Below are 72,089 nucleotides of genomic sequence, written 5' to 3'. Positions count from 1 at the left end.
TGAATGTATAGCATTGAGAAGAGTCTCAAATAAGTCAGGGTAGTTTGTTGTTGTTGTTGTTTTTTTTTCAAGTATTTTGCAGGGTATCCTTAGGAAAAGGATTTAAAATGTCTTTGGCTTGTCTCTTTTCCATTCTTTTTTTCTTATCAGATATTTATTGCACACCTATTGTGTACATGTTATTGAACCATACGTATCATTAAATAAAAGTAGAAAAAGAGCACAGACATATTTTACCTTTATATTTTTGGTGAGCCAAGACTACACACAGGGTTGGGTAAGGAGCTTGGCATTATGATAACTGTTGTGAACAAAACAGATAGCTGTCCTAAAGGAGGTGGCAACCCACTGGTTATGTAGTAAACATTTCGCTATTTGTATAGGTGATATGCACTTTAATAAACATGCCAATATTTCAGAAAATTGTCGGTGTCTCCAAGTAATAAATACTGGGACAAAGCTAGTTCAGTTTGAGGGATCAAGTGGTTAAGGAAGGCCTCTCCGAGGAGGTGATATTTGAGCTAAATCCTGAGTGACAAAATGGAGGCAGCCATGTGAAGAGCCAGTAGAAGAACATTACAGATGGAAGGAAGCATAAATGCAGAAGCTGAGTAAGAATAAATGCAAATGAAGAAGGAGCAAGCTTGGCATGGTTTAGGTTAGGCCCAAACTTAGCAATATGTGGTTGAAAGGGCCAGATGTCCAAAGGTAGATTTTGATTCATGGAGTTTGGAGGACCTTTCTACCAAAGTCACCATTTAGCAATGAAATGATTAGTGAGCTCCCTGTCACTTTATGTCACAGAGCCAGTGGAGGCTAGATGATTCATCAGGGAAGAGTCAGAGCAGAATCACAAGGAAGAGATTGGAGGCCGTGTTCTGTAAGTCTTATCCACTCCAAAAGTTAAGACCCTGGTTAGCTATCACTTTAAGCGTTTCTAAGAAAATGTGTTTGCTCCTTATTGTTCTAGTTCTACCTCTAAAAACCAGTTGCTATTCCAAAAAGCCTATATTACTCATTTTCTCCTTCTGCCTACCCCCAGCCCCACTGTGTTCATTTCCCCTCTTTTATTCCCTCCTTCTACTTACCCCCTTTCATAATTGGATGCATAAATCAATCCCAGGGGAAATTATGGCTATAATTAAAACATTATATTAGCTTAATTATGAATAAATAGCTCCTCTGCAGTTATCTCAAGATTGAATGTATGCAGTGATGGCTAGAGTACCTTATTTCGCCTCTGTGTCACTCTCCGCTACGGTGGCAGACTGAAACAGTAACTGATCAGTTACCATGGTTTCCAATGGAGGCAATGTAGCATGTAATTATTGCATACAGCTATCATTACTAAATTCTGTATGGCATTTTGATGTAATTCAATAAATAATTTGAGTCATAACCCTAGAAAAAGAACTGCTTGCAGGGTAATATTTTAAGAAAAAAATTACATAAAATATTTTTTTCCATACAGCTTGCCTATCAGGGCAGTGATGTGTAAAACTTGGTAGTTGGTTCTAATTGCTTTTGTCTTATCTCAAGAAAAATCGGTAAAAGGAAGTTTCAGGTGTCTTGATGGGTAAGGTACTGTTGATTTGAGTACTAAATGAAGCAAGACCCTTCATTTGGTTTTTAGCATGTATTTAGCGAATCTTATTTCTTTGGGTTTGTACATCTTTAACAATGAAATAAAAATGCATGCTTTGTGAAACATGAAATGGAGGAGAAGGAGAGACTTTTAAACCAATCTACCATCTCCTCCCTCCCTACAGATTCCAGAGCAAGTTTCCCCAATTTGTCACTGAGCGCTAACTAATTAAGGATTTGTCACTTTTCTGGCCTCCTCTCAGTGCTATGCACACTACAGGATATAAATGTGGGTGTGAGGGTAATTCTTCATTATGTATTCGAGGGAACTGCCAAGTGTTTGCATTTGTATTGTTATCATTTGAAGATAAATCATTTCAACTTATTTTAATAAAAGGCAATCGGACATGTATCTACTTTAAGCTTCCTCATGCCAATGATAACCCTCACTGTACTGACTTTCCCAATCATTTGCTTTCTGTATTACTGTGTGAGAAAGCCAAAGTCTTCACTAAGTCACAAACTGGCACCAACACGTGGAAACAGAGAAAGACTGTTGCAAATGTGTTCTTAATCTTTTTAGGAACTATGTATTCTTCTGAGGTTTTTAATTTGTCAGGAATAATCTGGAATACTTGTAGGGATCTACTCATTGACTTCTTTATCTCATATGTTCTTTTCCTTGTCTTTCTCAGCCACATGCATGATGTCATATGCTCTTTGCCATTCAACATGATGTGGGTCGATAGAGAGAAGTAGAAGAAAGCTGATATTATGCACAGTTGCTTCTCTCACGAAGTATATGGTCTGCCCGAGGGAAATGAGAAGCACACACGACATAGCATGACAGCAAAAAAAGAGACACTATAGTGTATCTGAACTATGTTTAATACATTCTCCCATTTTACCTGCCGTGCTAATTCACCTCTCTGGGCTTCTGTTTTCTAATATATCAAATGAGGATACTCAAAACTGGCTAATAGTGTACATACAGGGATTCAATCTGACAAAATATGTGAAGTTTATACTATGCTTGGTACATGGTGGATAGTTAATAGAAATAGAACCAAAAATAATGATGAAGCTCAAATATTTCACAGATATACTGTGCATTACTTGGGTAGGAAAAGGAATTGGAGTGATTTTGGGAAGACATCACAAAGTAGGGTTTAAAATTAGACCTGAAGGGGTAGACATGTCTCAAAGTATGAAGCAAGGCAAGTCTTTCAGTTGAAGACAGTAGTATATAGAAATATGTGGGTATCTTCACAACTGATTTTTTTTCTGTCAATGTGATATTCCTTAAAAGATCATTTTAGTATTGAAGCGTGTTTTGTTTTTTACTTTATCATTTTTATTTTTTAAAGATTTTATTTATTTACTTGACAAGGAGATCACAAGTAGGCAGAGAAGCAGGCAGAGAGAGAGGGGAAGCAGGCTCCCCGCTGAGCAGAGAGCCTGATGCGGGGCTGGATCTCAGGATGCTGGGATCATGACCTGAGCCAAAGGCAGAGGCTTTAACCCACTGAGCCACCCAGGTGCCCCTGTTTTGTTTTTTAAACTATATTTGCATTTTTAGTTCTGTGAGTTTGTGTTGAAATTGTATTAGGTTGTTGTCTTGTTATTTTAAGAATCAGTGAACACATTCTCTATTTCCCACCAAGTAGTAAGTGAAAATATCCTAAGGCACTAATCACAGGACTGCCAAGAAAGCAATACACAAAGGGCCAAATATAAGCAAAATATAAACAGAATATGTAAAGTGGAAGTCTTCTCAACAGCTTTGCTTTGGCTGAATGTGTTCTTACATTCATCCCTTCCCCATTCCATATTTTATTCCATTTATCCAATAGCTTCATGTTGTGCCTTGCCTGTGCTCTCCAGTCCCAGGACAGCAGTGGGATAAATGAGTATCATTAAGCCTAAATGATGACTGGCCACAAACGTGCCACCACTCAGGAAGTATGGACATTTTCAGAGTCAGGCAAGAAAGAAAAAGCAAACCCTTCGTGGTAGGCCCTGTTTTAAGTGCTAACTCAGTATTACTTAAAGTGTAGAACATTAGTGAAAACTCCAACTTTAAATAAGGCAGTTAAGCTAGCCATCTGTATTTAAAGCAGGGGCAATGGTTAGGTCAAATAAAAACGAATATCTAATTCAGTATGGTTTTAAGGAGCTGAGAAGGCAGTTGAATGGGCTCATCCCTTGGGAATGGACCTTCATGGATTTCATGTTGGTTGAGAGGCAGCTCTGTCTTCAAAGTCATGGAAGTGTCTCTTTTCCTGTCCTTCTCCCCATTCTGTCTGCTGAGGGATGCTCTGAACAAGAGTGTTTTGCAAGTGAATGCTGCTGGTATGGCAGACCAGTGTTGAAGAAATATAGTTTGGAGATCTGCAGTAGACACTGTCATGTACATCCCGTATCTCCTTTCACTGGAAGATTTGTTCTCTCAGTTGCTAGAAAGACTGCCAACAGATAGCCTCCAATTTTCAACCACTTCAAGGATTGTCACAGTTTGAGATGGCATCTTGTCTAACATCTTGGCCCTTCCTGAGGTGGCTTACATTCTTTGACTAGCAGATATGGAAGTAAAAAGGCATGGTTCTCTTGATCTACCTCAGGACCACTTTGTTGGGGTCATTCTAGCTCCAGAGCTCAATAGGGGTTTGGCTGAAGCTGCCGCTGGTTATAGGTTTTGGCTGAACCTCTGCATATTTCTGCTTCCTTCCCTCTCCTTCACAAGTGTTGGTAGGAAGCGCACTCCTTAATAAATGCCCTGCATGTTAAACGTTAGCCTAAAAGGTGATTACCAGGGCACCCAATTTGAAGTAAGATCTTTCTTGTAGGTAAAGTCAGTTTCGTGCTCTGTGTAATGTGGAACACTGGTAGGAAACACAGGAGGTCGTTGTACTGAGGTATTTGTTCTCTCAGCCTTCGGCATGACTGGGTCTGGCCTAGAGAAAATGGAAGCTGAGATGGTCCTTCAGAGTTGCTAGATGCCTTGACCACTTATCCAAAGTGCTTTACAAGAGGTTTGATTTTCTAAAGGAGCCATGCCATTTAAAGGTTGGTGAAGGCACCGTGTTTTCAGAAATCCTCCAAAGACACCCTGTTATTTCTAGGAGGTATAGTTAATTTTTGCTATTAGACATTATTGTCTCAAGGTTGACACATTTTTCAGTTAAACAGTTGGAAACTGAAAAGAAGATCCTAAAATTCTGATCATAAAATATGGTAGTTAAGTTTGTTTGAAGAATAAAAGATGGGAGTTTATGCTGAACCTGGAAAAGTGTCTACTTAAGGAGACTTTACAGATGTTTTACAAATAAATCAAAATAGCTGAAGTTTATTCTTTTACACTGTGCTCTGCTATTGCTTTCTTTTTCTCTACCACCCACTCAGATTTGTTGATCTCTAAGAGCTGCTCATAGCATTTTTTTAAAATAATACATTATATTAATTTCACAGCTATACTTTAAATAGTGGCACAGCTGCAGTTGTCATTGAACAGTGTATGAAGTCACCTTGGAGTAGTAACTTATTTATTCTTACAGTGGTTGGGTTTAATTGTATGTAGGCTTTGCCTTAACTTATAAAAAGTATTTGTATAATTCTCATTAATAACTGTAATTCTAGAAGTTAAGAGTTATAATAGTTCACATTTTGATAATACCATTCATACATGTTCCTGAAGCACATTGTGAAAAAGAAATTCTAAAGGGAAGAACTGCCATTATTTAGGTTTTAAATATTTGCAGACTTTGGAAAGAAGGACTCATTCTAAAGTCACTTGGCTGTAGGAAAGTGTTTCCCTTTGTTTACTTTGGTTTCTAACAATCTTGCCGCCTTTAGAACATAAAAAAATTTCTTGGCAGTGTTGACAGGAGTTGGGTAATCTTGTATATGTTTAAAGTATTCTTGAGGTTACTGCAATATTGATATTTAAAATTATTTAATAATATTTAAAACTGCCATTGGTGTGCGGGAGCTGGTTCCCACCACCTTGATAGAGCTGATTGTGGCACATCTCTTCTTAGCACTGTGTACAGTCACATCATTATGGTAGCTTGAAATTAGCTATAGTGGGACTATTTACACTACTCTGTAAGTTAGAAATCAGCACCCCATCCTAACAGAGGCAGTCATTAAACATTTACCAGTATATCACTGTTAGCTCCTTGTACCCATTGCATTTCTCCAGAGAAGACATACAGATGGATGACATGTGAAAAGATGCTCAACCTGACTCATCATCAGAGAAATACAAATCAAAACTACAGTGAGATGTCACCTCACACCTGTCAAAATGACTAAAATCAACGTTAAAGGAAATAATACATGTTGGCAAGGATATGGAGAAAGGGGAGCCCTCTTATACTGTTGGTGGGAATGCAAACTGGTGCTACCACTCTGGAAAATGGTTTGGAGGTTCCTCAGAAAGTTTAAAATAGAACTACCCCACGATCCAACAGTTGCACTACTGGGAATTTACCCAAAGGTTACAAAAATACTGATTTGAAGGGGCACATGCCCCCTGATGTTTATAGCAGCATTATCAACAACAACCAAATTATGGAAAGAGCCCAAATGTGCATTGACTAATGAATGGATAAAGAAGTGGTATATATACACAGTGGAATATTACTCAGACAACAAAAAGAATGAAATCTTGCCATTTGCAATGATATGGATAGAGCTAAAAAGTATTATGGTAAGCAAAATAAGTCAGAAAGACAGATACCACATGATTTCAGTCATATGTGGAATTTAAGAAGCAAATCAGATGAACATTTGGGGATAAAAGAAAGGCAAACCATAAAAGAAACTCTTAAGTATAGAGAACAAACTGAGGGTTGCTGGAGAAGAGCTGGGTGGAGGATGGTGAAATAGGTGATGGGCATTAGGACAGCACTTATTGTGATGAACACTGGGTATTGTATGTAAGTGATAAATCACTAAATTCTACATGAAACTAATTCTACACTGTATGTTAAATAGCTGGAATTTAAATAAAAACTTAAAAAGAATGGGTAATAATAACATCATTTCTAAAGTTCGAAAGAGTCTGGAATCTGGAACCTTGATGAAGGCTGGATGAACTCACAAGTCTCAGTAACTTTGGAAAAGTAACTCCCTGCATCTTATCCTATGCCTCAGGCTAAACATTCTCCAACATGAATGCTACTTGGTAAGTGTTTTCTATGGCCAAGTTCATACTTCCTCTGAAAAAGAAAGCAGAAGTACTTTCCTCTGGTGATTGAAGTAACCTTCCTTCTGTGTTTGAAGGTATTGTACCTGAGGTAAATGAGTTAATTAATATGTGATGAATCTCACTAGAATTTTGATATCAATAATTTACTTAGCTTTAAGCATGTTGCTTCAAGGTGGAGCTAGAGGGTGATGAAGGAGTAGATAGCATTTGCAGAACTGAGAAAGACCGTCAACTGTCCATTCAGAAAGGTGGCCCACAGTTTGAAGGTCTTGTCTATGAAGCCAACTTCTTTGCCTCCCTCAGGGTGTGTGAAGTCTGGCATTGTCACAAGACAAATCTAAACACGTTAAACTTTGTAGGTGATAAAGCCATAGTTCAAATATAAAATAAGCTTTCCATGTATTTATGCTTGGACTTTTATACCTAGGAGGTTTATGGTAAGTGTATACTCTCTTACTGCTCCTCACTGAGCCCTTAATAGTTATTTACCTTAAAATATGTGATTACCTCTAAATAGTCTTTAAGTATTACACAGAAATTATAAATTAGGCAGTGTATTTGGTTGTAATAAGTATTCTACACAAAACAGATGAAAGCTTGGAGTAATAGAAACTAAATGGACTAATGATACACATAGAAGACTGTGAAATAATGAATAAAGGGAGCAAGATCACAGAAAAGTGCTCTGCTGAAGCCTAATTAGCTAAACAGAAAAAGTAGTTTGTCAAAGGCTAAAAATAAGCAGAAATCAGACAATTAAAAGTCAGAGAAGTTTATACTATCAGCTTAAAAGTGTCAGAAAAACAATTCTGTGTTCTAGTGCTGCAGAAAATACACTTAGCCAAGGAGGAGTCAGTAAAATCCTGACAAATCTTTTTTACTACCACTTATTTTGGGGTAAAAAGCTAATAAAGGGATTAAAAAAGCAACACTGGGGGGCGCCTGGGTGGCTCAGTGGGTTAAGCCTCTGCCTTTGGCTCAGGTCATGATCTCAGGGTCCTGGGATCAAGCCCCTCATTGGACTCTCTGCTCAGCATGGAGCCTGCTTCCCTCTCTCTCTCTCTGCATGCCTCTCTGCCTACTTGTGATCTTTCTCTCTCTCTCTCTCTCTGTGTGTGTATCAAACAAATTAAAAAATTAAAAAAAAAAACCACTGGGAAAAATCCAGAAAAAAATCTTTGTGACCATATGTGCTTAAATTCAAGGACAATAAGAACGCAAGTCTTGGGGTGCCTGGGTGGCTCAGTGGGTTAAAGCCTCTGCCTTCGGCTCAGGTCATGATCCCAGGGTCCTGGGATCGAGCCCTGCATTGGGCTCTCTGCTCAGCGGGGAGCCTGCTTCCTCCTCTCTCTCTGTCTGCCTCTCTGCCTACTTGTGATCTCAGTCTGTCAAATAAATAAAATCTTTAAAAAAATGTTTAAACAAAAAAAGAATGCAAGTCTTATTTTCCAAGGAAAGCAAAGTTCAGAAAACAGTCAGAATAAACTGGGCCTTGGTATAGGATTACAGAAGGGGAGAAGCTCAAATTCCCTGACAAGTGTTTCATACCACTCAAACCAAATGGTTATTCGTTCTCAATTTCTAAAAACTGGGGCAAGGGTGGAAGGGACTCAAACTGAAGCTTAGAGGAGCAGAAAACGTCTTAAATAAGGGGTGAATGCTGTCAAGGGAAATTCACTCAAACATGTATCTAAACCAAAAGTTAAGAATGAAATACATTACGTATGAGAGAGATGAAAGTAAGTGAAATAACTATTACAGTATAGTGCAACAAAAACAGAAAACAAAAATAGATAAATGAAAGAAGGAAAGAATGAATGAACATAGTAAAAGCAAAACCAGAAGAACTTACTCTTGGAAAAAAAAACAAACAAAACTAAGATACAGAAGAAAATATTGTAACACTGTTTATGCTGAGGAATAATTTACAAAGAATATTAAGTAAAAGTAGAGAAATGGTAAGAATATAAAAGAGAATAAGATGTAAAAAATTGTATAGTGAGAAGATTGAGAACTAAGATAACACACATGTTATGAGGTTACAAATGAGAAAGCTTAAAATGAGATTTTAGTATAAAAGCTGGAAAACAAAAATGTTCAGATATGTGATAGAGGAACATGTTCCAGAAATAAGGGAAAAAAAACAAAAATTTAAAGGACCACACCTCAGAGCAGGAAGAATTACTTGGAGTCAGCAACACTGAGACATATTCTGGTTAACTTATTATACTTAACAGCAAGAACCCATTCATAATTATTCACATATTTAGAAAGAAAAATTGATTTGCAAGATAAAAAAATTAGGACTTGCTCAGAATACTTCATGGTAACATTTAATGCCATGAGACAGCAGTGGGATTGCTACAGGTTCCGCTGGAGAAAAAAGTGGGACCCAAGAATAATATACAGAGCCAAGCAGTTACAAAAGCAAAAATCCATAGCAGCCACTCCTAGACTAAAAAGAACTCCAGTAAGTCTTAAACCTCAAAACAGAAACTCTCAGCAATAATAACAAAGAACTAGATTAAAAATTTGAGGGGTTGTGGCTACAGAGGGAATGCTTATGAGCATTGGCTATAAAGAAGTTTAAATGGGGTAACCACCTTATTTTCCATAATGTCTGGTCACATCTAAACTCAAAGCAGGTACATTAAAATAATAATTACTCGATTCTTTAAATATTTTCTAAAAATTTGTTCTTTAATATTCTTAAATTTAGCACCACTCAGTGCCAGATGAATCTTTGTTGTAGGGGCTCTCATTTACATTCTAGGATTTAAGCAACATCCTTGGCCTTGACCCACTAGATGCCTGTAACACCCAGTTGTAACATCCAAAAATATCATCAGATACTGCCAGGTGTCCCCTAGGCTACACTATTTCTCCTATTTGAGAACCAGTGCCTTAGATGAGTCTCTCAGAAGCAAGTATTTTTGTGATTAAGGAACAGTTATTATACTCAGCATTTCCTTGAGTTTCACCTTTGTTCTGTTATATCTTACTGGAATTAAGTTTAGTATTTCAGTAGCTTGTATGTTATGCGAATCCATTATTAAAGTTATTTTGGCTTTTTTTCTGTCTGTGCCATCATATACCTGTTATTTATCTCTCTTTGTATCTGTTTATGAGTGCAGGAAAATAGTCTAGATATCTGGTTGATACGTTTTAGGTTAATTGCTTTTTATACTATTGCTTAATTTTTTAAGTAATGAAAGATATTTTTCAGTAAAAAAGCTGTTGCTCTAAAAACAATGTACTTAACTTTACTTGATTCATTTATTTATGACAAAACTACATTAAGTACGAAAAATACACATAGACTTTAATAAGTTTTACTTCATGTAATGCAACTGAATGGAATTAGAGAAAAATGTGTTAAAAGTTGGTAATACTGAAAACCTAAAAACCACAAAATGCTTTGTAGTAGGTCAGCTTAACAAATAAAAATATATATACCTATCACTGGAATTATAGTCATACATTGATAACAAGATTGTAGATAAATACTTTTTGTGGATAAATATTTATTACATGGAAAGTTATAAATGCTATATTGAATAAAAAAGTAGATGTTTAAATGTCCCTACTATATCATGCCTAGTTTATATAAATAAAGTGTTATATAGGTATAGAAAAAGATAAATTATCCACATAAAGGTTTTTATCTCCAGGTGATAGGGATTAGGTGGCTTTTATTTCTTTCTCTATAATATTTCTATTTTCTATATCGGAAACTTTATTACAGTAGTTTTATAAATCTATTTTTCATAATAAATATTATAAGACATTTTTAATTTCAAAATGAAGATAATATTGTGGGTATTCTTGACTCTTAGTATTGAATAGTTACACTAAATTTCCCCTTAACTTTCTTTGTTCAAAATTGCATGATGAAAATGGACACTAGGGGGGCACCAGGGTGGCTCAGTGGGTTAAAGCCTCTGCGTTCCGCTCAGGTCATGATCTCAGGGTCCTGGGATCGAGGCCCGCTTCTCTTCCTCCCTCTCTGCCTGCTTGTAATCTCTGTCTTCAAATAAATAAATAAAATCTTAAAAAAAAAAAGAAAATGGACACTAGGTAAGAGAGGATTTTATACTAAAGAATTTTGATGATTTCAGCGTTGGGCCCAAATATTGTATGAAAATCGAGTAAAACAGAACAGACCATGTGAATAACTTCTCAGGAGGAGAAGTACTATCAAAGTTGCAAGGAAGAGAAAATCAGGAAAAGATTTTCAAAACCTGTATTACCATTATAGAAGGGGGACAAAGACAGCATTAACCAGAAGAGGAAGGATGGGATTGAACATGAATCACCTGTGTTTTGGGCAACTATATGTAACCATTTTTCTCTTTCTTACCTTGTGGATATGTTAATGCATGTACAAAACTACTGGTGTGCAGAATCCTACAAAGAATGCAATAAAACATTTATTATTAACAACCATAGAACCAAACCTGTGCACATCAGAGATGCATCATAAGATTTCTGGAGCATTTTTAAAACATTTATCATAAAACACTTACTTTACTAATGAATCTCATTTTTCCTTATTCCATATCCATATGTATTCCACATACACATATATGTACAACCAAATATATACAATCATATGTGTATGATCACTTGTGTAGTAATGAATGCTTTGACGTTCATAAACCATCACTCTTCAATTTAATATAAAATAGAAAATAGAAAAGCTATTATAACTTTGATTATTACAAAGTGTATGTCCTTAAATCAGGATTTATGAACCTTATATAACTAAACTGAAGAACGTGGAAACTAAGAAACCTGAATTCTATACTTTATTTTATTTTATTTTTTTAAAGATTTTATTTATTTATTTGACAGACAAAGATCACAAGTAGGCAGAGAGGCAGGCAGAGAGAGAGAGAGGGGGAAGCAGGCTCCCCGCTGAGCAGAGACCCGGATGTGGGGCTTGATCCCAGGGGTCTGGGATCATGACCTGAGCCGAAGGCAGAGGCTTTAACCCACTGAGCCACCCAGGCGTCCCTGAATTCTATACTTTAAATTGATACTTTTATTCATGAAGTAATGAATTTCTTAATCAAAGATATAAGCATAGTTTCCAAAAAAATGGCCAAAGAAAAGTGAATGACAAAAGTAAATAGCAGATTTTATACTAGGATACAAATATTCTGATTTGTGGTCAAGCATGTTAACCATCAAATATATGGTCTCTTTCTCAAATGCAAAGTACCATGACATTTTTAAAAAAATTTTATTTTTTCAGCGTAGCAGTATTCATTATTTTTGTACCACACCCAGTGCTCCATGCAATCTGTGCCCTCTCCAATACCCACCACCTGGATCCCCCAACCTCCCACCCCCGCCCCTTCAAAACCCTCAGATTGTTTTTCAGAGTCCATAGTCTCTCATGGTTCATCTCCCCTTCCAATTTCCCTCAACTCCCTTCTCCTCTCCATCTCCCCTTGTCTTCCATGCTATTTGTTATGCTCCACAAATAAGTGAAACCATATGATAATTGACTTTCTCTGCTTGACTTATTTCACTCAGCATAATCTCTTCCAGTCCTGTCCATGTTGCTACAAAAGTTGGCTATTCATCCCTTCTGATGGAGGCATAATACTCCATAGTGTATATGGACCACATCTTCCTTATCCATTCATCCGTTGAAGGGCATCTTAGTTCTCTCCACAGTTTGGCGACTGTGGCCATTGCTGCTATAAACATTGGGGTACAGATGGCCCTTCTTTTCACTACATCTGTATCTTTGGGGTAAATACCCAGTAGTGCAATTGCAGGGTCATAGGGAAGCTCTATTTTTAATTTCTTGAGGAATCTCCACACTGTTCTCCAAAGTGGCTGCACCAACTTGCATTCCCACCAACAGTGTAAGAGGGTTCCCCTTTCTCCACATCCTCTCCAACACATGTTGTTTCTTGTCTTGCTAATTTTGGCCATTCTAACTGGTGTAAAGTGGTATCTCAAAGTGGTTTTAATTTGAATCTCCCTGATGGCTAGTGATGATGAACATTTTTTCATGTGTCTCATAGCCATTTGTATGTCTTCATTGGAGAAGTGTCTGTTCATATCTTCTGCCCATTTTTTGATATGATTGTCTGTTTTGTGTGACAGTTTTTTAAAGATGTGTGACATTTTTTATTCTGTATCTTAATTCAGTATTGATCACCTTTGCCCTGTAACAAAAACTTTTTAAAAAGTTTTTTAGTTTTTAAAGTTTTTACTGCTACAGTAAGTAGAGATGAATACACTTAAAACATCAGAAAGACAGAAGGCATCAGCAAAGAAATAGAAAATATGAAGAAGAATTGAAAGGAAATTTTAGAATTGAAATATAAAATAATTGGTTTAATAGCAACATGAAGGTGAAAGAAGAAAGAATCCATGAATCTGTAGGTAGATGAGTAAAAGTCACCCAATTTTTGAATAGCTGAGTAAAAAAAAAAAAATGAACAGAGCCAGTGGACCTGTGAGATAGTAACAAAAAAAAGTCTGTATTATTTGGACCCAGAAAAAGAAGAGGAATGACTTGCAGAAGAATGGCCAGAAACTTCATAGATTTATAAAAGACATGAACCTACTACAGATTCAAGAAGTTCAGCAAACTCAAAACAAGAAAAACCCAAAGAAATCCAAACCCAGACACATCATAATCAAACTGCTGGAAACTAAAGTCAAAAAAGGAATCATGAAAACAACCAGAGAAAAACATCACATTGCTTAGTGGGGAACAGTGATTCAGTTGAGAGCTGATTTCTCATCAAAGACAGTAGATGAAAGGAGGAATTAAAACATTTTTCAAGTGATAAAATAGTTGTTATGTCCAGAATTCTTTATCTAGCAAAATAATTCTTTAGCTATAAAGGTGAAAAAAGATAATTCCAGATACAGGAAAACTGAGAGAATTTGCTACCAGCAGACCTGCTGTGAAAGAATTTCTAAGGGAAGATGATCAGAAAGGAGCGAGATGATACCAGAAGGAAAGTTGAAATATCAGTAATAAAAAGAAACCTAAATAGTGAATATAATAGATAATAGATTCCAGAAAAGAAACACAAGCAGATAAATTTTAAAAGAAGATAGAAGAATTTAAATGGAACACGAAAAAATGTTCAAATAATCTGAAAGAGGGCAAAAAAGAGAGGACAGAGGAATGAAACAGAGTGGGAAAAGCTAAAAACCAACTGCATTTGTATGTGGGTACCTTAATACTCTTCTCTCAGTAATTGATAGAACTGATAAACAGAAAATCAGAAAAAAAATACAGAAGAATGTACAGTATCCTCAATAAACTGGATATTAACATTTACAGAATATTCTACCTACCAACAGCTAAATACATATTCTCCTCAAATGCACATGAAACATTCACCAAGATACACTGTACCATGGGGCATACAAAACAAAACTTAACAAATTTAAAAGAATTGAAACCATAAGAAATATGTTAGTATGTTCTATGACAATTAAAGAATTTAATTAGAAATAAATAACAGGAAAATCTTTGATCATTTGGAATTAAAACAATGCATTTCTAAGTGATCTGCAAGTCAAAAGAAGTCTCTAGAGAAGTTAGAAAATACTTGGATTGATAATACAACCTATCTTATTTATGAACTGCAGCTGAAGCAGTACTTTGGTGGAAATTTACAGCATTTAAATACTTATAAGGGGTGCCTGGGTGGCTCAGTCAGTTAGGTCTCTGCCTTTGGCTCAGGTCATGGTCTCAGGGTCCTGGGATCGAGCCCTGCATCAGGCTCTCTGCTCAGCGGGGAGCCTGCTTCGTTCCCTCTCTCTCTGCCTGTTTCTCTGCCTGCTTGTGATCTCTGTCTGTCAAATAAATAAATAAAATCTTTTAAAAATTAATAAATACTTATAAAAGAGGAAAGATCTGAAATCAGTGACCTAAGGATTTCAGTCTTATGAAACTGGACAAAGAGAGCAAAAAAAAGAAAAAACCCAAAGCACTGAGAAGGAAGGAAATAATAGAGCTAAGGGGAAGGATCAATAAAATTAAAAACAGTAGAATCAAATAAATGATACTGTAAAAAAATCAATAAAATTGTTAAACTGCACTAAGACTCACTAAAAGTAAAAGACACATATTACCAATACCAGAAATGGAAAAGTAGTTCTAATTATAGACTTGACATACATTAAAGGATAATATACATGTGATCAAGTGGTATTTATTCTGTTTATGCAAGGATAGTTCAACATCTGCAAATCAGTAAGTTTGATACTCTATATTAGCATAAGATAAAAATCCTACATTCATCCCTATCGAAAAAGCATTTAACAGAGTTTAACATCATTTCATAATAAAAAGCTCTAAACAAAATGTATATAGAAGTAACATATTTCAACATAATAAAGGTCATATATAAGAAGCCACAGTTAACACCATACTTAACAGTGAAAAGCGGAGAGCTTTTCCTCTAAGATGAGGAACCAGACTGTGACATCCACTGTTACTACTTTTGTTTACTAAAAGTCCTATCCAGGGAAATTAGGCAAGAAAATGAAAAAGCCATCCAATTTCTAAAATAAGTTTTAAATTGTCTGTGTTTGGAGATGAAATGGTATTATTTATAAAATCCCCAAGACTCTACCAAAAGATTGTTAGAACTAATAAACTAATTCAGTAAAGTTTCAGGATACATGATACAAAATTGATACAAAACATCAGTTGTGTTTTTATACACCAACAATGAATTATTAAAATGAGAAATTACCAGTCCCATTTACAATAGCATCAGAAAGAATAAAATAGGTATAAATTTAACCAGGGATGTGATCAAAAGATCTGTACACTGAAAACTAGAAGACAATGATGAAGGAGACTGAAGAAGAAATAAATAAATAAAAAGATATTCCATGGTCACAGATTGGAAGAATTAACATTGTTAAAATTTCTATGTTACCCAAAGGAATCACCAATACCTTTAAAAAAAAAAGATTTTATTTATTTTATTATTTGAGAGATAGTATGAGAAGGGAAGGGTTAGGGGGAGAAGCAGACTCCCCGCTGAGCAGGGAGCCTGATGCAGGACTCAAACCTGGGACTCTAGGACCCTGACCTGGGACAAAGGCAGTCACCCAACCAACTGAGCCACACAGCTGCCCTCAAATGCAATTCCTATTCACATTCCAAAGACTTTTTTTCACAGGGATAGAAAAAATAATCTTCAGATTTGTGTGGAACCACAAAAGACTTTGAATAGCCAAAGCAATCTTGACAAAGAAGAACAAAGCTGGAGATACCATACATTCTGATTTCAAACTATCTTATAAAGCAATAGTAATAAAAAATGGATGCTATTTCCTAAAAACAGGCATAGATCAGTGGAACAGAATTGAAAGTGGAGAAATAAACCCATGCTTATGTAGTTAATTAATTTAGAACAAAAGAGCCAAGAGTATACAGTGGGAGAAAAGATAGGGTATTCAGTAAATGGTGTTGGGAAAACAGAATGCCCACATGCAAAAGAATCAAACTGGACCCCTATCTTACACCATACACAAAAATCAACTCAGAATGGATTAAAGAACAAAAGACCTAAAACCATAAATCTCTTAGTAGAAAACGGTAAGCTCTTAGACATTGTTCTTCTTTTTTTTAAAGATTTTATTTATTTATTTGCCAGATAGAGATCACAAGTAGGCAGAGAGGCAGGCAGAGAGAGAGGAGGAAGCAGGCTCCCAGCTGAGCAGAGAGCTGGATGTGGGGACCCTGGGATCATGACTGGAGCTGAAGGCAGAGGCTTTAACCCACTGAGCCACCCAGGAGCCCCAGACATTGCTCTTAATAATGATTTTTTTTAAAATTTGGCACCAGAGTATAAGCAGTCAAATCAAAACTAAAGAATTGGGACTATATCACACTAAAGATCTTTTGTACAGCAGAGCAAATCAAAAACAAAATGAAAAGGCTACCTATGAAATATTTGTAAGTCACGTATCTGACGAAGAGTCAATATCCAAAATCTCAACTGAACTACAACTCAGTAGCAAAAAACAAAGTAACTCAATTTTTAAAATGGGCAAAAGACCTGAATAGGTCTTTTTAAAAAAAGATTTTATCTTTTTGCCAGAGAGAGAAAGTGAGATATCACAAGAGTACAAGCAAGGGGAGTGGCAGGCAGAGGGAGAAACAGGCTCCCTGCCAAGGAAGGAGCCCAATGCAGAGCCTGATGTGGGAGTCGATCCCAGGACCCTGGAATCATGATCTGAGCTGAAGGCAGATGCTTAACCAATGAAGCTACCGAGGCATCCCAACCTGAACAGATATTTTTCTAAAGAAGACATACAAATGGACAACAGGTTCAAAAAAATGTCTTCAACATTACTAGTCTCCAGGGAAATGCAAATCAAAACCACCGTGAGACATTGCCTTCACTTGTTAGCATGGCTATTATAAGAAAGACGAGACAACAGATGCTGCTTTAGGATATGGTAAAAAAAGGAACACTTGAGTACTTCTGGTGGTAATGTAAATTGGTGCATTCACTATGGAAAACAGTATGGAGGTTCCTGAAGAAGTTAAGACTACCATATGACCCAACAATCCCACTTCTGGGCATATATCTGAAGAAAATAAAATCATTATGCTAAGTGAAATAAGCCAGACAGAAAAAAAGACAAATACTGCATAATAGCCTTTAGATACAGAATCTTTAAAAAAGAAAAAAAAGTTGAAACTCATTGAAACAGAGAGTAGAAAGCTATTACTAGGGGCTGGGGAAAAAATAGGGAGAGGTTAGTAGAAGGGTACAAACTTTTAGGTATAAAATGAGTAAGTTCTGAGTATCTAATTTATACCATGGTGACTATAGTTGGTAACACTGTTTTGTATAATTGAAATTTTCTAAGACAGTGGAACTTAAATGTTCCCACCCCCCAAAAAAAGTAAATTAAAAAATAAAATACATAAAGTGATGGATGTGTTAACCTGATTATGGGAATCCTTTCTTTTTTTTTTTTTTAAAGATTTTATTTATTTATTTGACAGAGAGAAATCACAAGTAGATGGAGAGGCAGGCAGAGAGAGAGAGAGAGGGAAGCAGGCTCTCTGCTGAGCAGAGAACCCGATGCGGGACTCGATCCCAGGACTCTGAGATCATGACCTGAGCCGAAGGCAGCGGCTTAACCCACTGAGCCACCCAGGCGCCCCTATGGGAATCCTTTCAAACGTATTATATATATCAAGTTATTATGTTGTGTGCTTTACATTATCTTAGAATTTTGTCAACTATACTTCAGTAAAGCTGAAAAACAAGCAAAAGGATAACAATACTATGAACAGTTCTCCAGACATTTCCAATAATTTAAATTAGAGAATTCTCAAACTCACAAACTATCAACATTTGTTGAAGAAGTAGATTATTTGAATAATTTCTTAATTATTGAAGAGATTGAAGGTATAGTTAAATTCTTCAAAATATACATGCCCCAATGGTTCTATTGTCAAACTCTACCAAACATTTAAGGAAGAAATAACACTAACTCTACATAATGTTCTTCAGAAAACTGAAGAGGAGAGAACATTCCCAAATTCATTTTATGAGACTAGCAAGACCCTGATATCAAAACCATACAAAGAAAACACAAAAAAATAAAATTGCAAAGCAATATCCATCATGACCAGAGAACTAAAACTCCATGACAAAATATTAGCAGAAAAATCCACCAACATATAAAAAGAATAATAGAGGACAATAAAGTGGGGGTGAATTTCAAGTGTGCAAGTCTGCTTTAATATTTGAAAATCAATAAAATTCAACGATATTAACAATCTAAATAAAAAAAAAATCCATTATATCAACTGACAAAATTCGACAACCATCATGAGATAACTCCCCAGCAAATCAGAAATAGAGGGAAATGTCCTGGTAAAGGGCAGCTGCAAAACATTCAGAGATAACGTTACTTGCTGATGAAAGGCTGAGCCCTTTTTCCCAAAGATCAGAAAAAAGACAAAGATGTCCATCCTCACTGCTGTTTAACACTGTACTGGAAGTTCTGGATAGTTCCCAAACAGCATGATTGTTCATGGAAAATATCCTACTATCTACAAAACTTCCCTGGAACTAGTAAATGGGTTTGAGGTCACAGGATACCAGGTAAAAACACAAAAATCAATTACAGTTCTATGTACTACCAAAGAACAATGGGAAATTGAAACAATAATTTTAATATTTGCAAAAAATGAAATGCACAAGCATAAATCTAATGAAACATCTAAAGGAAATGTCTGATGAAAACAACAAAATGCTGATCAGGGAAATCAAAGACCTAAATAACTGGAGAGATACACTGTGTCCATAGATTAGAAGATTCAATATAGCAGCAATTGCGATTTTCCCTATATTGGTCTATATATTTACCACAACCCCGTCAAAAATTCCAACAGGAATTTTTTGTATATGTATTGTTTAACTGTTGCTGTATACCAAATTATCTCAAAATGTAGTAACTTAGAGCAGTGTATGCTTATTATCTCCCAATTTGTACAAGTCAAGAATCTGGACATGGGTTATACAGCTTATCTTTTTAAAAAAATCTTTATTTTTTCAGTGTTCTAAGATTCATTGTTTATGTACCACACCCAGTGCTCCATGCAATATACGGCTTCTCTTTAACTGGTCTGTCAGAGGCTGCAATTGAGGTATAGGCCTGGCTTCTTGTCATATGAAGTCTTGACTAGGGAAGGATCCATTCCAAGTTCATGTGATGATTAGCAAGATTCTGTTCCTTATGGACTCACAGACTAAGGGCCTCAGCTCCTTTGTAGTTTTTGCTTGGAGGCTATCTTCTGTTCTTTACCATGTGGGCGTCTCCAACAAGACAACTTGTTTCCTCAACCCTGGAAAGAGACTGAGTCACTTCACTAAGGCTGGTAACTGATTTCAGGGAAGGGTGATAGAAGGTCTTGAAAGGTAGGGTGGCCAGGTAAGGCTCCCCTGAGTGAGTGGTTTTAGAGTAATGGTCTGAGGGAGCAGAAGAAGTGACCCAAGTGTCTCCTTGCAGGAAGAAGTTTTCAGGCGCAGGGAATGGCAGGTGCAGAGGTCTGAAGTGGAAGTATGTCTGAAGGTTTGGGGCAGAGCAGGCTGAAATGACAGGAGCAGAGTAAGTAACAGGGAGGGAGGAGACGTGTAGAGAGGGGCAGGTAATGACGGCAAATTGGCTGGATGAATGGGGTCAACAAATCAATAGAAAAACTTCGATCATCTTTTATAGTGTATGTTAATGGTTTTTAATTTTTTTAAAGACCTTATTTATTTATTTGACAGAGAGAACACAAGTAGGCAGAGAGGCAGGCAGAGAGAGAGGAAGAAGCAGGCTCCCCGCTGAGCAGAGAGCCCGATGTGGGACTCGATCCCAGGACCTTGGGATCACGATCTGAGCTGAAGGCAGAGGCTTAACCCACTGAGCTACCCAGGTGCCCAATGGTTTTTAATTTTTCACAGAGTAAATTATTTTTGTTTCTACCTTGATTTGTGTGCAGTTTTACTCTGTTAGTTGAGCTTGGTTCATATTGCAAATGGTGTCATTATTCCTTAGTTGCTCATCATCATTTTTAGCAACTCAAGTTAGTTGTTAAATTGTTTATTAGTTTTTCACTGTGGAAAAATCTTATTTTGCATCCATGTTTCCAACACTGCCATTCTAGTTTCCGAACTCTTTGATGATTCCCCAGTTTGCTCTTCCATTGTACAGTCCTGGGCAGGACTTGAAACTGTATTAGAAATCTGACTTGAGATTATACATAATGACCAAGGTATTCTATTGGAAGTTTGAGGAACACAAAATTAAAGCCCATGTATTTTCAGTTATAAACAAAAGCCTCAGGACGCTTGGGTAGCTCAGTCTGTTAAGCATCTGCCTTCAGCTCAGTCATGATCTTAGGGTCCTGGGATTGAGCCCCACATTTGAGGTAGGGGGTTCCTGCTCAGCAAGGAGCCTGCTTCTCCCTCTGCCTGTCACTACCCTTGCTTGTGCTCTCGCTCGCTCTCTGTCTCTGACAAATAAATAAAATCTTAAAAAAAAAGCCTGAATGTTTCTAACAAAGAGGACATTTGACCAGTTTGGAGGATAGTTAATTCTTGAATTTTTATTATCGAAATATGGTTGAAGGACAGTTAATTTTTAATTGATACTCATCTCTTGAAATTGCTACCTAGGGTAAAAGCAGCACACTGATTCTCTCATTTGAACTTCTCAGGGACAGAATATTAGTTTTTTTCTCTGCTCTCCTTGCAGACTTAATGCTGAATATTTATGATTTTTTTAATACATGGAACTCCCTAAACATAGCTGAAAAAAAATCAGAATGTTAAGAGATGATCCAAATTGCAAATCTTTTTCAGATGTTTCCCAAAAAAGTTTTAGTATATGAATAATGATGTGCAATATAGAAACCATTTATTTCACTAAGCACTAAAACAACACATGTCATGAAGATAAAGTTATACTTTCCCATCTTCCGTAGCTGGAACAAAGTCTTGAATGAACTTATGGGCATGTCTGTTCATTGCCAAGGAAGAAGGGGGAACTTATTCTTTGCAGCTGTACATACTAGACCACGAAATTGAGTAACACCACACTGGAGGGGAGAGGAAATCCTTACAGATCTATTTAGTGTATTCATCTTCCTCTCTTCAGACTGTCCCATGCTGAGTCTATGTTAGACAGATAAGAGCGTTATCTTATTTTCAAATGCCTACTTCTTTTCCTAGGAAAAATTTCTCCATGGGCAGAGCATTGCCCCTGTATCAGTGAATAAGCCTACCTTGGTGGCTGCTTGAGAGGGAATGTTTTCTCCTTGGGAATTCAGATCGATAAAATCAATGTGTCAAGTAGATTTTCACTAAATGACAAAAGAAAATACAGGGTTGTACATATAATTGCCTGCTAATATCATATATGTATATACGTGTACAACATTGATTTTATACATAGAGAGATGGGTGGATTGATTTGAAGATAATGCCTCATGGAACTGTAGAGGCTTGGCAAATCTCTGATGAGATAGGCCAGTAGGCTAGAGACCCAGGAAATAGTTGCAGTTGAGTCCAAAGGAATTGGGTTGGCAGAATTCCTTCTTGCTTGAGGGTCATCGGGTCTTTGTTCTCTTAAGCCCCTCACTTAGTGGATGAGGCCCACTCACCTCTTTATTTTTTCAGAGTCTATTGAATCAAAGAGTCAATCTGATAAAAAAAAAAAACACAGAAATAAGCAGAATAATGTTTGACCAAGTATTTGGGCACTATGGCCCAGCCAAGTTGACAAACACACAAAATTAACCATCAAAGGTTATTAATAATTTTCCTTAAATTTTTCATTAGCATTACTTATATTCTCATAAAACCTATTAGATTAATTTTTCCCTCTTGTTTGTTTACTTAATAAGTCCTCAAGAGTTTTAAAAATATTTTTTAAATAAGAGCATATTGGTTAAACATTGAAAGCATATAATATAAAAGTGAGTAAAAAGAATGTCTCCAAAAATCCAGATGAGAATGCAGTAGAGAGATATTTGTGATTTACAAAGTACATTTTATGTTGATATGCTACAGATTCTAGTCCTAAATAATGCCATGAAACTATTTCTAGCCCTTTCCAAGGCTGCTGCCAGCGCTAAATGTGATGATGGACACTCAAGGGAACTCTCTTGGTTGGAAATTTATTAGAATTTAACAATTACTTCTGAGGGGTACTTTTTTTTTTGTGGGACCCAGGACTGAAGTGGACCCATGTGTGATACCTGATGATAGTTTTTCAGAGAAGCCTTGAGAAAAACCAGTCTGAAGATGTTCCATAGTTAGATTCTCATCTCCTTGTGACATTTCATCATAAAAGTATCCTAGAATCAGGCCCAGGCATGGTTAGTGGCCAGTAATAGCTGCATATAAATAGTCAATTATATAGAAGGGATGATTCAAATGGCTTATCCCCAGGAGGAATAAATTTGGAGATGAGAAAAGAACAATGCCTAGATATTCTTTGTGTAAGAAATTGAGAAGTGACCCACAAAGCAATATCAAGCTGGCCTCCAGAGAGCTTACTGCTTGCTATAAATTGCCTAAAATTTAAAATGTTAATGTATATGTTACTTTTTGGGTTTCTTCCTTCATGCAATGAATAGCTAATAGTTGCATTAATAAAGAAGGAAAGAATATTATACATTGTGGGCAAAATTGTACTGATTTTCCCTCTTATGCCAGGTTTGTATTTACTAATTCATTTATATGTGCAGACACTATTAAGATGAAATTTATCGGGGGGTTGCATTTTTTTTCTTACCGGTCCTATGCATTTAAGAAAATCATATGAATGTAATTTATGTACAAATGGAAATAATGCAACTCGTCCTGTAGAGCGATAGTTCTCAAAATTCAAAGTCATGTGCAGGGTTTGTTCCAACACAGATAGCTGGACCTATGAACAACATTTCTCATCCAGTAGGTTTGGGGGTGGAGTCTAAAATTCAGAATCTTAAGCATTTTCCTTTTGATTCTGGTGCTGCTGTTTCTAGGAGTATAGTTTGAGAACCAGAGCGGGGGGTTTTACACATTGAGGTTTGCAAGCTTTTGACCTTGAAGGAATTCTACCAGTGAAGAATAATAAGTTCTCCTTTTTTGAAAAAGATCTTATTGGTAGGGGAAGCAGATTTTTAGGTTATTAATGCAAGGTGGTAAATTATTATTATGCATATCATATTTAGATATGTTTTCAAATTTTCAGCTTGAAAGTTTAGATTTGATACTTTCCTGTCACCAAATAATGATGTTCTTAAAAAAAAACTTGTACTACCTTCCACCCAAGACATTTGACACTTATTTATCCACAAGTAGTAACTGTTGTAAATATACCCCAACTATCTATACATATATTTTCATATCTTTTATATATAAGAAAATATATACCAAAAATATATACATATATATTTTAATAACATGTGAAGCTGTGGTTGCCTTCCCTATAGCTCCTTGTTAATAAATTATCCGCATCCCCTGGGAAATGAATAGTCCTGGGCTCTGCCCCAGATTGCCTAAATTCAAATCTGCATTTTAACAAGATTTTTTGATTCTTCATTTCCACATCAAAGTTTGGGAAGTTAAGCTCTAGGAATAATTTCTTAACAAATAAAACTGGTTCTTTCAATGCAAAAGCAGAAACTTTTTGAAGCACACAATATTGTACAACTGTGGGCAGACAGGCAAGCTGGAGGTACCAGACCTAATAAGGGTTATAGCTGGGAGGCAGGAAAGCTCTGAGCTGTTGACCACTCTGACTTTGTTCATGCTGAGTTTTTCTATTTGGGTAAAAGAAACCCATTAATTAAATAGCCTTGGATTCTAAACAACAGGGAGAAAAATCAATTAGAACACCTTGGAGAGTGAGATAGTATTGGAAAAATTTATTATCAGATTTGAAGCATATCTTGAGATGGAAAGTTAGATATGACCTCTCCATGTCACCAAGTAACAAGGCTCAAAAAATACTCATGGGGAACCTACAGCTTTTACCCAAGCCCCTTGACACTTTTTAATGTAGAGATAGTAGCTGTCCTAAGTAGGCCTTGATTTCTTTGAGCCAAAGAAAAATGCACAAACTGGCCAGGGCAAATGAGAGGTAAACAAGTTCAGCAGTGTTTTTCCATCATTTGTTTTTGCCACTCTTTCTTATGTTCTGGTGGCTTCTGGATTAAATGTGGATCGTGCGGGACGCCTGGGTGGCTCAGTTGGTTAAGCAGCTGCCTTCAGCTCAGGTCATGATCCCAGCGTCCTAGGATCGAGTCCCACATCGGGCTCCTTGCTCGGCAGGGAGCCTGCTTCTCCCTCTGCCTCTGCCTGCCTCTCTGTCTGCCTGTGCTTGCTCGCTCTCTCTCCCTCTATCACTGGCAAATAAATAAATAAGAAATCTTAAAAAAAAATTTAAATGTGGATCGTGCAATAATAGTTAATAGAAATCACACCATTTGCCTCATTGGAAATTTCATTTCAGAGTAGCTTATTTTCAAGTCCTGAGAGATTATCAAGAGTAGCTTCATAAAGCTTCTGTGCAATAAAGACATCCTCTTACTATCTCCTGACTTCTCCTGCACTCCAGTAACCCTTTCTTCAACCTGTAGTTAGCTGGATCCTCTAAAAACATAAGTTATAACATGTCTTTCCTCTGCTCAATACCCTCCATGGACTTTCCATCGCACTTAGAACAAGATTCAGAATCTTTATGGTGACCTCCAAGGTTATTACCCAGGCCCTGGTCACTTCTATCACTCTTGCTCTTTTTTCTTCCCTCACATTGCCCTTGTTCTGCTCAGCTGATAGTGTGCTAGAGCCTCAGGGTCTTTGCACATACTTCCTTCAGTGTGGCTCTCTTCCTCAATTCTTCTATATTTCTGCTCCAGTTGCTTACCTGATGGGATTTTTATGGCCACACAGTGGGAAATTGTGCCCTCTATTTTTGTAATCCCCTTAAACTTTGTTTTATTAATCCTGACACAGTAGTAAATAACGTTTGCTTGTTGTTTCTCTCTGCCATCACTGGAAAAGCTGTGTCTGTTTTGCTTCTCATTTTAATTCTATGCCTGGCACATTGAAAGGGTTCAGTAAATATTTATTGACTCAGTTACATAACTCAGTCAACTCATTGTTCTGTTTAAGTACTCAAGTGATTTCTTTTTGACAGATCATAGTTCAATGAAGAATATTTGAGTCGTAGTGGGCTCTTGTTTCCCCTGGGCTCTTGTTTCCCCTTCTGTTTGAGGGCAGGACCACAGGAAGACAACTACTCTTTCTTGAGTATTGCTTCTTACATTTATTACCTCATTATTTTTATTCACAGCAATCTTGTGAAGAAGGCATTTTTGTCTCCATTTCATAAATGAGTTAATGGAGTGGAGACTTAGAGAGTTTAAATTGTTTATCCAACACATAGAGCACACACATAAAGTGTTACTCTATAGAGTAAATGACACCACAGAGAAAATGAAACATAAGGCATAGATGGCAAGAAGATGCTAGCAACCTTTATAATGGACAAAGGATTAATATGCAGAATCAGTACACAACACTTACAAACCAACTAGCAAAAGATAGATGGCCCCATAGAAAATGGAGTAAGGGCTATGAACAGGCAATTTCCAAGAGTGCTAAATGGCTGATAAAAGATGATGTTTTGGGCACCTGGGTGGCTCAGTTGGTTAAGTGACTGCTTTCAGCTCAGGTCGTGATCCTGGAGTCCTGGCATGGAGTCCTACCTCAGGCTCCCTGGTCGGCAGGGAGTCTGCTTCTCCCACTGACCTCTCTCCTTTCATTCTCTCTCTGTCTAAAATAAATAAATAAAATCTTAAAAAAAAGATGATATTTCACCTGACAAGTAATTAGGAAATTTCAAATTAAAACAAAATACATTTCACACTCATCAGACCAGTGAAAGTTAGAAAGTGTAACAATATCAATGGTGGGGAAACAGGAATGCACCTATTAAACTGCTGGTGGGAGTATAAATTGGTTTAACCACTTTGAAGACTTATTTGGTAATACCTAGTAATGGTGAAACTGTGCATACTTGATGACCCAGTGATTGCTCCTCTAGGTATGTATCCAGGGTGATACTCAAAATATTTAATAACCGCTATCATGGGTAGAAGCCAATCAGAATAAACATATTGCAAATGACTGGCATGGTCATACTGTTATATTTCTTTTGAATATCACTCCTGTATATGCCTTAAAGAAACTCCTACACACATGAATAGAGACATGTGTAAGAATATTCATTACAGCATTTTTTGTGATACAAAAAATATCCTGAAAATAACTTTTCACATAATCATAGAATGGCATGCTATTCAGCAATTTAAATGAATGAACCATATCTACATAAATCGGCTTTGTTAAATTTCACTACATAATGAGAAAATTCAAAAGAATTCCTATGGTATGATACCATTTCTGTAAAATTTAAAGCACTTGAAATAATACTAGATATAGATGTTTATGGACACATGTACAAGTAGTAAACATATAAAATACACATGGGAAAGATATGCTCCAAATTCAAGAGCCTATCCCTGGAGTGCAATGAAGGGAAATAGGTTAAGGTAGGAGAAGTTAAGCCTTCCCTATCATCTTTCATTTCCTAACAAAATTAGTATGGCCGAATATTAACATTTGCTAAATTTAGGTATAGATGTCTGTTTTTTTTTTTAAATTTGCATGTATGCTTCATTACTTTTTAAAAAGGAAGAGGAACATAAGGAATAACATGGAGGACTTTAGCAGAAGGAAAGGAAAAATGAAGTGGGGTAAATTGTAGGGGGAGATGAACCATGAGAGACTGTGGACTCTGAGAAACAAAAAGGTTGTAGAGGGGAGGAGGTGTGGGGATGGGTAAGCCTGGTTGTGGGTATTAAGGAGGGCACGATTGTATGGAGCACTGGGTGTGGTACATAAACAATGAATCTTGGAACACTGAAAAAATTAAATAAAATTTAAAAACAGGAATTTAACATGGCGGCACTTATATTCGATCCATATCTCTTTGTTTTCAAAGCCAAAGAGTTTTTCATTACCAAAGTTCCAGAATAGAGACCCTTGCCCTACCTCACAGATAGAGCTTTTTCTTACCAGTACTGTCAGCAGCATGGTTAGACTCCAGTGTCATGATGGTTATTTGTTTAGTGATCATATCCCTGGAAGCCCCTGATCTATCTTAGGCCACATGATGTGATGCTTGAGGAGTACGACGGTCAAATGGTGGGATTTCTGGCAGAATAATGAATGTTTTCTTTGCACACTCCTGAGATTAATTAGGGCACAGGTGTTGGACTGAGCTGTGTATACTTGTCAGAGATCCCTATTTGAGAAGTGCTGGCATCGCTATGAGCCCAGAGTGTTGTGCATGCACATTTTTCTCCTCACTGTGCCAGTGAGGATGGAGGATGGCGATATGATGGAGGACTTCCAGCCATTTTGTGAGGTCCAGCTAGTTGCTCTTTCCCTGCCTCTTAGATTTTGCCCAGGAGCACAAGAATTTTATTTTGGTCTGGGATTTCTCCACCAGCTCATGGCTGTGGGGCTCAAGAGGCACCATTGTTTGCCATGAAAACCTGCAGATGAAGGTTTCTGAATAAAAAACAGGCCCAGATGCCAGTGAGAGAAACCATTTGCATTGGCAATCAAAGCATGTAAAGCAAGTGGCCTGGACCATTTCTTCTTTACTTGACACAAAATTATGGTGGAGTTAGGGACTTCTGGGGTTTAGAGTAGGAATTGACAGGATGTGTATAAACCCTTGTGTGGGGTTGGGTGGGAGAAATGAGATGTTGGTCAAAGGGTACAACTTCACAGATAAATTATGAGGATCTAATGCATAGCATGGTAATTACAGTTAATAATGTATTATATACTTTAAAGTTACTAAGAAAGCAAATCTTAAATGTTCTCACCACAAAAAGAAATGGTAGTTGTGTGACATGAAGGAAGTGTGAGCTATCTTATGGTGCTGATCGTTTTGCAGCATATACATATATCAGGTCATCATGTTGTCCACCTTAAAATTATACGATGTTGTGTGTCAATTAAATCTCAATAAAGTTAGGGAAAAAAACCGTTAAATCCTGGCTCTGCCATAATATCTGGTATGATTGAATATTTCAAAGACATAAAGGAGCTATATACGTGAGAGCAAAAAAAATACTTGGCAAAAAAAATTTCATGAAACCATTCCTCTGACCCCACCAATTTTGCCTTTGAATCATCATTCCTTCAGTAGTTTAGTCCATATTTAACCACATAGTTTATTTACTTTCTTTTCAAGTTTCTTTGACCTCAAGGGATACTATGTACAATCTTAAGATTTATTTTTTCTGGCACATCCAATGTTGTACTCTAAGGTATTTTCTGAAGCAGCCGATGTGATTAATATTTATTCAGTTTCCTATGTGGATTACTTAAATCTCAGCATAGCAAACTGATACATTGAGATAACACATAAATAATAAATGAATGAGATATGATAATGAGTTAGATCTGTGGTAAATAAGAAAAAAAAATCTGTATTATATATCAGAGTTACCCTAAATCAGTTTCTTTGTGGTTTAGGATGATATAAAAAGTAGATAGTGCCAAGAAATACTTTGTCTTACCTAAATCACAAGTGTAACACCGAACAGATATTTTTAGTGCTAACTGTTAATATCTAAATATGATAATGAAACTAAGTTTCATGTGAAAGTGTTCGGGGCAGATAAACTTAAATGATAAAGGTTGTCTTATTTTAGACATGAACATTTATTAATTGAACCATTTCAGATTTTGCAAAGAATAGGCTTGGGAAATTATGATATAAATATTAGTGTGAATACTGCCCTTGGAAAATGGTTATTAAAATTCATCAGAAGTACAAAAAAAATTCATCAGAAGTAGATATTGCTCATCAGATGATCTTATCAAAGTTTGCAGAAATGGAATGGGTAATATAAGTGATAAATAACAATGGATATATGAATATCCATTGTATATTCTAGGTAGGATGAAATTTCTCCCATTTTAAAGAAATGTCTAAAATGATCTTTGGTGGTCTCTGCATGAAAACTAGCTGGATCTATAAAATGCTAGATACACTGAAGTTTCTTTATAAGAAAACAGCTTAATGCTGTAGTCACTAAGATCCCTTTTCTGTGAAGTTTGCCTCCCCTCTAATACAGGGATGAGGTCCTAGCAACTATGTTTTTGTTAGAGGACCCTATTACTACCAGTCCTCCCACCCACACCTTTTGGCTGGGCCATCAGTGAACACGTGATCCAAATTGCACCAATCAGATCTTCTTCTACAGAGAGATAAGCCTGGAGTCTAGCTCAGTCTAGAATATTGTTAAGAACAGATGTCATGTAAATGAATCTTTGTCCCTCATCTATGGGAACAGTAAATCAAGTTTACTCTGCATATTATGTATGATGTTCGGAGTTCTAAATGACAGAGTGAGGTCTTGAGGATGTGGTGGTCTGGTGCAAGGCTGTGTGTTCTCAGCAAAACTGGCCACACACACACATACGCACACGTAAGTACATACTATAGAATTTAGGGGACAGGTAAGGAGGGGACTCTTTCCCAGAAGCTGAAAGCTTCCTTTTATACTCTGATCCGTGAGAGTCATGTTGAAGTAGTTTGTTATATGGCACCTCATGGGAAGGCACTGTAATGAACAAGGGTGTGTGTCATAGGAAAGGCCTACACACAGAACAAAAACAGAAATACATACAGACATATGACAAGGGCACATTTATTGATCCAAGAGAAAATTAAAACACTCATGTAGAATAGCATATGGGTCCTCATAGAACACAATCCTAAAAAGCAATTAGTTCAGGCTTCAAAGGGATTTTGCTGAATATGAAAAATGGGTTCCAATTGAAATTTTAATTAGGACCCCAAAACACATCAGTACACTAACTGCTGAAAGTTCACCACAAATTGCAAGCTTTGGATGATGGGTTGGACTTTATTTAAGCTGAGTAAACATCATTGCAGGCATTTTACCCAATTGGAAGGGATTGTAGAAAACAGAAGTTTGCAGCTAGAGATGGGACCAAAAGAGTGACATTTACATGTGGTGGTAAGCAGTATTGGGCTTTTAGTATTGTGTGTGGGTTAGGTGTGAGGACATTTCAAAGACTATGGTAGTTTCGTGGACTTGAATGACACTGAACAGCTTCAGCAGAATTTGGGAAGCAAAATGGATGAGTCAGCATAAAGAGAGAGGACCAGTTCTTCCATCTTTCCACTAAATTATAGATTTTTTCCAATCAATACACTAAGAAATCCTGAATTACCATTTTTTTATTAAGGGAAGTGCACTTGGGTTACAGGAAGGGAGGGGAGAGGGAGAGAACTGTTTTGCTGACTTTCTCAATATTCTGTTAGAAAATATTTGCTCTTGACTTTTTAAAAATTGGGTTTTCAAGCTCATGTCCAAAAACAAAGATGGCCCATCAGTTCCTGTCTCCTTTTTCCCCTTCTGTCTGGAAAAAAAAAAATTAAATTTCTTGTGTCCGAGAGAAGATTCCTATTGCTTTTGACTATGTATCTCAATTAGGTAGAGTTATTCACCCTGAGCCCCTCTGTGTTGTTGATTGCAAGGAATTCTGTGGTTGACTACATTTCAGATCTGTCAGAGCCAATGATGTACTCCGGGTGCAGCCAAGTGTGAATGCTGTTAAAGCTATTGGTTCAGATGACCTTGATATTGGGTCTTTTCATGACTGCTGCTCAAGTTTTCTCCCCTGCTGGTTTCTCACCTCTTTCTCTAATTGATGCTGACCGTTCAAAACCTGGGATTGTTTGATGTGTTTCCCATTTTTCGTAACATTATATCAGTTCCTATAGAATCCCGTGTTTGTAATGTCCCCATTAAATAGCCATCCAGAGGAGGGATTTAAGTTGCTTGTCATAGTCAACTCTCATCCTAGTAAAGTATCCCTCATTGGAGCCTTTTGGAAATAATGGAAAATTTACTGCCTCAACACAAGGTGTGTTATAACCATTTTCCCAGTGTATCAGTTAAGATGATTTGGACTGCTGGTAATATAATTAAAGACTTAAATAATAGAGACATTTATTTCATATATGAAGTTCAGAGGTAGGAGATTCCTGGGTGTATTTGCTGATCCATTGTTTATTGGCTGATAGCACCTATGAAAGGTACAGAGGAAACAGATCAGGAGTAGTAGAGACATCCTTGTGACCACAGCTCACATCTGATACGTGTGAAAGGAGGGGCAAGGGAAGAAGAATTAGGTAGCAAGAGCATTAGAATACACTGAGGCTCTGAGAAATCCAGAAGCAGCCTAACAGGGAGTTCTAGAAATAGTGTCCACAGAACAGTCCCATGTTGGGCAGAATGACTGAGACCCCGTGTCCCACTCTGCTCAGTGAGTGAATGGCTATTGAAGAGCTTGACCTCACCTCAGTTGCTGCCATGGATTGTTTACAGCCAGGGGTTGGTCAGCTTCCTGTGCTCCATGCAACTGAGCAGTAAGCTCTTTCTGTAACAGAGATCTGAGGGCCATCTCTCGAAGGCTGGCACGCCGACTTTAATTCTGCAGCACAGTGATGCCATACAGGATTCAGGTGCTTTCCACATCTATGTTCTGTCATGCCTAGCATATTGGTGGTCTTCAGATTTACTTCATCATTGTCTAAAATGACTGTTAAAACCTCATGTCTTCACACAGGTACATAAGCAGAAAGGAGAGCTTATCCTTGCATGCTTGTGTCTTAGGGAAGGAAGATCTTTCTTTAAAGCAGCCAAGCCCATTTTCCTGTCAGTCCCATAGGCCAGGTTTGAGTCTCATGCCTATGCTGAAGCTACAATGGAGAGTAGGCTGTTCTTTTCTTTTTTTCCTAGCTTTTTTTTTTTTTAAGACACATTTATTCAGCGTCATGATCAGACTATTACATTTAGCAATCAACAGCATGGGTGCAAAAAAAAAAAATCTACATTAAAACCCTTTGTTGGAATGCTTTACACTTTCCACAGAACAGAAACTAAAATAACATGTTATACAATTAGTCACAAATACAGTCCTCGAGTTTTTTTTCCCATACACATGAGTATTGTCTAAAACATGTCTTCTTTGTAGCAGCTAGGCCCTGCCACCACTGTGCTTGGCTGAGTTCACAAATCTGTTGTAACCTGTAGCTTCCCTGTCACTTCTCTGGCTCTCCTCTTCTGCTAAGCTTTGTTTCCTGGCAGTAATTAAAACTTCTGCCACTGCCATAGCTGCTGCTGCTGCTGGAACCACCATATCCACCTTGGTTTTGTGGTTTGGCGAAGTATTGGCCTCCAAAATTGCCTCCTTTCATGGGTCCAAAATTTGAGGATTGATTGTTGTAATTGCCAAAATCATTACAGCTTCCGCCACCTCCAAAGTTGCTTCCATCATTACCAAATCCGTTATAGCCATCCCCACTGCCACCATAGCCACCACCACCTCGACTGCCACCAAAGCCACCTCGACCACTGAAGTTTCCTCCGCGACCAACGTCATTCCCACCAAAACCACCTCCACGACCACCACCAAAGTTTCCAGAACCACTTCGACCTCTTTGGCTGGATGAAGCACTAGCCATCTCTTGCTTAGAGAGCGCTTTCCTTACTTCACAGTTGTGGCCATTCACAGTGTGGTATTTTTGAATGACAATCTTGTCTACAGAATCATGGTCATCAAATGTTACAAAAGCAAAACCCCTCTTTTTGCCACTGCCTCGGTCAGTCATGATCTCAATCACTTCGATTTTCCCATACTGTTCGAAATAATCTCTTAGATGATATTCTTCAGTGTCTTCTTTAATGCCACCAACAAAAATCTTTTTCACAATTAAGTGGGCACCAGATATTTGAGAATCTTCTCTTGAGACAGCCCTCTTTGGTTCCACAACTCTTCCATCCACCTTGTGTGGCCTTGCATTCATGGCTGCATCCAACCTCCTCCACAGTGGCATATGTGACAAACCCAAAGCCTCTGGAGCGCTTGGTGTTCGGATCTCTCATTACCACACAGTCCATAAGTGTTCCCCATTGCTCAAAATGGCTCCTCAGACTCTCATCAGTTGTTTCAAAGCTCAGACCTCCGATGAAGAGATTCCACAGCTGTTCAGGCTCTTTGGGAGACTCTGACTTAGACATGACAGCGGTGGGAGGGGAGACTTTAATGATGCTTACTCGGCGGTGTCCACGGGCAGAAAGGAGTAATCTAATGAACGTATCTCTTTTTCCTAGCTTTTGAACTGAACCGGGGGCGTTGGTTATACCAACAAATAGGAGGACGGTGGTGGGGGTGGCTATTCAGTAGATAACCCACCAGTGTCTGCCACCCTCAATATTGCTAAGGTGGCACTTCATAATTTTATTCCCAGAAATTCAGACAATAGAGTTTATCAGTTGATTACTGAATTTATGACTTGTTACACTGGCAGGTTATTTTGTTTATTTTGCATTCCCATCCCACCCACCAGCCAGAGAGGAAAGTTCTATTACAGTCTTTCATATATATGTCTTAAATATATATTTTTATGTACGTGAACATAGTAGGCGCATGCAACTTTTCTTTTATTGTTGCCACGGTCCACGGTTTACTAAATGTCTAAGTGAACAGATCTCCCACCATATTGTTGAGACTGATCTTTCAAAAGGACTTCTGAAAAGTCTGATCACATTGACCGATGTTTGTAGTTCTGTCATTGTTTTTTTTTTAATTTTTAATTTTTTTTATAAACATATAATGCATGTTTATCCCCAGGGGTACAGGTCTGTGAATCGCCAGGTTTACACACTTCACAGCACTCAACATAGCACATACCCTCCCCAATGTCCATTGTAAACTTTGAATTTACTACCCATCAGTTTCTCTAGTGCTAGAAAGCTACAGGCATACTTTCCTACACTTCTCCCCAGGCCTAGGGAATTTAATGAATAATTAAATGACTAAAGAAATTAATCAAGAGGCATTGTAGTTGGAAGTATAAGTGTCTTTACTGTTTCACCATTAAAATGAAAATATCACTGATGGCAAACTTCTCTCCTTTCCACCACTGCACTTTAAGTGCTGAAAACAATGCCTATGGAACACAATAGAAGCACAGTAAATATCCAAGCAATAGCATGGAGGACCATAGGGGAAGGGAGGGGAAATGCAAAGGGGAGAAATCAGAGAGGGAAATGAACCATGAGATACTATGGACCCCAAGAAACAATCTGGGGGTTTGAGAGGGGATGAGGGTGGGGGGAGGGGGTAGCCAGGTGATGAGTATTGAGGAGGACGTGTGCTATGATGGAGCACTGGGTGTTATACTTAACTAATGAATCGTCAAACACTGCATCAAGGACTAAGTATGTACTATACAGTGGCTAACTGAACAAAATTTTTAAAAAAAGAACTGTAGAAGTTTTTAAATGGGGGACAGCAGATAGGATCTTGGGGAAGCTGTAGCACTTGGACTGGACACAGAATGATGAGTCTCATTTGGCCTGGCAGAGAGGAAGGAGAAAGGGTTTGCCCAATGGGGGAACCAGTACCCAACAATGTGAGTAACAGCATCAGGATTGTGGTGAATTAGCATCATATAATGGGTGATGGGAGAAACAGGGCAGAAGAGGATGCAATATTTTTTGAGCATCTATTGAAAAGGAATCACTATACTAAGGATTGTACAGGCATAACTGAGGTTAGCTGAAGCCTCCTCATACTGTCTCCTGTGTCATTCATTACATGCTCAGTGATCTGCCTTCACTCTGTTCTAGTTTGGATGCAGAAATCAGTATTTCTTTGAGTTTCTAAACAACTAAGAAAACCCAATTCACTCACAAAAGTTTTGCCAATTGGTGTAAATCACAGTTTCTTGACATCAATACCGTAGACATTTTGGGCTGACAAGTCCATCATTTTGGTGTTGCCCTGTGCATTATAGGATGTTTATCCCTGACTTCTACCCACTAGATGCCAGCAAGAGTCTTGCTGCCTAGGAAGGACAACCAAAAATGTCTCCAGACATTGCCAAATGTCCCCTAGTGGGCAAGTCAACTCTGAGAATCACTAATGTAGGTAATACCAAAGACAGGAAGGTTGGTGGGGGTTTTATGTTGAACAGTGCACAAGAAAAAATATCTTTTTTTCATCTTGCTGAACTCCCCCTTCTTGGTTTTTCTGCAGTTGAGTGTAAGGTGGTGTTTCGCCTCATCTATTGCAAGGTTTCTCAACTATGGCACTACTGACATTTGGGCTGCATGATTCTTTGTTTTGGGGGGCCATCCTGTGCATTGTGGGATGTTTAGGAGCACCGCTGGGCTCAACCCAGAAGATGCAAATAACCCTCCCCTGAGTTGTGAAAACCAAATCTGTCTCTAGACATTGTCAAACTGACCCTGATGGAGAACACTGATGCAGATTATACTGACAACAGGAAAGTTGTGGGGGTTTTATTTTGCACAATCTGTAAGATATCATTTATAAATCCTCTTTTTGGGGGGCATCTGAGTGGCTCAGTTGGTTAAGTGTCTGCCCTCTCCTCAGGTCTTGATTCCAGGGTCTTCGGACTGAGGCCCATGTTGGACTCCATGCTCTGTGGGGAGTCTGCTTCTCCCTCTTCCTCTGCCCCTCTCTCTCTCTCACTTGCTTGCCCCCACCCCCTCTCTCACTCTCAAATAAGTAAATAAAATCTTTTTTTAAAAAACCCTCTTTTCTCCTCTGAAGTCCTTTCTTTGTTACTAGGCAACTGGTTTTTGTTGTTCTGTTTTTGTTCTTTCAGGAATTGTCCATCTCAGCACTAGCAGTTTTGGGGCAAAAAATACTGTGTTGTGTAGGGTGGTCCTATAGATTGTAAAGGTGTTCAGCAGTATCCCTGACCTCTGCCCTCTAGCTGCCAGTAGCATCTTCCCACCCTCTCCCTCAGTAATAGACCAGTGCTATCTCCGCATAATGGTTCAATGTCTGATGGAGGGAGGGCCAAAAATGCCCCAGTTGAGAACCCTTGTTGTATCTCTGCTTACATTTCTCCATACAGTGGCTCTTCTTTTGTTTCTTCTTTGAGAAAAAATGTATGGTTCTCTCCTCTCTTTACACATTGGTGTTGTATTACATATTAGCCACTCAAAAATGCTAACGATTGTTGTGAATATTATCAAGAGATATTGAGGCCTGTATTAAGAGCCTAGAAGCCAGACTTTAACCTCAAACACCTATACCTAGAGTATTTGCCTCTTTGTTTCACTTAATTTCACTGACTTTTGTAGTCACAGCTGGGGATGCTGGGAAAAAAGATTGTTGCATTAATATTTTGTTTGCCCGAGATTGCAAGGCTTGACTAATTCTGTTTTCACAAACATTGAATTTAAGATTTAGCATCATTTGGAGGACTTCTTATAGTGTGAGAAAGTTGATTGCCTCTAAATAAAGCATGCAAGACAGAATTAGAAATTAGAGGAGTTAACTAAAATTGGTTCCTCTGGCAAAAGTGTCATTTGGTCGAGTTTTTAATGTTTTTCCCAGTATGTAAGATATATTTTAATTTCACATTGATTTTTCTCATTATGTATACATAAAGTTTTGGCCTTTTATAGACAAACTGAAAAATAAAATGTGACAAAAGAATATAAAGATACCCCATGAATGACATTTCAAAAATCAATAAAAATGCAGATAGCACTATTCTGGTCATTAAAAAGTGTTTCATCGTTCAATTTGTTATGTAACTATGTGATATTCTTCCTAGATCAGAAAATAAAGTGTTAAAAAAACAAAAAATTTTTAAAAAGGAAGTGTTAGTAAAGGCAGGGTTATACAATTTTGGTTATAATAGAGTTTAGTGGTGAAGGGGACCCCAAAATTAACCACCCCAATTTCTCAGTGAAGAAAGTGATCACACATGCAGAAGGTAAGTGACCTCCCCAGAAGTTTTAACCAGTGGTAAATGATATGAGTTTTATGAGGATCTGATTTCTAGCAAGTCAGACACCATGCTCAATTAGTCACATCTGTCTGAAAAAACAGAATTGTGGAATCTTTTAGAAGGTTGAGCATTTTTTTTCTAATGATTTTTTTTTTAAATTAGGGAATGACAGTGGAGATTTCTTTACAGATCATTGTGGCACTAACTGCTGGGGGAAAATAGAATATTTGACTAGGATAAACTTGAAGAAAACTATGTTTCAAATTAATGTGACATTTTAAAGCAAGAAAAGCACTATTGTTGTCTGCAACCAGTCTTTCAGAGGAGACGTAGATGGACATGGCAGGCTATGAAAGAAACCATACTTTAACCAACATGTAAGTGGTGCCTGGGTGGCTCAGTCACAAGCGACTGACCCTTGATTTTTGGCTCAAGTCATCTCAGGGTTGTGACACTGAACCCTACATTGGGCTCTTCTCTGGGTGTGGAACCTGCTGGGGACCCTTTTCCTCTCCCCATTTGCCTCCCCCTTTCCCTTTGTCCCCACCCCACTCTCCTCCCCCACACTCATGCACTCTTTGTTAAAAAAAAAAATCACCCAACACATAACATTTAATTTTTTTTCCAAATAAGCTCTTACTCTCTCATTTTTCAAATACTTTTGACTTTATTAAGGAACATAAATGATATTGAAAGTTCAGTGTTTAAGAATTGGCTAGATGTCTTCAAACTGCCAGGTCTTCAACATATCTTCAGTTTTCCAGGATCGTAACACAACTCTTCAATGTAGATATCAGTAAAACTCTCTGGGTTTTCCTGGAGATTTCAGTTTTTTTCCTGTGTCCTTTTTTTGTTTGTGCATTTTGAATCGCTCAGCCATTGTTAGGAGATCTTGAGGGACACTCTGATTTGCTCGTTTCAGAATTTTAATCAATTCAATGGCAATCTTCCAATCATTCTGAGTCATGAGGGTGACTGACACGCCTGTCCTCCCTGCTCTGCCTGTTCTTCCCACTCTGTGTACATATTCTTCAATATTGCGTGGGAAGTCGTAATTATATACGTGTGTGACATCATTAACATCAAGACCTCTGGATGCTAAATCAGTAGCAATCAGTATTTTCACTTTTCCACTTCTAAAGTCCTCCAGTGCTCGTTCACGGTCATGCTGCTCCCTGTCACCATGCAATGATTGCACTGGTATGCCCTGGATGCTCAAATCACTTGATAAGTCATCAGCAACAAGTTTTCTGCTGACAAACACAATGACTTTGTCGTGGGGTGACAGACCCTGTAAGAATTCTTGGATAAGAGATCGTTTTTCTTCTTCTGTGGTAACAATTACATTTTGCTTCACCGTATTAACAGCAACTAGATCCAGAGTACCAACATAAACAATCATAGGTTGTTTCAGGTAAGACTGAGCAAGTCGACGAATGGTATCTGGCCAAGTTGCACTTGTCATAATAGTCTGGCGGTCTGGGCGCACATCTAATAAAATCTTCATTATCTGGTGTTCAAACCCCAGATCTAGCATTTTATCTGCTTCATCTAAGACTAAGTAGGTTATGCTTCGTAAGTTGACAAAGTTATTCATTTGCAGATCATTCAGTCGTCCAGGAGTTGCAATAATGATATCTATGCCTTTGGTAATATCTCGAATTTGTCGTTCTCTACTTCCACCACCATATATACAAACACTTTTAAGACCTTTATATGAATACTTAGAACATTCAGCTTCCACCTGAAGAGCTAATTCTCTAGTGGGTGTAAGGACTAGCATGCCAGCCCCATTTCTTTCCTCTCTAGGTATTGGTTGATTATTGAGATGAATAAACCCAGGCATTAAATAGGACAATGTTTTGCCTGTTCCAGTTTGAGCAACTCCTATAAGATCTATTCCTTTTAGAATAATTGGCCATGCCTGTGACTGAATGGGTGTTGGCTTTTGAAAACCTGCTCGTCTAATGCTTTTCATAAGTTCAGGGTAAGGATGGAAGGCATCCTCAAATTGCCAAGTAGGGTTGGGAATGGGGCGCTTTTGGCCATCTTTCAAGTCATCACACATTATGTCAAAATTTTCCTTTCTCCACATATCTACTTCAGCTTCAGACAACGAGCTCGTTGCTTCAGATTCTACATAGAAGTTTTTCTTAATTGGTGGTAAATCTGCCCATTTTCTTTTTTCCCACTCTACAACTTCGGCTCTGATTTGGTCCCAGTCTATCAGTGGTTGAACCTGTTTAGCACCAGTGATATCTGGGCGGAGCTCTTTTCCAGCAGAGGCCTGAGGTGCGGCACTATCGACGCGGGACTCTGAATGGTGGCCTCGTTCTTGTTTTTTAACAAGAGCATCTATAGTTGCTTTGGCCTTTGCTTTCATGTCCTTTGTGCCAAAAATTTTTACCTCTGCTTCACAATCACCTTTTATGATCTGTATTTTGGTACTTGTTGTAGCCTGGATATCTTTTATCTTTGATCCACCACGACCAATCACCACTCCAATCATATTGTTCTTCAATCTAAAGCAGAGAGGTGGCTCCCCGGGGCCTGAGGCTCTCACCTCTGTGTAGCCGGCGGGGCCGCTCCATCCTCTGCCACTTCTGCCCCTTCCACTGCCACCACCGCCACCGCCAACCCTGCTGCCACTGCCGCCACTGCTGCTGCCACCAATGCCGCCTCCACCGCTGCCGCCACCACCGCCACCGCCGCCGCTACCACCGCCGCTACCGCCACGGCTGCCGCCGCCGCTGCCGCCACTGCTGCCACCCCTGCCATCCTGGCGGGCCCTGAAATCTCTTGGATTAGGCTCTGCCTTTTTCTGCTGTGGGGCCCAGGCCATTACTTGGTAGGGCGAAGGCGGTGTTGGCCTTCAGCCTACCTAGAGTGGGAAGACACGGTCGAGTCTTCCCTCCTCTCAGGCGCTTGATCAGCAGAATATGGCGCTGGTGGGTAGCTATGCAGCCGTTGAGAAGGAATTGTTCTGTGACGTAGTGGCACGGGTTTCAATGGGCTGGCCAATCACAGGACTCCGGGCTGGCGCGAGGGGGGCAGGCACCTCTGAAGCAAAATTTAAAGTGACACTGTCACATGACCCGTTGCTGGCGATAGTGACCTAATAATGTGATTAAGTAGTTTGACCCCGGGTTTCCGCACCGTAAAATTACTTTTCCCTTTCCATTATAGTTATAAAAAATAATTATTACTCTGTTCTTTGGAAAGAGTTCATTAAGTCTAGCTGATCCTCGTAGGCTCACCAGCTGTTTAAATTCAGTTCTTTCCAATGTTTTGTAGAAACTAATGTTCTTTGTGATGTATTTGAAAAACATTGCTCCGGATGAATATTGATTGTCAAATGAGTTTTTTTTTTCTATGTATTTCCCCTGTTTTCATCTTTACAATGACTAATAGTATGTATTACAGAAGCTAATAATCCTAGAGGCATTGGATGTATCAGGGTCACTTTGTTTTTCTCCTTCATTAAAGAGAGAATGAAGTTGAGGCCCTGACATCCTTAAGGACTTGACAGAGTACTTTATACTGAGAGTATAAATTGAGAACCTTTTCTTAGCTTATAGACAGGGGCTCTCAATGCTCTACTGTAAACTGACTTGTTTTTGCTCATTTTGTTTCCTGTGGGTGATACAGGAGAAGAGAAGGAGCCATGGTAGTGAAATGAAATAGTCTTATACTGAGAAGTGTAGCCATGTACAAAAGCAGAGCACTTTGTGGCGGAACTCAGTGTATTCAATTATTGAGACTGAAGACTTGTGCAGGTATTATGGGTACTGAGAGAGATTATGGTTTCAGGGTCATTCCCTACCATTGGAGAAACTGATTGTCACCCAAATTAAAGGCCACCAGTGCGATATTCTTTGTTTCAAAAATCTCTGGAACAGGCTTATCTCCTTTCTGAAATGTTCCCCTTAGATATTTACCCTGTGGGTTTTGGTTTGGTACCTTAGTAACTTACTCTAAAAAAACCAGAGCACAAAAGTATAAAGTTGTCAATTAGATGCATTCTAGTGGAACAGCTGGCTAAGAGTTTCTTACAGAACAGAGGGAGACAAAAAGTGAAGGGTTGGGGTTTCTGATGAAGTATATCTGAAGATAGGTAGTGGAAGAGAGGATTGTGCTTAAGACATTCTTCACCATTTTACTTAGGGTGGTTCCGAGTACTTGAAAGGCAACAATAAAGGAGTGAAATATTATAGACAGTAAATTGAGATAATTTTAAACCACTGTGATTTCCATAAAATTGTCCTGTAGACAAGTTAATGTTGAAGTCTTAAAGCATTCTTTTTTTTTTAAGATTTTATTTATTTATTTGACAGAGAGAGACACAGCGAGAGAGGGAACACAAGCAGAGGGAGTGGGAGAGAGAGAAGCAGGCCTCCCGCCAAGCAAGGAGCCCGATGTGGGACTTGATCCTGGGACCCTGGGACCATGACCTGAGCCAAAGGCAGACGCTTAATGACTGAGCCACCCAAGTGCCCCCCTAAAGCATTCTTATAGGTGGGACTTCCTTAGAAACAGCTCTGATCATATTTTATTTTATTTTATTTTTCACAGATTTTATTTATTTGATAGAGATCACAAGTAGGCAGAGAGGCAGGCAGAGAGAGAATGGGAAGCAGGATCCCCACTGAGCAGAGAGCTCGACTCTGGGCTTGATCCCAGGACCCTAAGATCATGACCTGAGCTGAAGGCAGAGGCTTAACCCACTGAGCCACCCAGGCACCCCTCTGATAGTATTTTAATTTAATTTTCTTTGATAATTTAGAGCAACCTAGATTTGGGGGATTCCAGTTGGCATTAATAATTATAATAACTATAGTTGATTTTACATCTGTACAGCATTTTATAGTTTATAAATACCTGTATAAATGGTCTCTCTGGATGCTAAGCATATGGCCATTATTCTATTCTGTAGGTGCAATATGGCAAAGGTTGCTTTCATCATTAAACACATTGGTCTATTTATTCTTTGCACAGAACTATGTAATGTAGAGTCTAAAGAAGTGGCAGAGGTATGGGGTAGTGGTCAAGAACACAAGAGCCTAAATAACTGGATTCTGCTCTTAATTCTGTCACTTATTATCTGTGGGTCCTTGAGCTAATTTCAAGCTTCTTATGCCTTGGCTCTGCTCTCTGTGGAATGACACAGTAATACTTATGTACACAGAGATACACACAGTTACACTCCTTGGTGCATAGTAGGAAGTCTCCAAATCTCAATAAACTATATTACAGAAATTGTAGATGTGTAGAGACAATTAGAGGAGTTCCCAAATGTTTGTCCAAGATTTTTCCTGATAGAATTTCCTCTGTCCACATCAAAATGAAAATGAGGGTAGTAAGAATTTGTTCATAAATCTAAATCAACTCAATTTAAACTTTTATTTATTTTTTAAAAAAGATTTATTTATTTATTTATTTGACAGACCAAGATCACAAGTAGGAAGAGAGGCAGGCAGAGAGGAAGGGAAGTAGGCTCCCCGCTGAGCAGAGAGCCCTATGTGGGGCTCGATCCCAGGACTCTGGGATCATGACTTAAGCCAAAAGCAGAGGCTTTAACCCACTGAGCCACCCAGATGCCCCCAATTTAAACTTTTAAATTCTAACATCATACTTGCTTTTGTTGGGAAAATATCCTTTAGAGAGTGAAATGAGGATCACAAATGATTTTTTAAGGATCCCTACTATGTTAAAAAAAAATAGCTAAAACTAATGCCTATAACCAGATTTGATTTTGAAATGTTACTTCTATGTGAAACCCAAGAAATTGGTAGTACACATCTAGCAGAATAGCAAATAAACACAATGCAGAATGCTGTTAGGTAATAAACATGATGGCAAGTCATAAAGTCTAGGAGACTAGAGAGTTGAGGCAAAGCTCTCCAAGGTATGTAGGTCTGTTCTGTCACTAGGAGGTGTGGAATTACAGATAGGAGGATATTAAAGTTTTAGGGGAATAAATCAATGTAGCTTTGGGGAGGTGATGAGGGCAGCCTGGATGACCAGGACAGAAGATTTGGGTTAAAGACAAAGAGGACATGGAGAAACATAGTTAGGGTCAGGGGAAGGGAAAAGGGAACTTTCAGGAACTGAAAAGACAATCAAAGATGTTTCAAATTACTATGGTAAAAAAAATGGGAGGGGGAGGAATGAATCTAGAATGATGTTTTCTTGACGCTGTCAGTATTACAGGAAGCAGGGCTGTATGGGGAAAGCAGGATGCAATGAAGTGAAGAATGGGGGCTGTGTCTGAAATATTTTAAGTATATTGAACTGAGAGACTTGAACAGAGTGTGGCAGTGCTAATTCAAGAAAAGAACAGCTAAAAGGAGCAGGGACCCAAGTAGCAACTAATATTTTTAGTACTAGTATATGGCAAACGTGTAAAATGCATTGTTTCCCTTTACTCATCACAGCAACTCTGTAATAGGTGTTTTTTTTTTTTTTGTAATAGGTGTTTTCTTCCTTTTCCACGTGAAAACATTGAAACTCCTAGCTATCACATAGTATATCCAAGTTCATGCAAAGGTGAGGTATAACAAATTTAGATCCAGGTCTGATTAGCTTCAGGGCCGTTCTCTCTCCACTCCAGTCCCATCTGTAGGGGAAAATATGCTTGATTTAGTGCCTGATTGTAGAGATGGAATGAAAGGAGCATTTAGTCAAAGATTACTCAAACTGACAGTTTGAGGACTCCTCAAAGAAAACAATCGTGGAGCTGTTTGGCAGGGAAGTTGGAGGGGAAGTCATTTATAGGGCAAGAAGAGTTTGGTTTCAGACATGTCTACTTTGTGGAGGTTTGGGGAAATGGAAGTGGAAATGTGAAGTAGGACTGGAGATTTGGGGCTCTAGTTCAGGTAAGAAGACCGGAGGGAAAATAGAATAATCAGCATAGAAAGTAGAGTTGAAACAGAGAAGGCACATTCTTCAGAGAGTAATGGAAACAGAGGGGAGTGGAAAACAGGTTTGAGAATATCTTCAGGAATCAGAGAAGCCATGTAATCAGATTATGAGAAGGGGAGGACAGGGAACCAAGCGAGGAAATAAGAAAAATTCAAGAGAATAAGAGAACATTATAGTAGGAAGTAAGGCAAGAGAACGGGTAAAGAAAACCTGCCAAATAATGTAAAATACGTCATGGAGGACAAGGAGTAAATAAACAACTGGAGGTGGGAGAAGGAAATTAGCAATGACTTTCAAGAAGGTTTTTATGTGCCACGGCAGAGAAACTCATATTGCTAAGGAAGCCATGGGAAGAGAGACTGGACCACTGGGGAGCCCAGCAGTGCTGAGGAGAGAACTTTACATCTTGTACCAAAAGCTGAAAGGCACTGTCTTTTTAAACAAGGTTTCTAGGAAACCAAGATTTCATGGGCAGTTATTGGGATTGTTCTGCTAAGGATCCAGTGGATTTCAGTAAGATTACTTACCATGAATATTGGAAGGAAATGCACTTTAATAGTCTTTCAAAATACAAGGAAGTGTAGGATGAGGGAGATAATCACAAGGAAACAAGAACCATTCATTAGCACTTTCAGAAAAGGGTCTTTCTAGAAGGAGGAATAGGGAGTACTGGGTGTTCTTTCAAGGAGACTACAGTGCTATTTATAGCTACCCATTAAACTTTTCTCTACCAAATTTGGTTTATTCTCCACAGAGTGGGGGAATGCATTATTTAGGTATATGAAGAAATGAGGCAATTGATGTAATTTAATCTCCTTTGAGCGCAAACGTCCAAAAAAAAAAAGAGAGAGAGAGAGAGAGAGAGAAGAAAGAAAGAAGCTGTGAGTTGATTAGCACCTGCAATAAGCCCTGTTGGAGAAATTCTTGCTTACCAACCACTTCCTATGGAAATTTTAACATACTGGTATGAGTTTTAAAAATAAAAAGTTTCAATTACCCCGTGGCTCTATTTTGAGTCATTTGAAGGGCTTTGTAAGACCATTTCATTTCTGATAGCTATGATCTAGGTAAGTAGAAAGAAAAACCATTTTCTACATAATTTGCATTATATACAGAAGCCAAACAACAATCCATAAAATCATAGAACTCCTTAGAAACTGACTTGGAAAAGCATCTCTTCTAACTTTCTCATTTGCAGGTGAGAAATCTAACACCTATAGCAGCTTTGTCCAATGGGGACATGGTGTGAGTCACACATACAATTTCAAATTTTCTAGTAGCCATCTTAAAAAAATAGTAAAAGGGGGAGACTTCTGACTCTGGACAAGATGCTATAGGCACATTTCTCCCTATTCCTTTTGCTTATTTATTTTATATATAAAACAAGACTCTGAAATCTGAAGAGAAGAAGGCAGACCAGCTAAGGATTTTGGAACTTAAGGAATGACAAAATGGTAAGTTCCCTAGATTTTTTGTTTTGTTTTGTTTTTTGTTTTGCCTCCTTTGCCTCCTAGATTGGGTGCTGGAGAACCCTACAACTCAGAAACGCCCACAGGCACAGCCAAAAAAAAAAAAAAAAAGTCCCATGTAAAACCTGTTCCTTTAAGCCAAAAGACCAAGAAAGGAGCAGCCTATCAAGAAATAAATTTTTCTGATAATAATTTCCCTGCTTGCTTGTTGCAGAATATAATAACGACAACAACACAGTGCACTTGCCCTGCCCCCATTAACAAAGGCTTAGTGCGGAGCCTAGATTTCCATCCATATCCATTGGTAACGAGATGCTCCTACCTTTTCTTGCTGCGGTGATGTCCAAGAAGACCAAGTCTCCAAGACAGTATTTTCAGCACTGTGCAGAGGTGATGAGATGCCCTCTCACACCTAGCATCTCTTCTCCCACCATTCTTATCAATAGAAACTCTGTTGGGGAACCTGAAGTTCCACACTCACCTAGCAGTAATGTGGCATATTTTACTTAATTCACAGCATTTGTGAAATCCCAGTGGGGAACATGGGCTCACAAATCTGCGTGGCAGTAAGAAGGTAGGACCCAACTTTTTCTAACATTATCATTCAGTGCAGGCTTACAAAATTGGAGATTTAAATAATACTGAAATTCTCATAGTACACAAACATGTTAGAATTAAAAATCACCCATCATATCCAGAATTAGGATGAATGAGGATGAATGAGGAAGAAGACATGAACAGATACCAACAATGAGAAGAAATGGGAAATGGAATTATCTGAAAAAGATTTAAAGCAAAACATCATTTTTTAAAAAAGCTTCAGTGAGTGCTGTGAAGTGTGTAAGCCTGACAATTCACAGACCTGTACCCCTGGGGAAAATAATACAGTATATGTTAATAAAAATAATTAATAAAAAATTAAAAAATAAAAAATAAAGGACCAATTAAAAAAAAGCTTTAGTGAGCACTTCTCAACAAACTTGAAACAAACAAGAAAAAATTTTTTAACAAAAAGTAGGAGATACAAAGAAGAACCAAATAGAAATTTTAAGACTGAAAAAAATAAATAAATAAAAATAAAAATAAATTTTAAGACTGAAAAATTCAATGATCAAAATAAACTCCTTTTATGGGCTTAATAAAAGAATGGAAATGAAAGAGGAATGAAGTAGTGAACTTAAAGATAGAACATTAGGAATTACCCAGTTTTAACAATAGGGAGAAAAAAGACTGAAAATAATAACAGGGCCTCAGAGGCCTGTGGACAATAATAAAAGCTCTAATACTCCTTGAAATTGCAGAAGATGAAAAAGAATATGGGTATGAACAGATACTCAACAGAATGAGGACTGAAATTTTCCAAATTTCCTAAAAAGCATAAACCTACAAATTTCCAAATATTAGTAAACCCCAAGCACATTAAAGCCCAGGAAATTCATGCCAAGGCAAAGCATAGTCAAATTTATATATTCTAAAGCAATGAAAAACTCTTGAAAGCAGATAGAGAGAAATGACACATTTCCTATAGGGGAAACACCTGTTCAAATGATAGCATATTTGTCATGAAAAACCATGGAGGCCAGAAAGAGGTGGCATAATATTTTTTCACATGCTGAGAGACAAGAACAATCAACCCAGAATTTCATATGCAGAGGAAATAACTTAAGAAATGAAGAGAAGATCGAAATATTTTCAAATGAAGGAAAGCTAAGAGAATTTATTGTCAGCAGTCCTAATGATTAATGGCTGATGCACATGCTCTACATGAAAAGGGAATGATGAAAGAAGGAAAGGAAACAATAAGCAAAAATATGGGCTAAATATAATAGAGTAGCTTCAAATTTTATAAATGATGTTTGACATTTGAAGTAAAATTATGATAATGTATGATATCATTTTAAATGTATTAGGGGAGAGAGTTAAAACAAGAGTGGGAAGAGTAAAGGGACCTAAAAAGAGAAAGGGTTTCTTTACTTGACCATATTGTAAAATAATAGTACCCTAGACTGTGATAATTTACAGATACATAATGTGATATCTGGAGGAACCACTCAAAAGCCGTACAAATACGTACACTCAAAAGCAGTACAGGTAACTTAAAAGGGAATTCTAAGAAATTTTCAGCTAACCCACAGGAAATATACACATGAAAATATGCTCAAAATTATTAGTCATAAGGGTAATGGTAATCAAATTCGCAATGAGATACTCCATACCAACTGTAACAGCTGTAATAAAAAAGACAAAGATAAGGTGGTGAGGATGTGAAGAAGAAATTGAACCCTCATACCTCTAGTAGAAATATAACAAAGTACACTCATTTTGGAAAAAGATTTTGGCAGTTTTTCAAAATGTCAAATGTCAAGTTATCATAAAAGTAAATAAAGCTACTGTATGACCCAGCAATTCCACTTTTAGGTATCTACGAAGAGAAGTACAAACATGTTCACACAAAAATTTGTACATAGATATAAATAGCAGTATTATTTACAGTAGTCAAAAAGCCAAAAATAACCCAAATGTCCATTACCCGAGGAATGGTTAAACAAAACATATTGTATACATATGGTGGAATACTGTTCGATAAAAAGGAATGTGATATTGGTGAATGCTAGTGTAGATGATCCTTGAAAACATCATGTGAGGTGAAAGAAGTCAGTCACAAAATTCAATTTATATGCACTGTCTAGAGTAGACAAATACATAGAAACTAGATGAAGGTTTCCGAGGGTTAAGGGTGGATGTGGGAGGTGAGGTGGACTTGGAACTGAGGTCAACTTGGAAGTGACTGTTACAGAGTCTGGTTTTGGGTGATGAAATTAATTCATGGTGATTATTTCAAAACTCTGTGAATATACAAAAAAACCCATTGAATTCTTCACTCTAAATGCATGAATTGCATGCATGTGAACTGTAGCTCAATAAAGTGTTAAATAATATATTGATCCATGTGAATCTTCGTTTTCTGAGCACTTTGCCCCCTTTCCTATATGTGAATTAAGCGCATGTTCTAATTTTCCCCTCTGAAAGCAATACCGTTGACAAATGAGAAAACTGAGGCACAAATAATATGCTGTTTTTTCCCCCCAAGGTCCCACAGCTAACTCCTGAGCTCCACATAGCTAACTCAAACAGTTTCCTGGCTATCCACGAGGGCGATTAACAATAGGCTGGGGAAAGATGAGGAAGGCACGAAAAGGAAACCATTTCCTATAAACATATTCAGTTGTGATAATCTGGGATAAAAGAGGCAATCCGGTATGACGGAAGTTTTTATTGCCTTCCTCAGGGGTTTCAGAACTGCTTGTAGTTGATAAAGCCATTCAGAGTAAGGATTTGGGACAAGGGCTTATATGCAGTTCTTTGCCGTGCACATTACTACTGAGGGAGATAGCAGGTGACTTAAGTCTTCAGTAAGAATCATTGTAGGGGAAAAGAAACACAAATGACAATGTTAACAACTGCTGAATCTTCTCTTTGGGAATTTATTGATATCCCTAAATGGTAGGAGTAGAAAACTGATAGAAGAAAAGGTAACAGTCTTTAAAGGTAGATTAATTTGACATGTTGTTCTTCTGTCAGTCTTATTATAGCATTTTATGGGTGAAAAAAGATGCATTTGATGCCATTTACTCTTTTCAACATGGCCATTACTTCAGAAATATTATCACTTGATTTTTTAATTTTTGCTGAAATCATATTTGATATAGTTTTGTTCTTATTATGGAATCTCTGTCTCAATTTGCTGAAAAAGATTGCAGCCCCAGTGAAGTATGGCAGAAAATTAATTAATGTGTGTGGCTATTTAAAGATCATTCAGGGAGAACATCAAGTGGTATTTTCTAGACTGTCTGACTTTGATCTGAATATTCTTTGCTTGCAGTGACACAGATTTCGTGGCTGGCAGCCACGAGCTAAAACCTGGAAATTTGTAAGATTTGCATGTTTCAGGTCACACAGGCTGGGGTCCTCAAGGGTGGACCAGTGGGGAGAAGCAGCAGCTGAGGGTAAAGGGGGTGGTGAGGGAAACTAGTTCACCTGTTGAAGATGACCCCAAAAGACAGCCAGCCTTTCTAATATGCAATGTCCAAAAAGCATGTTTATCTCAGACCACGTCCAGTTACATGGTGGATAAAGGTGTTCTAATCCTATATGTCACTGTAATTCACACAGCTGGCAGTACACGATGTCTGGTCTAAGAAGCTATGGTGGTTCTGGGAAACTTGCCAGTCAGAGAGCCTTTGGGATTGTCCAACTTTCAGGAACAAATAATTAGTGAGGTGTCAGGACAGCACACAAGCAGGCTATGATTCAGGGAGGGACTTTGTTGTTCTGGAATATGGGAGTGTTGGGCAGAAGGAAACAGGATGAATGGCTTGTTGTGGAGCCTGTTTCTGTGGGGGTGGGGCTTACGGGAGGCAGAGACCGGGAGGTAGACTTGATACTATGTCGGTGACAGCAAAGCTGATTCTAGCCCCATTGCAAAGTGGGCCAGGGTTGCAAATGGAATTCGTGTCATGATTAGGCTTTGTGATGGAGCCACATTTGGTGTGTCCAGGTAGAAGTGTCTCAGAACTGTGGGCTTAGACACAATCACAGATGGATCAGTGACCATCACAGTTATGTCAGCAGTCATATGCCTTGAGATGGCATAGCGTGGGAGGATGGTGAGCGGAGACTCATTGACTTTCACATCTTCTGCTTACTGTTTATATGACATACTTGGTGCCTTGGGTCCCTCTGTTGTAGAGTGGGGTTAAATGATATTTATCTTCTAAAGTGATTGTAAGGGTAAGCACTTCAAGTGCATATCTGGCAAGAAAGATGGAATGTTTTCAATTCCAGCAGTTCATCATGGTGCATTGTGATAGAACGCCTTGCTACTCAGTATGGTCTGCAAACCAACAGGCTCACCTGCAAACCTGTTTAGGGAGCAGACCCTTGGGCTCCACACCAGTCCTCCTGAATCAGCAACTGCATTTTCATGAAGTGTACCAGAAAAATGCTGAGCACACGAAGATTTGAGATGACCTCTAAAATGGTTTACCTTAAGAGGTGTATCCTGCTTGTTAGCTGTTGAAAGTTGTTCAAGTTAGTTAGCTCTCTGAGTACATTTCCCCATCTGGAAAGAGAAAAAAGTTAACATGTTAGGATTAGGAAGAGCATATGAAATAACATGTCAGAATACTTAATGGTACTCCACCAGTGTATAGACCATGCAATCTGTGATTACTAGGAGGTAGTAATAAGTAATTTTCAGGGCTTTAGATGTGGTCAACTATGGCCAGGCCTTTGGCTTTATACGTCCCTCACCATGATCCTAAAATAGATAGCAACACAGCTTTAGTGAACTAGGTTAATTCCTTTTCCTGCCTCCCCACCTTTACTGAAGTATAATTGACTAAACTGCGCATATTTAAGGTATACAATGTGATGATTTGGTACATGTATAAATTACAAAATGATTATCACAGTCAAGTTAGTTAACACATCCATCACCTCACGTAGTTAATATATACCCCAAGGTGACTGTGAATTAGAGATGGCAAGCTTTTCTGTCAGGGGTAGATAGTGACCATGTTTGGCTCTGTGGGCTTCACGGTCTCTGTTGTGACTGCTCAGCTCTGTCCTTGTAGTGAGAAAGCGGCTATAGACAAGTAAGCAAATAGGCATACTCTGTTCCCCCCCACCAAAATGCAGAAAATAGATGGCATAGTAGATGAGATTAGAAAATAACAAAAGAGAAATTTGAGGCAGATCTTGGAGTCCATCCTGAGTCCTTTCCTTAAGGTCTTTTGGGGGCCTAGGAAGGAAGCAGAGATGATCATATCATTGGCCGTGTGTTAGAGCTGAGAAGTACGGGCTAAGGAGAAGGGTACATCTTTGGGATGAGGTGAACATTGCTTCTCATTTAACACTACGGTCATGGTGTTGGTTGTCATTGGTCATGGGTCTGTTCCTGGAGCAATGTTTCCTCGTTCAGTGTTGGCCTATGCTTAGAACCGCTTTAGCCCTAGTTCACTCTGTTAACAACTTGCCAAAGAGTCACAGCATAGTCCCTAGAGACCATCTGAAACAACAGAGCTCATAAAATGGTTGATTTTTCCATGGCCACACAGGAAAATCCCAGTAACCCCAGATATGAGGCTTTGGTTTCAGGGGGAACTGAGCAGCGGAGTGTATTGGCATAAACCATGTGTTTCTAGTTGGCAGGCTTGTAGGGTTTCTTGTTTTGAGCAAAGAAGGACAGGGGCATAAGCATAGACCAGAGGGCACCAGGAGGACTGACCACCCTGTAGAATCAGTGTCACAGGCTCCAGTACTTTTCTGTTAAGAGTTGGACCGCCATCGTACCCAGAGGAATCAGGCAGTGGGTGGGGTCTTGGTAGTGGGGTCTCTGGGTTGTCATTTTTCTTTCCAGGGGAGTTGATTGAGATCAAGGCAGAGCCTGAGCGAATGGAAAGACCAGGCTCCAGCTCTTCAGGAAAGGAATCTGGCAAGGGATTTGGTGCCCCAAGCCAAGGCGGAGCAAACTCAGCGCAGGAGCTGAAGCCCCGGAATTAGGGAATGGGTACAACAGTAGGAGCCAGGGGACAGCTGCAGCTCCAGGAGGCCCCCACTACCACCAGCGGGCACGTACTTGCAGAAGGAAGGTTGTAAGGCTTTTCGGTTCACCGCAGGGCCCAGGAATAGCAAGTAGGGACTGGCTGGCACGAAGTCCCAGATTCATACACATAATGTTGAGTTTTGGTACGTGCCTGGATGCTGTTAAGTTACCATACCTATTTTAAATCTCATGACCTTGCCTACTCAATCAAAGATTGCTGAGGGTATTGTTTTGTGAGAAAAAGGGAAATTCACCTGCATGCACGCTCAGTGGGCTTTCATAGCAGTCTGATTGTTGAGAGGGTTTCCAAAAAACTAGTGGAACTGTAGAAGCTGGTTACTCTTGGGATGGTGCATTAGTCATGGTCCAGTGAGGAGGCATAAACTTCTTAAGTGGTCTTAACACGAAAAATGTGCCCCTAGGCATAAAGACTTGTTAACAAGGTATAACACTGTTAACTAAGACACTAAACAGGGAAAACGAAAACCCTGAGCGATCAGAGGAGAAGCTACAGGAAAACAGCACGCACTTCTGGGGCTAGGGAGACGGAAAGAAGAAACTGGAATTCTTACTACTTATTCTTAAGACTTAGCAGTTCAGAGGAGGGTGTCCCTGGAGTTAAAGCCAGACCTCTGAGGATGGCGCCTTGTGGCGTTTCTGAGGGGAGCGTAATGAAGCTGCTTGTACAAGGGTTGAAAAATCTGCAAACCGCATTCCGCTGCTGTCACGGGACGGCACTGCCACTGCAGTGGAGAAGAGTTGGAGAAATCCTCACAGGAAGCCGACAGGAAGGAGCAAGTCCCTCCTCCTTCCTCTAGCCCTGCAGTCCCCTCTAGAGCGATCAGGGCTCCATCCAACAAAGCAGAAATGTGCTTTGCAGAGTCCCAGCCCCCACCTCACAAACCAGGCAGGGAAGAGCAGAGCAGGTGGCAGCTAAGAGACTGAACGGGTAACCCAGAATGCTTCTGTGCCCTTCGGGGACTAGCACTTTGGGTTCGCTCAGCCTCTCTGTCCACTGAAATGAGAAATGACTCAGGAGAACCTTCCGAGTTTCTCTATCATTCTCCTTTCCCAGCACCCACAAAAAGTGATCCACAGAGAAATCCCACGGTGGGTGCTCCCTAGGCTGTGAATTGAGTGACTGAGAAGATGCTGTTAAGGGCTCCAGAGTCGAAAAGGAGAAAGAATGCAAGGACAGAGTTTGTCTGCCTTTACCTGTTTTTTTTTTTTTTTTTTTTTTTTGGCAGCAAAGTGAAATTCATACTACTCTGGCCTGCGCATGATCTGGTAGGAAATAAGTACAGGGCAAATTTCAGTGCAGCTGGAGCAAATGTTAGATTTTGTGACAGGAAAATTAAGGGCGCTGATTTCTGCTGGGCAGTTCTTTAGAATAACACACATGCTGGAATGTGTTTTACCTTTTTGTCAGAAATTAAAGGCAGCCAGACTTGGAACTCCATTTCACACACTACTGTTCAAAGAGAGCAACCATTCTGAGATAACCATGAGGTTGTTTACCTGTTAGGGTTAGGGTTAAAGCACAGAATGGAGTTGGAGCTAATTGGGAATGGCAAGATCTAGAGGATGTGAAACCACTGACGACAGACTGGGAGTTTTGTAGAGTTGTTTAATTATTCCTGTTACAACAAGTGAGGCCATTCCAAATGCTATGCAGAGAAGCAAAGGACATACAAGTGGAGTGAGGAATCATAGAGCCCAGCGTGAAGACAAGAGGACGACTAACACGCTGGCTGAGGTTTTCACCTCCCTTTTTTGAGGAGCATTCAGAGTTGACCCCGTATTTCCTATGTGTATTATTTATTAGTAGTGTGTATGTGGTTGATTGCATCAGTTGTTTTTATAAATCAGACATTGTTAATTGCACAGTCCATTACTGTTGACCTCGACCTTTGCTTTCGAACATATCTAGTTTATCCCTTGAAAAGTGAGCCAACAAATTCAGAAAAATTACTTTCAATCCCAGACTGTGTGTAGAATAAATTTAGATCTGTGCATCTCCTATGCTGTAATTATAGCTTTTCTTAATATATACTGCTTCCTCGATTCTCATTGGCTCTGGATCATGCTTTGTCTGACCACTCACTATGCATTTTCACCTCTGGCTTTATTTGCCTGACTGACCCTCATCAGATGGCAGCTGTCTGGACTGTGTTTTCTGATCTGTGACAAGAGGTAGGAAGTACATGACTATCCCAGTGGATCCCTGCCCCCGCTGAGATCAGAAGAGTGGCATCAGGCATTTCTTAAATTATCCCTCGGTAATCTCAATATAAATGAAAAGAAAGGTACTTCTGGCACCCCTGACAACTGAAGTTAAGTTATGATGCCTTGGATGATTAAACCAAGTAATAATTGCCCCCTCCAGAGCAGTATCTAAACTATATATATTTTTGATCTGCTGCATATCACACTACAGTGTATCAGGAATAGGTGTAGTTGCAGGCAAAGCGGAGAAGCAAAATCCTGTAATTCTTTAGGTATTAGGGAATCCCTCTTCACCTTGTGTTTCTGTATTTTGAGAAAGCTGGGGGCATTTCTTTCTTTATTTTTTTAGGAACCACACAAGATTATTGCCAGAATTGTTAAAAGCGTAAACGATGTCAGAAGTGGGCGATGAAATTTCCAAGGGAAGCAGAGATAGCTGGGCTGGTGTCATAATTGCAAGTTAGGTCTGCTGCGGGAAGTGTCATTCCTGAAAGGAAAAACCAAAGGTTACACACCAGCAAATGGTTGGCTGGACTGGTCAGATTGCCTGGAAAGGTTAGGAATTACTGGCTTCAACCATGTCCATGGGAGAAGAATGGAAACTACAGAAGGGTATACAGATAATAAATATTTTTTATTTGATAACTTGGTGCTACAAATAAAACCTTGTGGGCAGAAATAAGGGGAGACAGGTGTCTAGAAGGGTATAATTTTCTCTGCATATTTGCCTGCTTCTTGACAACATTGGCTAATAGGTAGCAATAGGAACTAAAGCAGAGTAGATTTCTGAGGTATGCCGGGTGAGCAGAGCTCCTTTATAAAGCATCGTGGCTGGCTGCTTGAAGTCTCAAGGTCAAGACTGCTAGGATTAGGAGATGGTGCAAATCTAAGTGCCTCTCATTCAGGGAGCAGGGAACCAAATTGGATTTTCCTTTCTGTTTTAGAGAGGGACACAAGTAAAATTATGAAGATTTTGGTATTTTTTTTTTTTTTTAGCTACATTATATACCCCGGTGTAGGAGAAGGTTAAATCTTGCTCACTTGCTTTATGGAAAGGCAACATGCTTTGCCCCTGAAATTTCAGTATGAATTATTTACATCAGTCAACATCATGTTGACTATGTGCTTAGGCTTGTGCTAGGAAAAGTTACGCTCTTGGGCCGAGGAGAACTTCTCCCCTATAAATTGTGGGGCTGTGGCCTGTTTGACATTTTGGAGTTGATGAGCTAGCTCTGAAGCTGAGTACATTGCTCAAGACCTTTGCAGTTCTTAGTTCACGCTTTCCCTAACTGGAATGAAGCATTTGAGGATCATGTACCTATTACTTTGACTTTATAAATGGGGCACATTTGGCTTAGAAGTGAGTCTAAGTTGCCTGGTGGAAAATCTATGCAGATACTGTATCAGACCACCAGAACAAAGATCTGCTGATTTTGTCTTAGTAACCACATTGGTCAATCGGTCATGGCTGCCCACAGAGTCTAACTGAGGAGGATTAGTTATTAGGGTTCCGATTGATTTGTGGTGTCTCTCACATGTTGGCAAAAGGAGGCAGTGCAATGGCCCCATGTATTTGTCATTTCTGTCCTTAAAGAAAGCATCTAACAAACAGTTTGAGAAAACCCTGTCTGTTGAAGTGTGGTCATATTACATCAACTTGATAAGCCTTCTTCCAGCTACCCTGCTGTGGTGGTCTCTGGATATTATGGGCCATGAAAGAGCCATCGGTGTACTGAACATGAAACTGTATACGCTATGCATTGAACGCTCCTACGTGGTGCTGTAATGGCCCGATAATTTTTAACTGTGTTGCACAAGAGGTAATCAAATTTTAATGGCCAAAATATTTTAAAGGAATCAAAAAATAATGTTGCTCTGGAAATAAGTTTGTATGTGATCGTGTCAAACCATAAAATGCCTCATGGGGATTTAATATTTTCCAGGTTTTGGTTTCATTGAGACTCATAGTTGAGTGAAAAAAAGTTCAAGCCCATTACATGATGAATACTATTTAATAATTGGACCTCTGTAACATAGTGTAATACATTTATGAAAATGTGAAGGAGCATCTAGCAAAAGGGGTAGCAGAAATTTTTCTCCTCCTAGGCTTACCTCAGCAATTATTTCTCTTCATGGAGTTTTTTTGACTAATTGGAATGCATATTTTTATGAAAATAAGCCACAGTCCAGCCTGTCTCTCCCTGAGAAGGGAAAATTATTTTCCTTTGTTTAAATAGAGGCCAGATGCACAATATGTATCACATATCATATTCCTTTAATCAACAGCTCTATTCCTGGCTCAAGATTTCTTTATTTTGAGGAGTGAGTGATATCCTGAAAGCATCCACACATTCACATTAGGAAATAGAATCATTTCATGGCATCATGATTCCCTGGGGCGAGGTGGATGCTACTCCGCCTTTCCTTCAGTGTCGAGCCTCTCCGTGGAATCATCCCCCATGCTTGCCAGATCCTTCTAGCTTTGAGTCTGGAGGAGAGAACAGTGGAGACCACTTTTAGCATGACTCCTCCTACTTTTCCCATTTCAGGTAATAGCAGCTCTACTCACTGTTGCTTCCATTCACAAAGTTCTTCTTAAAGATACCTCCATGAATGAAGTAGAGGCAATAGTTAGTGCAAAGGGCCAGAGACAACAGTGAACCTAGATGGTTATAATAGGAGGCCTTTGTGACTAAAGTGAAGAGAGTTACAGGAAGAGAGGTAGAGGTGAAGTGGAAAGGTAACTAGAGGTCTAAGCAAATGGTAAGTATACAGGGAGGTATTCCCAGCTCTTATCTAGAACAGTGTCCCCAATCTCTGTCACTTGCTGTCTCCCTCGCCCCCTTTATTTTTCTTTAGCACTGCTACTATCTGGCATGTTCTCTGTTTATTATTTGCTTACATATATCTTCACATCAGAACGTAATCTCCGTGAAAGTACGTACTTAAACTCCTTTGGAAATCGTGTTTGTATTCCCTAAACCCAGAACAGTGGCAGGCCATGGTAAGCAATCAACAAATATTTGTAAAGCGTGAACTGCCATATTGATCTTGAAGGTCTGTTAGGGTCTTGAGATGATAACCCTTTACTACATGACAAAGCCATCCCAAATCTTAGTGACTTAGAACTACCACCATCTACCAGACGGTCACACTGGACTGGGTCAAACTCAGCATCTCTTGGGCCTTGGCCATCTGTGTGCCATGTCTGGCGTTCTGCTGGCAGTTTGGAGATGGAGAACAAGTGGAAAAGGAGCTAGGCTGGTTGGTTCAGGATGCTTCAGGCCAAAGACTCCAAGAACCAGCCCAATTTCTAGTGATGGACAACTAGATGCCACCCGCTGGTGGGTGAAATCGTAAAGACACCTAGGTTGCAAAGGTGTAGTGATGCAAAGGGAAGATTTGGGGCCTTCTTTACAACCTGCCGCAGCCCTTTGTTCTTCCATGTCTAACTGGATGGCCTTTCTTTTATCGAGCCACATGCCTATTTCCAGAGCAGCCAGTGAGCTGTTTCCTCCGTCTGAGTATTGTTTAGCACAAACTCTTTATACTATTCTCTGGAAGTTGATTTCTCTCCATAAAACTGCTGGGCGTTGCCTATTGCTCTGACATTGTTTCACCCTGCATTTTATGTAGACGAATTTTGAAACATGTAAGATATTTTAGAGTCAGAAAACTATCACGTTTAGGTGACTCTGGCATGCATTTTTCTTCATCATTTTCCTGGTTGGAACGAACTAATGCTGTTTCTGTCTACTGCAGAAGCGTTTTCTCATGGTGGCATTTTAAAGCCAACACCTGGTGTACATGCTGTATAGCTTAGTCACTCTGTTTTTCTTTTTGATAGCTTTTCTCTCTTGCCATTGGGAGAGTCATTTTCACTTCACTGTTGGCCAGCTCTTTTTTCTGTGGTACTGTGTGTCTTGTGCCACATTTATAGAAGCCTTTTACCTCACATAGCTACATACTAAAGCACACACACTAGAACATACAAAAATACACACAGAAGTGAAATTTTTTCTCTAGCAGAGGGCATATGTGTCCCTTGCCATTTTGTGTAACTTGCCAGCAACTGCTTCTGTTGGTTTGAGGGTTCTCTCTAGCCTCTGGGGTCTAATTGCTCACTTATAGCTGGTCATTAAAAAAGTGTCATGGAATTATTCACTCCCCATCCCTAACCTTCAGTTAGTGACTGAAGGAACCTGGTATATAAATACCCTATTGCCTTCACTCTGGGGTTAAGGGTGAGAATTTTGAGTTGCCCATCCCGTACTGACTCCCCAGGTTTTCCAAGGGGTTCAAATTTCTTACAGGGTAAACCTGCTCATTCACATACTCTTTGTTGGGTCCCTTCCCTTCCCCTCTCATCTCTGTTTTCTTCCCACATACCCTACCTAACTTCATATCCTTAGCTCGGATTCTGCTTTTGGGGGAGCCCCAACTAAAACTTAATATGCACGGATCTTTCTAATTTTTACAGTAGTATTTCCATAGTTACAAACCCTCCTTTACTTAATCACATTTTTCCCCTGATACTCTTGGGAATCCAAATCTTTTATTTATTTATTTGACAGACAGAGATCACAAGTAGGCAGAGAGGCAGGCAGAGAGAGAGGAGGAAGCAGGCTCCCTGCCGAGCAGAGAGCCCGATGCAGGGCTCGATCCCAGGACCCTAGGATCATGACCTGAGCTGAAGGCAGGGGCCTCAACCCACTGAGCCACCCAGGCACCCCGGGAATCCAAATCTTAAAAAGATTAGATTCTAGCAGATGAATTACTGCTTCTCTGACACTTCCTACCTTGCCTCCAAGTACACTGTATTTGAGTAGGGGGAGAGAAGAGGATAGGTGTGACTGTCTATGTATTTGCAAGTGTTTGTGTGTGTGTGTGTGCATGCATGTGTGCACGCACGTGCACAAGGGGATGTGTGTTAACACAAGTCATGTGTCAATAATATGTGAAGGGGAAATGATAGTGAAGTCATTTTAAAATGATCTGAAAAATTAAAATGTTAGATGTTCACTGTTGGTGCCAACAGTTGCAAGAGTAGAAGGGTAGTAGGACTCCTTTTAATGCTTTTAACTTGCTTGGTGCTAAGGACGACTAGTAATGAAAAGGAAAGCACAGTAATGAGATCTTGTTTGTGTCATTAAATTATAAGTTGAAACATCTGTAGTAACAAGATTGAGGTTTGCTCTACAGTCTTTCCAAGTGTTGTCAGTGCAGCTTGGTAAGAACAGAGAAAATCACTTTGTTCTCTGCCTTTCCCTGTAGGGAAGTAGGATTTTGCTCTAAAATCTGCTCACACAGGTGTTTTCAGAGTGTGTGTTTGTGCAGGGGGTGGTGGTGAGGGGGGTGGGCAGAGGATATGTATGCATCAGAAAGCAAAGTCATCGTGCTCTCATGTTCAAATGCTTGTTTCATTCCCTATTACTCTCCTTAGCCCCCAGAATCTAATGATGGCTTACTTTGTGTGTTGCTCTTTTCCCCTATTGTTCTGGGAAGGATGAGTTGCTCTCATCTTTTTAGAGGCACCTACAGAGGACTGGAAGACACAGGAAATGGGAAAGTATTAGCAGAATAGAATCATACAGATTATTGCTTACTCTATAATTTCATCATCCCCACACTGAATAATCGAGAGTAATTGTATAAATTATCTTTGATAGTTGGTTGTATTTAGAGTTAGAAGTATCAGTATCAGGATTTTAGTCGATGTATGCTACTTATTTTTCAAATAGAAAGGTTGCAACTTAAGAATAAGACGGAAGATCAATTGCAAGAAAGCCGAGAGAAAATTCTGGTCTGATGATTCACATCATGATTTCTCAAAGTACCCATGTTTTTCACTCAAACTTCAGATGGGGTGTCTGTTTGTACATCATTCTTTTTAATAGACAATGGCGCCAAATCTTATTTGTTGGTAATATCGGAGACGGGAAACTAAGATGGGGCATTTGGGATGGAGGAGATTGTATAGGATGAGGAAAATCCCACTAATCCCACTTGAAGGCCATGCAGCCAGCTGGTTTGAGAGGCCTGTCTTAGATTTATAGTGCTATGGATCAGCAGCTAAAATTTCAAAATAATAGCGTGGCACTTGTGTGCCAATAACTGCCCCAACTTTATAGATTCCATCTATTCTCTGCCACTTCTGCTAGCACGTGACAGGGGAGGAAGTGGCAGAAATGGTAACAACATGAACTGTGAGCTTTGCTCTTGTTCTTGCCAATGATTTATGCTGCTCAAAGATACACTGTGACCTAAATTCAAAATGTGCCCAGTGTCAATATTGGATGTTTGTTTAAAATCACTAATAATAGAACTATCAGAAGAGGGAAAACTTAACATCTCTGGTTATTATAACTTCAAATAAGTGAGTGTTAGTTCTGTAGTCAAATTCATGAAAAAGCTTTTTTTTTTTCCTTACAGAGATTTATTTACCCTTTATGGAGATACTTCTGTAGCTGTCAACTTTTTACCCTTTCTGTAGTCAACTGCATTAATTTCTTTCATACTAGTAGGCCCCCCTATTTTAATATCCTGAGCACACTTCCTGTTTAGTTGGGAAGAAGTGACCTGGCATTTACGTCCAATGACACACATCAGTGCAGTTCTGCTGTGAAGCTTCTTAGGGCTTTAATAGTACATGGGTTTGAGGAAGGAATGAGAAAGCAGGGACCTTGTGGGCCTGGGCCTGGGGACCTGGTAGTTCCTAAGGGGCAAATCCCCAAGGAAGTTATCAGCTCTCCTCATGATGCCTGGATATGACTCCCCACAGTAGGGGTTAACAGCTTAGAATATGACGAGGGGCTTCAGCAGGACTGGTCCCAAACCTGGCAATTCCTGTTATGAGCTGTCATTTTAAGTCCTTTAAGCTTTATTTCCTCTTATACAAAATGGGGATAATAAGAGTACTTTCCTCATCGTTTGATGTTTAAATGAGGTAGTGTGTGAACCACTACCAGGAATTTAATGGGTGTTAAGTAAATGAGGGTTGATATATCATTGTTATTCTTGCTGATGAAGATATTCCAGTATGTCCAGGGTGTTAGATGGGGCACAGGAACAGGGCACACAGGCAGTGTTTGGTACTCAAAGTCATCAAAGTGCAGGATAAGATGATTTTTTTTCTTTTTAAAAAAACTATGTTCAGTTAGCCACCGTATAGTACATAACTTGTCCTTGATGCAGTGATCAGCGATTCATTAGTTAACACCCAGTGCTCATCATAGCACGTGCCGTCCTCAATACCCATCACCTTGTTATCCCCTTCCTCCATATTCCTGCCCTCTGAAACCCCCAGATTGCTTCTTGGTGTCCATGGTCTCTCATGGTTCATCTCCCTCTCTGATTTCTCCCCCTTCGGGTTTCCCTCCCTCTCCCTATGATCCTCCATGCTATTGCTTATGTTCCACATATGAATGAAACCATATGATAATTGTCTTTCTTTGCTTGACTTACTTCACTTAACGTAATCCCCTCCACTTCCATCCATGTTGATGCAAATGGTGGGTATTCATTGCTTCTGGTGGCTGAATAATATTCCATTGTGTTAATGAACCACATTTTATTTATCCATAAATCTGTTGAAGGGCATCTTGGTTCCTTCCACAGTCTGGCTATTGTGGACATTGCTGCTATGAACATTAGGGTTCATGTGCCCCTTCTTTTCACTACATTTGTATCTTTGGGGGTAAATATCTAATAGGGCAATTGCTGGGTTATAGGGTAGTCCTATTTTTTTTTTTTAGGGTAGTCCTATTTTTAATGTCTTGAGGAACCTCCATACTGTTTTCCAGAGTGGCTGTCAAAATCACTTTATCAATTACAGTGAGCTTCTAAATATATTATCCCATTCATTCCTCTTAACAACTCAAGAAGAGGGTAGATGAGGTAGTAACAGAGTCATCTTTAGACATAGTAAGCTGAGTTTCAGTAAGAGTCTTAGTCAACTAAGAGAATAGAGCAATGTTTGGGTTGTAGAGTAGCGTTATACTTAACCTCTTGTGGAACCTCTGTACTGTTTTCCAGAGTGGCTGTACCAACTTGCACTTGCACCAACAGTGTAAGAGGGTTCCCCTTTTTCCACATCCTCACCAACATTTATTGTTTGCTATTTTGTTCATTTTTGCCATTCTAACTGGTGTAAGGTAGTATCTCATTGTGGTTTTGATTTGTATTTCCCCGATGGCTGCTAGTGATGTTGAGCATTTTTTCATGTGTCTGTTAGCCATTTGTATGTCTTCTTTGGAAAAGTGTTTGTTCATGTCTTCTGCCCATTTTTTGACTGGGTTATTAGTTTTTAGGTTGAGTTTGAGAAGTTCCTAATAGATCTTAGATATGAGTCCTTTATTTGTAATGACATTTGCAAATATCTTCTCCCATTCCATAGGCTGCCTCTTAGTTTTGCTGACTGCTTTGCTGTGCAGAAGCTTTTTTATCTTGATGGGGTCCCAAAAGTTCATTTTTGCTTTTGTTTTCCTTGCTTTTAGAGATGTGTCTTGAAAGAAGTTACTGTGGCCAATGTCAAAGAGGTTACTGCCCATGTTCTCCTCTAGGATCTTGATGGATTCCTGCCTCACAGTGAGGTCTTTCATCCATTTTGAGTTTATCTTTGTGTATGGTGTAAGGGAATGGTCCAATTTCATTCTTCTATATGTATCTGGCCAATTTTCCCAGCACCACTTATTGAAGAGACTTTTTTCCATTGGATATTTTTTCCTGATTTGTCAAAGATTAGTTGACCATAGAGTTGAGGATCCATTTCTGGAATCTCTACTCTGTTCCTTTATCTAAGTGTCTGTTTTTTGTGCCAATACCATGCTGTCTTGGTGATCACAGCTTTGTAATATAGCTTGAAATCAGGCAACATGATGTCCCTAGCTTTTTCTTTTTCAGCAGGATGAAGTGATTAATCAGGATAGGATCCAGGAACTTTGACAGAAGTTGTGGGGCACATAGACGGAGATATGTGGCAAGATGATACATCTGTCTAGGGAAGAAGGGTATACTTGGATTTCTGGAAATGAATTCAAGCTCTGGTCAAGTGGGATGAAGTTGCTCAATACCACTATGGTACTGAGGTATAAACTTAATCCTGGAAGATGAACAAACATAGCAAGTGTGAGGGCAAGATACTGGGTACCTGGGACTCAGGTCATGTGTGCGTGCTATCGAGTCCCCAGTAGGACTAACTTCAGGACCAAATGGTGGGGACTGATGTTCTTGATGCATGTGGAGTCTGTTCAGGACCTGGTGAGGGGAGTAATTCCTAGGAGAAAAACATTAATGAAGACAAGGGACTAATTTCTTGCCAAGTTGAAGGTTCATTCCCACACTCTCATCAATATTTGTGGTTATCTAAATTTACCCAAGCTCTTTCCTTGGAAAGAGGCTTGTAAACCTCTTCTTATGCCTAAGTTAGTTTTCTGGTTCCCACACCTTTGGTTTGGTTTGGCAACAATGGGTATTCTAGTTCTTTCTTCCATGTTGTATTCAGATTTTATCACTCCTTCACTGTGAAGTCCTTCGGGACAGGGAAACATCTTGATCTTTGAATCCTGAACCTGTACTCTGTGACAGACATCCTAGAGGTTCAATAAATATCTTTGGAGAGAATAACTACATCTTCATCCTCTAGTCCTTATGTTTTAGTATGGCTCTCTGTATAGTTAGAGATGGTTATATGAAAAGATGTCATGGGTAAAAGCCATGTTATAAGCAAATCAAAATCCAAAGTTAAAATAGAACACAAATACCAAAGACTAACACATCATATTTTGGCAAGCTTCTGGAAAGGAGTTCCAGTAGCCTTTGTTACTTATCCAGTGGTGACTAATTTTAGCTCATTGGGAAGGTGAAATAAATTTACCTTATCTTTTTTATTTTACATACAAACTCATTCTGGTAGCCCCTAAACTCTCAAGTCCTTCCCCTCCCCTTCTCATTATCTAACTTCCTATAGAGCCAAAAGCTGTTGTAAGTCAGTCCTATCACCTTCTGTGTTCTAGAAGCCTCCTTAGTTCTTAATCATTTTTTCTCCTGGATATATCATTCCCTTACTTAAAAAGAGATCACAAAGTGTCCAGGATGCCTTTTGGAAACTCCAGAAATACTGGAAATCCTCTTAGTTTGAAACCTATAAATTCTCTTCTATACCACTTTAATTCTAGCATTAGATAAAGAAATGGTCTCACTGTGAAGGTACTTAAACTGTATGCTTGAGAACAGTATTCTTAATAAACTGGTGTATGGAAGCTGGTTTTGGTGCCTGGGTCTCTCTACTTGAGAACTTCCTCTGGTTCCAGAAGCAGGCTCAACTAGTGTTAGGAGCAGAACAGTATTGGTAGGGACTTAGTGCTTTCTGGGAGCCATCTACCAATGATAAAGAGTTGATGGATACACATCCAAGGTATTGCCTAGAATTCCCCAGCAGTTCTTTCTTGAGACCAGTTGCCCACAGTGGACTCTGTAGTTGCTTTTTTGCCTTCCTTACTCTATCTCCCCACTCATCTACCAGTGCTTTCTGTGCTCACCTCCCAAATACACTATTTGTATTCATATCCAAGTGTATCCTTGCTTTTGAGGAACCCAAATCAAGACACTGACTAGAAATAGACATGAATAGCCAATATTAAGATGTGCCCTTAGAGATAGAAGCAGTATACCCAGGTCTTAGTATTCAGGTCGAACCCATATGCATAGCAGCTCATTGATAAACTGGGGCAGGATACAGAGGGCCAGTGGTTCTCCAATACCTCTATTGTCCCCACTTTGATAATTTAAATGAACATCCTTTTCTCTGAGGTTATGTCTTGTATAAAATGGTGGTTATAGTACATGATATTTGGGTTTTTTCTCTCCTTTTAAAAATAAGATTACTCCACAAATGATAGGTCGACAACCATCTAATATTCCCAGCAACAAGACATTTTCTTTTTTTAGAATTGAACCTGTCTGTGAAGATCCGAAAGTCTTGGGATACAGTTGTCATAGAAGATGCAAGACATAAAAAGTATATAGATAGTTTTATGATTGCTGGCTACATGTTTGTGAGGAAATAAATTAAACCCTTTTGAGTAAAGCAAGTCATTGACCTCACAGGCTTCTTCTAAGGTCTCACAGGCTTGGAGTTGTTGTACTGCGGGGCCTGTCAGACTATAAAACTACAAATATTGTTTGATGGCTTCTCATCTCTCCTTTTCATACTTTCTGCTTCTCCTGCCATAAACCCACACCTGTCAGTTGTTTTTCATTGGACAACATACCTTTCTGAGGGCATGAAGCATCTCTTAATCATCCTTAATCTATGATATTGAGAGGAGAGATAATTTATTTAACGTGGAATAATTTTAGCATCTTCAAATCATGTGTCAGAGTCATTTGGTAGAGACTGGCTAAGTTGGTTAACAGTTCGGTGAGACATAGAGCCCAAGGTGTTAGTGCTCCAAAGTTGGTCACAGAAGAGAAGGAAACTTGAGGTAGAGAATAGGTAGAGATAGGGCACAGGATGGTGGCTCAGGGGTCACCTTTGAATTAGTGCAGAGATCGGATCCCTGAAGCGTTTGACTTATATTCTTTTCTATGGTTGATGTTTCTATGAGTCCTTCAAACTTTTACACTTTGATCTGTTTAAAACTGTTTTTAAAAGAAATACATTTTAATTATTAACTGTTTGCTAAATATGGATGCATGAGAACAAGTAAACCACCAATAATTTCCATGATTTTAAATATATTTTTCCTGTTTTCTCCCTTTGGTATTTGCATATACTTTTGTGGATTTTAGTAACAGTGGTGTCACTGTTTTAAACACAGTATTAAATAAATACTTCTTTATTAATACCTTGATTAGCTTCACATAAATCGATATTGTGAACATTTTCCCAAACCACTAGTTTTCAAAAACATAATTTTTCTAATAACAAAAAACTATTTTTCTTAGCTATTTGCTGTGTGTCTGGCACTGCATTAGATGCTAAAGTTATAGAAGCAAACAGGACAGAGCCAACTCTGGCTCTCTTGGTGATTATGACATTAGCATGTAATCTCATAATATTGAGATTAGGGGTTGTTTTCAAAGATGTCTCATTGACTGTGCCATCATGCTTTAGGTAAGCATTGCTTGTGGCTTAGATTTCTTCATGTAAACACTAGTGCATACAAAAAGTACATCAGAGATGTTCTCAATTTTGTGCTGACCTGTTATTCTCATACTTCAGTGTGAATAGAAATAACCCCCAAAGAGAAGCCATGCTAACTTCCCGATGATAACAGTGGGCAGAAAAGACTCAATGTAGGGGAATACCTGAGGTTCTTTCTAATCTTAAAGTTATGATGGTAATACCTCCTTCCAAAATTACTGTTAAAAACAGTGGCCTTTTTGACCCAAGCCTTCCTCAATTTAAAGATTTATTTGTTTATTTTAGAGAGGGAGTGAGGGTGAGGTGGGCGAGGGGCAGTGGAAGAGGGAGAGAGAGCAATGAAGCAGACTCCATGCTCAGCATGGAGCTGACAAGGGGCTCAATTCCTTGACCCCTGAGATCATGACTTGAACTAAACCTGAGAGTTGGACACTTTACCTACTGTACAACCCAAGTTACCCCAAGCCTTCCTCAGGTGATAAAGTCGGTTTGGGGTGGAGAAGTCTTTACAGATGCACTTCATTTACTATATCAGGAAGTGTCTACATGAGGGTTTTATGATTGTACAGATGCGTTTATTAAAATGTATTAGATTGATTACATTTTTCCAAAGTAGCAAAGGTCTTCTCAGACAAGTTGAAATCATTATCAGTACCCCAGAAACCCCCATCATCCCTATTTCCAATCATGAATCTCCCTGCCCAGATAACCATACTGTGACTTTTAACACCTTTATAGGATTTGTCCTTTTTTGTGTCTGAATTATTAGGCCCAATATTATGCTGATGAGATACTTTCATATTTTTTAGTGCAGTTTTGTTTTCTTCATTCCCACTGCTGTATATATTTCATTGTAATGAATATACCACATTTTTTTTTCCCATTCTACTGTTGATGAACATTTAGGGTTGTCTTTAGTTTTTGATTTCCTAGAAATACTGCTGCAATAAATAAGCTTGTAGAATCCTGTGATATACAATATGCATGCATTTTTGTTGAGTATATACTGGGAGCAGAATTAGTCATTGTGAATGCCCATGTTAAGCTTTTGTAGATACTGTCTTCCAAAGTCATGGTATTGAGCCACACACCCACCAGCAGTGCATGGGAATGCTAATTGCTCGATGTCCTTGCCAATGTTTGATATTGAGTATACAGCTTTAGTTTTTGTTTTTAATCACAGCATTTATAGGAAATAATCAAGATTCAGAATTTTGACCAGTATCTTCTGAGAGCCTTTACTCATCTTTTTATTAATAATGTTTAATCAGAGGACATAAAACTGGGTATTTTATTAATATTCCATTCTTATTAAAGATGCAAAGAAGTTATTTCAGAAAGTAATAGTTTTTATGAGTTTGTCTTTTTTCCTGTCCTCAGAACAGAATTCATGCACAATATTAGTTTTCACCCAAACTCAGTTAACAAATAGCTAATAGCAACAAACAGCTGCAATCCCTTTTTACACTTCATAAAATGATTCACCTTAGCTCTGCTAAGAAAGTCCTGTGACCAAAGACAATTGAGAAATGAACTTTACTGTCTCTATCATTTATCTTTGACACAACAATAAACACATGATAGAAAATAACCAATTGCATTAAGCTAGGTCTCAAACCTACTTTTGTTTTCCTGCTCTGATATCTTTTTCTCTTTGACTCAAGTTCTTGAAGAGAGTTTAAAAAAAAAAAAAAAAAAAAAAAAAAGCTTCCGATGAGATTTTAAGGACCCAGTCTGTAGAGCTAGCTAGAAATTCCTACCTGGGACATAAACAGACATTTTTCCAAAGACATATAAATGGCTAACAGATGTGTGAGAAAAATGCTAACATCATTCATCATCAGGGAAATACAAATCAAAACTACAATGAGATACCAAACTTATGTCTATCAGAATAGCTAAAATTAAGAACTCAGGAAACAACACATGTTGACAAGGATGTGAAGAGAGAGGACCCCTCTTACGCTGTTGGTGGGAATGCAAACTGGTGCATCCTCTCTGGAAAACAGTATGAGGTTCCTCAGAAAGGTAAAAATAGGACTACCGCCATGATCCAACAATTGCAGTACTAGGTGTTTACCCAGAGGATACAAAAATACTGATCTAAAGGGGCACATGCACTCCAGTGTTTATAGCAGCAATGTCCCCAATAGCCAAACTATGGAAAGAGCCCAGGTGTCCATCAACAGATGAATGGATAAAGAAAATATGATATGTATATGCATATATACACAATGGAATATTACTCTGCCATCAAAAAGAATAGAATCTTGCCATCTACAATGATGTGGATGGAGCTAGAGTGTATGATGCTAAGTGAAATAAGTCAGAGAAAGACAAATACCATATGATTTCACTCCTATGTGGAATTTAAGAAACAAAACAGGTGAACATAGGGAAACAGAAGGAAAAATAAGATAAAAACAGAGGCAAACCGTAAAAGACTCTTGACTATAGAAAAAAAATTGGGGGTTTCTGGATGGGAGGTGATTAAGGGGATACACTAAATGGGTGATGGGCATTAAGGAGGGCGCTGGTTGTGAGGAGCCTTGGATATTGTATGTAAGTGATGAATCACTAAATTCTACTCCCAAAACTATTACTATGCTATATGTTAACTAACTTGAATTTAAATGAAATCATGGTAGAAATCCCTACCTTGGATCTGGTTAGAAGTAAAGAACCTGTGAATCTGTGCTGTAGCCAGAATTACATCTGAATCTGCATTTTAACAAGATCCCCCAGGATTCCTTGCATAGCAAAGTCTAAGAAGCAGAGTTACCTTTGCATTTGCCACTTTGGTAAACAAAGACTCAGTCTTCATAAGTCCTCAGTTAAAAAAGATCAGGAGTCACAGTCCCACCTTTTCTCTACTAGGCCAGAACCCAGATATCTGAGGCTTTGTGGGCCACGTGGTCTGTGCCACAACTACTGAGTGCTCTCTTTAGAGAGTAAAAAGAGTCATGGACAATATCTAAACAAATTAGTGTGGCTGTGCTCCAATAAAACTTTATTTATGGACACAATTTGCATTTCATGTGTTTTTTAAGTTTCATAAACTATCCTTTTTTATTATGATGCTTTTTCTAGTAGTCTAACCACATAAAAATCATTCTTAGCTCTTGGGAATGTTAAAAAACAGGCATAGTGCTGTGTGTGGCTTGCCTGCCATAGCTTATTGAATCCTTCTTTGGCTTTTGATTGCTGATAAGCCTTGTGAGGGCAGAGAACTTATCCTGGTTTCACTGTTGCTTCTCTAACTGTAATGCAGAGCTTCTGCTCAAAAGTAATTCTCGGGGGCACCTGGGTTGCTCAGTTGCTTAGGCGACTGCCTTCAGCTCAGGTCATGATCCTGGAGTCGCAGGTTTGAGTCTGGCATTGGGTTCCCTGCTCAGCGGTAAGTCTGCTTCTCCCTCTGACCCTTTCCCCTCTCATGCTCTCTCTCTCACTCTTTCTCTCTCTCAAGTAAATAAATAAAATTAAACTGGAATGAAACACTATTGCCCCTGTAAAATTATGCAGCATGGCAGAAATCCCCAGTGGAAATTTAGAGGGCTTTATTTCTTTTCTTTAGCATACAGGTATCCTATGCCTACTGTGTGTTCTGCATTGTGCAAAAGAAAATAATGTTTACTGGACCCGATGCCAGCAAAACGGGAGAGAAACTCATTAACTTGTCATTCATCTTACCACAAATGTCCTACATTCAGGACATTGGGTATTAGTGTAGTAATGCATGTGTCTATGAATAGCCACAGTTATTATCTGTCAAGCATTCTGATGAGAAAATCAGGAGCATAACTTAACAATGAAGAGGGAGATATATTTTCCCTTTTCCCAGGAGCAACCATAGAACAGCTCACATTTCTTTAGATAATGAGCAATAAATTATGCAGAAGTGCAAAATTATAAACAAATCAAATCTTACTCTGCAACATGAGTTGCTATAGTAATTGCTGGTAACACATGAGTTTTTAAAAATCACTCTCATTCTTAAAGTAGATAGCCGTCAATTAAAAATATTAGACATACACAAAAGAATAAAGAAGAAAATAACCAGTAAAATGATCACCAAGCTTACCAGTCTTTTTTTTTTTAAAGATTTTATTTATTTATTTGACAGAGATCACAAGCAGGCAGAGAGGCAGGCAGAGAGAGAAGAAGGGAAGCAGGCTCCCTTCTGAGCAGAGAGCCCGATGTAGGACCTGATCCCAAGACCCTGGGATCATGACCTGAGCCGAAGGCACAGGCTTTAACCCACTGAGCCACCCAGGCGCCCCAAAGCTTACCAGTCTTGACATTTAATTGCACCTTCTGTCTCTTCAGCTTCTCTGTCTACAGTTAGGACACAACAAAACTGCAAACTTTGGAGCCTAGTTTAATGGCACTATATCCTCTTTGGTTATTTATTAACTGTGACTTTGGGCAGTTACTTGGTATCTCCATCCCACAGTATTGTCATCAGCAAAAATAATAACTATCATTCCATGTGTGTGTCTGTATGCATGTGTGTGTGTGTGTGTGTGTGTGTGCGCATAATATATATTTATCTGTTCCTGTATCGACAAACATTTAGATTGCATGTCTTGGCTTATATAAATAATGCTTCAATAAACAGGGGATACAAATATCCCTTCAAGTTGGGGATTTCATTTCCTTTGAGTATATACCCAGAAGTGGAGTTGCTGGGTCCTCTGATAATTCTGTGTTTTAGTTTTTGAGGAACCTCCATACTGTTGTCCATAGTAGCTGTACGAATTTCTTTTGCCACCAGCTGTGCCACAGGGTTCCATTTTCTCCCCATCCTCACCATCCCTTGTTATCTCTTGTCTTTTTTTATAACAGCTGTTCCTTTTCTTAAGATTTTATTTATTTATTTAACACAGGGAGAGGGAGAGAGAGAGCGCGCACACGCACACAAGTAGGAAGAACGGTGGAGGCAGAGGGAGAAACATCCCCCACCCCCACCTCCAGAGGGACCCTGATGTAGGGCTCCATCCCAGGACCCTGAGACCATAACCTGAGCTGAAGGCAGACGCTTAACTGATTGAGCTGCCCAGGCACCTCTATAACAGCCATTCTAACAGGCGGTTATATCTCACTGTGGTTTTGATTTGCATTTCCCTTTTGATTAGTGATGAACATCTTTTCATGTATCTGTTGTATGTTTTTTTTTTTTTTTTTTTTTTTTTTTTATTTCCAGCATAACAGTATTCATTATTTTTGCACCACACCCCGTGCTCCATGCAATCCGTGCCCTCTATAATACCCACCACCTGGTTGTTGTATGTTTTATTTGGGAAAATGTCTATTCAGATCCTTGGCCCATTTAAAAAATCAGATTATATAATTTTTTGCTGTTGAGTTATAGAAGTTCTTTACATATTTTGGATATTAATTCCTTATCAGATAGATACATGGCAAGTATTTTCTCCCATTCTTTAAGTTGCTTTTTTG

The 72,089-nt window shown here is 38.8% G+C and overlaps 1 protein-coding gene and 1 pseudogene across 1 annotated transcript; both read right to left on the bottom strand.

Moving 5' to 3' along the window:
- Positions 1 to 32,569: 32,569 nt before the first annotated feature.
- LOC116582870 lies at positions 32,570 to 33,521 on the bottom strand (annotated as a pseudogene).
- Positions 33,522 to 37,928: 4,407 nt separating this feature from the next.
- Positions 37,929 to 40,291, bottom strand: DDX53 (DEAD-box helicase 53). Its single transcript, XM_032331212.1, has 2 exons — positions 40,025 to 40,291; positions 37,929 to 39,856 (listed from the first exon to the last, which is right to left on the bottom strand). Exons 1-2 carry the CDS (start codon positions 40,104 to 40,106, stop codon positions 38,058 to 38,060), a joined length of 1,881 nt encoding a protein of 626 aa, XP_032187103.1. The 5' UTR covers positions 40,107 to 40,291; the 3' UTR covers positions 37,929 to 38,057.
- Positions 40,292 to 72,089: the final 31,798 nt, after the last annotated feature.

Source organism: Mustela erminea, chromosome X (genome assembly GCF_009829155.1).
Source record: "Mustela erminea isolate mMusErm1 chromosome X, mMusErm1.Pri, whole genome shotgun sequence".
Taxonomy (NCBI): Eukaryota; Metazoa; Chordata; class Mammalia; order Carnivora; family Mustelidae; genus Mustela; species Mustela erminea.
Note: the sequence above shows the minus strand (reverse complement) of the source record. Positions and strands in the feature narration are given on the sequence as shown.

Coding starts and splice junctions, on each gene's coding strand:
- DDX53 (XM_032331212.1), bottom strand. CDS start 40,106: ATGGCCTGGGCCCCACAGCAGAAAAAGGCAGAGCCTAATCCAAGAGAT. Junction 39,857..40,024: donor GGATGGCAGGGGTGGCAGCA/GTGGCGGCAGCG, acceptor GAAGTGGCAGAG/GATGGAGCGGCCCCGCCGGC.